The sequence below is a fragment of the Castor canadensis genome, chromosome 9, assembly GCF_047511655.1.
Source record: "Castor canadensis chromosome 9, mCasCan1.hap1v2, whole genome shotgun sequence".
In the NCBI taxonomy this organism is placed as follows: domain Eukaryota; kingdom Metazoa; phylum Chordata; class Mammalia; order Rodentia; family Castoridae; genus Castor; species Castor canadensis.
In genome coordinates this window covers 20065037-20137125 of record NC_133394.1, presented here as the reverse complement: position 1 = coordinate 20137125, position 72089 = coordinate 20065037, and the positions used below count along the sequence as shown (strand labels likewise).

Here is a 72089-nt window from a genome sequence, read left to right as displayed (position 1 = left end):
AGCTAGCACTTTCTGGGAAGGTTTGTTTTATAATAGTGTAAGGGGAACAATGACAGAGGTGACTCCATTTTGGATGAGAAAGGGACTTTAGAAGCAGACATCTAAAAAGCGTGGGAAACAACAGGTTTCTCACAGAAATAATAAGCCTCTAACCAAAATAATAAAAGGCAGCTGCAAAATGTGGACTCTAAGGCCAGGATGAACTGATCAGACCATCTAGAAATGTTCTGTTTGATAAGGAGGGGGACAGACAGGTGGCCAAGTTCAGAGAGAGGCTGACTTGGCACCAATCAATCACAAATATAGTTTCAAGGGAGAATAGTTGGACCTAAGCCAGTTACTGCCCTTATATCATTTTCTAGACTTCAGCTATTGCTTGACTTAGCTCTTTCACTAAGTCCCATCAGTCAGGGTGCTTTGCTATCCTTTCAATAAACCTTGTGCTTGCTTTACTCTTAACTCCTGGTCCAGCATCTTCAACAATCAACTACACTAAGATACCAATTGTTAGGATCAACAATCCAGTATCAACAGGACTCGAGAACATTCTTTTTTCCAGACTCTAACACCATTGTCTTAGGGTCTGACCCTTGGAAGAGGAAGAAGCATCTATAAAGGAAGAAGTCTCAGGACCAAAGTGGAAGATGGCAGAACAGAAAGCTGGAAGGAGCCCACGTCCTCTGGGCCAACAAGCCCTAGAATGGCCTTATCTATGGGCTTGTCATTATGGGAGAGTCTCTGTTGTTTCAGCATTTACAGTTAGCTTTTTGCTACTTGAAGCCAAAAGCATTTGAATGACACTTCTCACTGTAACCTTCTAAAAATATGTTTTTATTCATCTGTAGGTATTTGTGGGTATATCTCATAATAAATTCCATGAGATCAGAAATTATGACATTTAAATGAAGTTTTCCCAAGATCCCAAATAGCAAATCATTTGAAAGAACAAATAAATTATTTTACTTTCACAAACATAAGGATTTGCTTTTTGTCAGGTTTCTGCTAATGACTGGGGACACTAAAATAAAATTGAGCATGTAGGTAGCATTTTTGGATTGTTGAAACAAAACGTGGTGCCTGATCACCTTAAGAGAAAGAGACTTTATTGGAAGGGCTCCTGTGGAGGGACCTTGTCTCCTGCTCATTCTACTCAGGAGTTCTTTCTCATGGACCTCTCCTTCTATCTCCATGCTGGTGAATTCTGTCCTCCTTCCACCACCAGCTGGCCAAAGGACTATGAATCTTTCAGTCTGCATTTCAGATGCCACCTTAGACCATCTTGTTATCACCTGTGTAGGGTTAAAGCCCTTTTGGCCCAACCAATGGCCCCCTGGGGACAATAATGTATCCTGGCCCATCTTCCCTGAAATTACAAGAGAAAGTTGGGACTGAGAGGCACCATGACTAGTCTGTTTGCAAGAGTGATTTAGGAAGTCTTTCTGCAAAAAAAATACATCATGGTGGATAGGGGATGGCCTTTATTTTCTGCCCTCTATCTTTCAAATTTTTTTCTGGGAACATGTAGAAACTGAAAATATTAAAATATGAATTGTGCCAGAGATGTGCCCAAGTGTTAGAGTGTTTGTCTAGTGTGTGACAGGCCAGCATCCCATTCAAAATTACATATACACATATGTATATGAATTTTAGGTAATTAACAGGGAAAGACAGTTATGTATTGGATATAGTACTCAGCATATTACCAGAAATAATGAGATGCTGTCCTGTCTCAGGCCATTTGGGGTGATGATGTCTACTCCCTAGTTGGCTTTGTGCACACACTGTAGGCTATTTTGGTGTATTTGCATGTGGAATTGTAGTAAACCTATTTGAGTTATGTCAGATGACAACTACTCATCTGAGTGTTTGTGCTGTGACTTTACTAAGTATGTACTTAAATAGGCACCCAAAAGGACAGCCTGTGCGAGATGCTATTTTCATCTGTGTCTACTTTCTCAGTAGATTGTGTCATCCAAATTGTAACACAGCTCTCAGTCCTCAATGAAACTCTACCAACATGCACTTAAAAGCAACCCATTTGGAATATGGGCAGGGAGAATAAATGTTACTTAAAAGAGAATGTTCTTCATGGAGTAGGCTTCCTGAAACATTGGTCAAGTTACGTCTGCCCTTGCCAACAGAGTCCTGACCCATTTCTCACTGGGTGTCCAACCCCTCGCCCCCACCCCTTCCTTTTCAATCTTACTGCCCACCATGTCTCTTTCTGCATCCTACACCCCACTTTCTAATCACCTGTCTTTCCCCTGAACAAGCCAAGCACTGTCAGATCTCTGTAAATGAAAAACTCCTCCTGTGGGCATATGTCAAAATGTGAGCAGAGAGAACAGACTGCCTTTTTACTGTCACTTGAATAATTTTCCAGTTTCTTCTGATTACTGTCCCCTGGAACTGTGGCTTTTCTACTTTTGCTTCAGCATAGCTCCATTCTCTGTCACCCTCTGGAGTCTAGCACATATTAGCCCCACCATGGAGTTCAAAAGACTGCAGAGGCTTGTGTGGGGGCCCCACAGGGGAGCCAGCAGAACACGGAGCCAGGGCCACGTGACCGTGATTGTGGGTCAGTCCCTGCACGTCCCCCTCCTGAACTGTCTGAGGTAACCAAGCTGCCTACCCTGCCCACTGCAAGGTTTGTGACAAGGAGCAAATGGGTGTGAAAACGCCTTGTATACTGTGAAGTGCTCACAGCATGAGGTCATCCCCTCAGGACATCATAGCATTCATAGCATAGCACAGGGTTCTCAACCTTGGCACTATAACATTTTGGGCTGGATAATCCTCTGTTATGGGGAGGGGCTGGTCAGGTTTGGCAGAGTGTCTCCCACAAGATGTTGGTAGTACAATCAAGTCTGGCAACCAAAAATGTGTCCATACCTTGCTAAATGTTCCCTTGTGGTAAAGATCCCAGCTGAGAATTGCTGTTTTCCTGTGAGCTTTTAGCAATGTCTTTTGGTCACCCATGTAACTCTTCCCTTTGTCCCAGCCACTGTCTTCCCCGGTGACCAAACAAACAAGGCTTATTTTAATTCCACGCTGTCACGCCTCCCCAACACTCCCGCCAACACCTTATAAAGACGTGTCTGCAATTATCCACATAAGGACTCAGTGGCTTCTTTGGATGCTTTTCACAGAATCTTCTGCAACAAATTCCATTTACCTGACATTGAACTCAAAAACGCTTCCTCTTTCCTAAAGTATCCCTGCCACCTTTGTTTACTTTTGACATACAATTTGTGATTTTGACATAGAATTGTTCTTAAAAATTCAAAGTTTTACACTGAGTTTTTTTCTCCTCTTCCTCACTGGTGCCAACAACCTACCTGCAGGCCTAGAAGCAATTCCATAATTTTAAGCTTACTTTTTCTCCTCACACATCTTATTTGACTTTTAATATTAAGAAAGTAGGGACTGGGCTTGTAGCTCGGTGATATAGCACCTGCCCAACATGCACAAGATCCTGGGTTGGCTCTCGAATACCAAAATAAGGAGGTATTGGTACCATAACTCATGGTATTAATTATTTTTTCAAACAGTACAGAAGTATACTAAGAGCAATGTGTCTCCATTACTTCTCCTCTTCCTCCCACCTGTCCCCTTCCCACCCAACTTTCAATCTTCCTCTCCAGAGAAGCACTCTCTCTTTTTTTTTCAATTGTTCTAAGAATGTCCTTTTTTATTAGCACATAATTATTGTACATGGGGGATACATTGTGACATTTACATATATGCTTACAATATATCTTAATTAGATTCATCCCCTCCATCTTTCTCCCTCATCCCTCTCCCCCACTTCTTAGAAAAATTTAATCAGGTTTCATTGTTCTATTTTCATACACAAATACAAAATACATCCACCATATTCACTCTTTGGCCCTCTCCTTTTGCCCTTCCCTTCTCACTGGTACCCATCCCCAGGACAAGACCTGTTTTACTCTCCTGTTCTTCATATTTTTAAGTGTATATTGATTGTTCAAGGGGTTTTCACCTTGGCATTTCAGATATGTATATATCATACTTTAATCAGATTAACCCATTATTCTTTGTTCAAAGTTACCTACCATTCAAAGTTTACAGTGCATTGTGTTATATTAGCTTTATACCAAATGCAATGTGTTTCAATATTTTTCATTCTTTAATGAAAGAATTCCTTTTAATTCCTGGTGGATCCCACCCTTCCAAGCAAGCACATTTGTTCTCATTGCCTTTTCAGGATGTTAATGTTTGTATGTCAAACAGGCATTTTTCTCTTACTCCATCCCCAACCACAGTAAATCTAGATCCCTAAAGATGGCCATCCCTGCAGGAGCATGGCATATCCTGGAGTGGACAGCCTGTGTGCTCTCCTGCCAGATGTCACCACGAAAACCCTTTCAGCTATTCACATTCAAACCTCCATCTTATTGTGTCTGAATTTTTTTTTTTTTCAAAAAGAGGCAATGTGCTTGGTGAAGAGGAGAGAAGATGGACAGATTTATGGAGTAAAAAGAAACAACTCTCTGCCAGGGAAGGAAAGTGTAGGCAGGGTCTGCACTAGGTTCATTCCAGTGAGCACTCTTCCTTGAGAAGTTTCAGGAGTTAAATCCTTGGCCAAGGAGATCGTGAGAATTATTTTACTTATTTCAGATTCAGTAATTTAAGACCATTTATAAATTTAGGTGGCCAAGCACAAAGAAGAGATTCTTTAAAAATCTCATTTGAATAAAGTCCAATTTTAGCTTTTTGGTTTTTTTCAATGCTGAGGATGGAATTCAGGGCCCTAAGCATGCTAGGTAAGCACTCTACCACTGAACTACACTGCCAGCCTTCTTTAATTAATTCTTTTTGTTCATTCAGCATGCATCAGTTGGCTGCAGGCTTTCCTGTGGGCTTTGAGTAGAAGGAAGTCTTGAGGTTAATCAGACACGAATCTGCTTTCTAAAAGCATACGGTCTACTAGTACAGAAAGACTGTGGTAAGTTACACAATCAGAGTATAATATGATAAAGCCCATGAATACAGCTTACATGGTTCAAGTGCTTCTAACACAGTTTCTGTCTAGTGACCACTTGTGTGAACACAGGTTCTAGCACAGCTGTCCAGGGAGTGAAGAATCCTATACTGCTATGTCTGTTAATACAGCATGACTCAGTTGTATGTAACTGTTGGCTCTGGACTCAATAGGGCTCCTGCAGGAGGAGGGACAGAGGTGACAAGGTTGAATGAAACCTGCCCTTACTGTCTCAGGGCTCCACAGATGACCTGACAGTCATATTTCTCAAAGTTTCACTGCTTATGAAAAACAGTTCTACTTTCCTTCTCTGATTTTCTCTATTAAGATTAGCAACTCTTGGCAGGCACAATGGCTCAAGCCTGTAATCCCAGCTACTCAAGAGGCAAAGATCAGGAGGATCTTGGTTCAAGGCCAGTTTAGACAAAAATTTCACAACACCCCATCTCAGCCAATGGCTGGACATGGTGGTATGCACTTGTCACTCCCAGCTACAAGGGGAAGCACAAGTAGGATTGAGGTCTAGGTCAAACCAGACATAAATTAGACCCTGTCTCAAAAATAACCAGCATTAAAAAGACTGGCTGAGTGGCTCAAATGGTAGCATGCCTGCCTGGCAAGCATGAGGCCTTGAGTTCAACCTCAGCACTACCAAAAGAAAAGATTTACAACTCCCAAATGGAGACTCCTAAGAGACATGTTACCCCCTCTTGCTGCACTGGTGCTGTATAACATATAATCTTTAATGCTTCCATGGTTTATACACTTTTTTGGGGGGTGGGGGCACTGGGGTTTGAACTCAAGGCCTCATGTTTGCTAGGCAGGTGCTCTACCACTTGAGGCACTCCACCAGCCCCCTTTCATCACTTATAATCAGAAGGAACTATCTTCATGCCCATTGGCCTGCAGGTCAGCTGCAGGTCAACTCCAGTGGAAGGAAATAGTCACAAGGGCATGGATGATCGATGTAATTTAGGGAGGGCATAAAGAACTGAGAGTGATGATTCATGTCCTATAGAAATTGCCATTTCTCTCAAACAGAGAACATAAGCAAGGGACCTCCTCCCACGCAAGACAGCTACTGCTGCCCTTTGGGTATTGAGGTATGACTGTTGCCACCAGTACTTGGTGGTGGTTCTGGCTGAAGTTATCACACTTTGGACTTCAGACTTTTGCTCTTGGCTTCAGATAAGCTCTGTACCTGGTACTTCATGGACAGAAAGAGAACCACCTCATCCTTCTTTTTTTGGTGTATCTGCTTATTTGTTTCCTTCTTCCTACCCAATTACACAACTGCCAAGATTCTCTGACCCACCATGTTTATGGTTGTTCCACTTGTTTCTTTTCTTTTTTTGGGTGGTGGTGTGGGGTATGAACCCACGAACCCATACATGCTAAGTCTGCACTCTGCCACAGAGCTATACTGCCAGCCCCTGACTGCTCCAAGTCAACTGAAACCCAGCTGTTTGGCAGTTCTGCAAGTCAATGTCTTCCCTTGTTATCCTCCATGGCTGCTATGCTACCTGACTTCGTTTCTGGGTCTCAGTGATGAGAGAAAGCCTCAAGAACCTGGCTGGGTTGTTTGCAGTAGACCCATGTCCCCAGAAGCTGAAGTGTACCTCTCTCTCTGAGTATCTTTATGTAAGTCTACTCCCCAGGGAATCTGATGGACACCTACTGTCCATCAGACAGTAGGATAGTCAGTCCTACTGTTTATAGACAAGGCAAATGAAGCCAAGAGAATGTAGTTAGTGAAAGAGCTAAGACTGAAGGGACCTGCACTGACTTCTAATTTTCAGTCCAGTAGAGCCACCGTGTGTTATCATGTCCATCCTTCCCTGGCAGGACTCCATCACATTGCTGACTGAAGCCCACACTGCGACTGAGCTTAGGGTCATGATTGACCCTAAGTGGCAGGATAAGAGAAGAAATTCTGTCAATATGATATGTGTTTGGGGCCCTGGACTGTTTACACAGCTACCTAAACCCACTCAAGCTAGTAAGTTAGACCTGGTCTATGAAAAGGAGGCCACAGCTAACATATAAAGATACACAGAAAGAATTTGTTTTAGTGTTTGATCTTCTAAGGGCCTGAGGACAACAGCTGCATGTTAGAGACACCCCTCCCTGGCAATTCTTTGGCATTCCCAAGGCAATCCTAGAGAAAACAGAGGAGGGGAGCCTGTGAGGGGTTCCTGCTATAAGAGAGGCTAATCCTGAGTAGCTGGGAAGTCACTAAACTGATCGTACTTGCCATGGGCTGTATTCGCCTCCCCAGTACAGGAAGCACTGGAATTCAGAATTGAAACGCAAGAGAATACTGGAGCAAGTTACTGTCTCCTATTCCTGAGTCTGTGACCTGTGAAGTTTGAACTTACAGCCCATCAGCAGGACTGAAATACCAACCGCTAGCTAATGTGGATAGGAAAAAGTCTGCGAGGATGAAAAGCACAGTGATTTTTGGCTTGCTTTTTATATGCTTTTGTCTTTCTAGTTGCAAGTGCATCTTGTGTTTGTAATAGGAAAAATGTGTTATTTTCGTTTGTTTTGTGATGCTGGGATGGAACACAGGAGCCTCCAGCATGCTAGAGAAGTACTTTACCACTGACCTACACCCCACCCCTATTTTAATTTAAAAAAATAAAATCACCTTTTACTTTCGCTGCTTGGTCTCCTGACATGGCATTCTCTTAGTTTGGCTTATTTGTGGCACTACCCGTGTATGTGCTCTGGTTCTGGAGTTGTTCCTCCTGACGTTTTTCCTAATTCATTTATAATTTGCATCTCCCCTAATCCTTCGTGCCTTTGTATTTTCTAGCTTCATTGGTGTTGAGGATTTAGTTGGCCAGGACACCCACAGCTGTGAATCAGGAAAGTGTAATTAAACAGAAAAACAGACTGGGCAAAGCACTTGCCTAGCACACACAAGGCCTGGGTTTCATCCCCAGCACCACAAAAGAAAAAGAAAAACAAACTGGCTGGGGCGGGGGAGGTGCGGGGAGAGGGGGGAGGAGGAAGGGGGAAGAAAGAGGGAGGGAAGGGGGAAGAGAGAGACAGAGAAATTATCGGGACCACTAATCTATACTCATTGTTCTAGAGTGGATTTTGGTACAGATACTGTTATATTTTCCTTGCAAAAATATGGTGAAAAATGAAACAGCAATGGAAGCAAGTTTAATTCCTTTTAACAGACGTGGAATGGAGGAGGAGTAGCGCTAGAGACACAGGTGCAGCTGGCTGCAGAGGGGGAGATACTTCTTAGAAGATCTCCTGGGCTAAGTCCTAAAAGGAAGGTTAGTTAGCCCAGGAAAGAAATGTCCCTAGAGGTAAAGAAACCTAGGCAAATGAAAGTCATACGTCAAGCTTTATTTTTAGTTTTAAGCAACCTGGCAATCAAGGCAAAAAAGGGAAAATATGACGTACTATTTCTTATTTTTTTCAAAAAGGGTCATAACTTCCCAGGAGCTAAAAATGAAACTCTAGAAGTTTCTAGACTCTGTTTTCTTGTGTCTAAAAATCCCCTCAAACGTCATAAAAAATGCAGAGTCCTGGACCTCAGCTCCAGCAATTCTAGCTTAGAAATTCCAGGGTAGAGCCCAGGGCTCTGCATTTTAAAAAGCTCCCCCAAAAAACTACTGTAGATGCCCCCATTAAAGCCCACTTTCAATAGTACTGCCATAAAAGGGAATTTAATTCACTTATTTATCTGCCTATTCATTCAAAAACATATTCAGGCCATGCACCAGTGGCTCATGCCTAGTTACTTGGGAGGCTGAAATTGGAGAATCATAGTTTGAGGCCAGCTGAGGCAAATAGTTCCTGATACCCCATCTCCAAAATAACCAGAGCAAATGGGTTGGAGATGTGGCTCAAAGCAGTACTGCTTTGCAAGTACAAACCCCAGTCCTACCAAAAAAACCACAAACAACAAACCATATTCAGCATTGTCCTAATGCCAGATTAAACAGAGAAGCCTACTGACTCTGAGCCAGTCAGCTGATGTTCTGCCCAAATTGTCCTCCAGACCATAGTTCTGCACCCATGCCCACTGCCCCTTAGCCAGTCGTGGGTCTTTTCAGTTTTATTTGGTGGTGGCCAGGTCTTCGACCTTGGCCTTGGAGGACCTATCATGGAGGAAGTGTAGACAAAGCCTGTGTTGGAAGCCCCTAGGATTTTCCAAACCCTGCCTGCAGCTTCTCTGAATGACCAGCTAAGGAGCATGTGACCAGGGCTGATAGCCAGGGTACAAGGCAGAGACCCCAAGGCTGCAAGCCCAGCTGGTCAGGAGGAACCTGGCCCTGTAGGCTCAGTCACCACAGCATCAAAGAAGAGGACTGGCTGGGTCCTCTGCCCTGGCTGCCACTTCCTGCACACTCTGGGGTTTGTTCTCCTTCTGTCCCAGCCCCTTTAGCACCTGGGCCTTACCTTGCTTCCCCCTGTCCTTTCCTCACTGCCTTCAGAGGGATTCTCAGGCCCTACCTGATGTCACTACACCTTTCTAAAGGAGCCATCAGTCCCCAGGAGCTGGTATATAGACAGAAAAGTCAGTGTGGCATGGATTTCTCTTGTGCGACAGAGCATGTGTGTACATTTCATGAGCGTGTTGGGTGTGTGTGGGATTGGGCATTGAAAGACTCCATGTACAAAAGGACAATGACCCAATCATCTGGGAAAACCAGCTTGGACCCACAACCTGCAACAAGCAGCTCAGGAGACCAACCTGGACTGGATCTGCAGTAGCCAGTCTCCCAAGGCAGCCTACTACAATCAAGAGTGGCAGGAAGTCAGGTCACCCTAGACAGCACCTCTCCTTTTCATCCCCACTTCCAATTTCAGGCAAGCCAGATACGGACCACTCCCCAGTCACCAGACCTGACAAACAGAACTTGCTATGGTTCTCTGTGGCCACAGCCTGCCACCCGGGCCTCCCTTTTATCCACCTGGAACCTGGCCCAGCTCCCTGCCTTCCTTCTGATCTCTGCCAAAGAAGTGATGGTAGCCAACTCCTTGTTGGAGTGAGCTCGGAATTTAATAGTCCCTGTGTGTTCTCATTGGCTTGTTCCCATAGCGTACATGAATGTGTGTGTGGAGCGGTTGTGTGTGTATTGTGGCAAGGTCAAGAGCAAGGTTGGGATGGTGGAGAAGGGCACCCACACCACACTATGAAGTCTTAGTTTATTTTGTACACCATTCTATCAGATTTATGATCGCACTGCTCAGAAGCAACACAAAGGGGACTGGCTCCTTGGAGTCCCTCCTATTTTATGGGTCATGGAGGTGGGGGTGGAGAGGGGACAGGAGGCAGAGAGAAGGAATTGGGTGAGGGTCACTTCTGTAATTCAGTGGATTGTAGAAGCTGAGCTCTGAGGTGTAATGTAGTAAGGGTCCCCAGAACCAGCAGCTGGTTCCTCTCCTGTCTCCAGAGCACGGTGACCCATCTCCAGTTTCCTTGTTCCTTTCCAGCTGTGGGAAAGTGCCTACCTCCCCCACCCCCACCAGCCTGTGGGCCTGCCATTCACTCTGTGAGGTGCCTCACAGTGGGGAAATGAGGCCCTGACTTCCTGCCCTGAGGTATCAGGATTTAACCTGAGGCAGAGTAGCCACTTACCAAAATTAATGGCTTGGTGGAATTAGAACAACAGAGGTAAATAGCCTTTCCCTGCCACAAGGTCTCCATGATTTTACCTGCAGACGGGTGTTACTGCTGTCTGATCAATGATGGTAATTTTCCTTCCCTTAAAGTCAGCTTCATCACGCTGAGGGGCTTGGAGAGCACAGAGGTCAAAAGAAAATTACATGCTGTGCAGGCTTTCTCCACACCCTTGGTTTGTTCTGTGCACAATTCTAACAGATTCACAGTCACACTGCTCAGAAGTAACACACAGCCCACTTGTTGAAGCTGTGAGAGGTGTTTGGCCATGCCCCAGGGCTCAGTGGGGGACTGTGCAATAAGACAGCTGTGGTCAGCCCCAGATACCTGACTCTACAAACGCCTCCCCAGCACGCTGGAGTGATAAAATGGAAGAACCCAAGGTTGACAACCTGGCTCTTGTGAATGTCCACCTCGAGCAGGGAAACAGGGTGGAAAGCCCTGGGCCTTTTTCTCCTGCACTTGTGTGTCACAGCTGGAGAAATGCTCACTCCCATAGAAAAAATGGCCACCCAAGCTCAGTGCCCCAGGGTCTTGGAGCCAGTGGCCTATTCGCATGCTCAGCTTCTTTCTCCGTTTCTTTTCTTTTTCAATCATCCAGTTTTGAACACGTCCATTTTCTGCCGTAGTTCTGTATTGTCCTTTAAAGTGCAAAAGACAGTTCATCAAGAGTTGACTGAATTGCCAGTTTAAAATATTGAAACGCATGCTGTAAATCAATGAAGGAAGGATATTACAGACTCACCCACCTGCTTCTTGCAGATGAGAACTGAGATAAACATGACTAAGGATACTGAAAAGCAGAAATGCACCAGGGAAAAAGTTCATGGCTGTGTCTGGGGGGAAGATTCCAGGCATCTTGTGTCTTTACACCTAGCAGGTCCATGAGACAAGGATGAGAACGTGGTGACTCAGGTGGCAATCTGAGGGTCAGGGATAATGTACCTGACACACCTCACCACCGCTCCTCTCCGCCTGTCTGTAGGCATCAGTTAACTCGATTAGAAAACTGCCATCAGCAGTGCTTGAGCCACGGGAAGGGCTTTCACATCGCCCAGGGAACCCCAACACACGTCTCCCCAGTGTGCACACGGCCCTTTCCTGCCTTGTGTCTGTTGGGTAGGATTTCCACGTTCTTTCTAACTCCTTCCAGTCCCACTGTGCTCCTTGCTAACAAACTCAAGAAATGTGTTGTCACCCACCATGGCACAATCCGCTTTGGAAACTGATCCTTTCTCCCCGTGAAGCAGAGTCCCACCTCCAGATATGGGTGTGCCACTGTCCTTTACCTGCAGAGGGATTTTCCGGGAAGGGGCACTGAAGGCCTGGGGGAGGGGAATGGGCCTGTCTGGCTGGAGAACTTGGGTTTCTGTTGGTAAGGGTTTCCTTATTTCCTAGGCCTGCGCTGTCCAACACCGCAGCGCTAACCGCGCACAGCTGTTTGACTAAAATAAAAAAGTCCTTTCGCACTGGGTTCAAGTGAACGGTGGCCAATGTGGCTGGTGGCTACTGCCCTGACCAGCAGTGCTTTCGCACACTTCCATCCGCGCCGAGGTCCCCTGGACAGAGCCGCCCCAGGTCCGGACACTCACCTGGGGGATGCGCAAAATCACAAAGCCAGAACGCACATGGTCCAGGACCCCCGGCCCTATATCTCGAGTGACATCTGAGCCCGGGACCCGATGATCTCCCGACACAAGGGAGGGGAAGGAGAGAGGCAATTTTGGATGACAGAGACTGTGACTCCAAAGGGCTTGGGGAGGCGTGCTAACTGCATCAGTCAGTGCTGGGCGAGCAACTTCTCTGTTGCAATCCTTGCTGGTCGGACAGGCTCCTGCAGAGTTACATCACTTCCTAAAAACCAGGCAAACACCTCTCCTTCAAGTGAGCACCGACCCAAACAAGCAGGAAACAGGAAATGTGCGTGAGAGGGAGGCCGGAGGCAGCGCAGCATCCCGAGCGAGCGCAGAGGTAGCTGGCTGACATGACCGCTCCGCGCGCCGCCCTCCTCTCCGCCCTGGGACCCGCGCTGCTTCTCGCAGGCCAGGGTAAGCGACCTCCAGCTGGGAAGGAAGACCCCAGGCCTCTGCCCCGGCGGGTCACGCCCACAAAGTCTAATCCTTCCTGTGAAAGAAGTGGAGAAAATTAAAAGTGGCTTTTTGGGGGGGAGCTGGGTGGAGGGTGGACTTTGCTCTCGCTCCAGCTGTCGCCCTGCAACCAAACCTCCTGGAATCTTTGCCTTCTAAGATGTGTGGATCCCCTGTAATTTACCAGTTTTAACTGGCATATTAAGAAAGTCATAAACTTTTTTGGCAGTTCATGGAAAAGAACGTTCCCATTGACTGCAACAGAGAAATAATGAATTTGCTTAATAGGGTGGGCTGAGAAGTCTGCTGGTTCCAAAAATTCTTGGAAAAATTGGGGTATGGAAATCCACCGCTGGAAAGCAGACTGAAGAAAAAGGATAAGTCGAAAAAAAAAAATGTAAACAGGAAATTATTGGAGGAGTTACCAGGCATCCACTCTATTAACTCCAGAAAGTTCTTTCATCTGCTTTTCTTTGATCTTGTTACTTTTGAGGATATTTTCCGTGCATCGGTTGTTGCTAGTGAAGGCTTGTTTTTTTGTTTTGTTTTTTTTGAAAAACTAATAGGAGTGTAGCCAATTAAAGGTATTGGAAAAGGCAAAATATTAAATCTCTATTTTAGGCTAAAAGCAGGGAATGACTTATTGTCTTTACAGTTGCTACAACAAGCAGAATTACCCCCAATTGCCTCTTAAGGTTTTGTTAACTTGCCCTTGGTAAATAAACCTGCTGCCCATGGTTTCTGTCAATGGATACTACCTGCTTCCCAGGATAGGGCAGAACTTGAAGCAGAAAGAAAGTTCTCCAGCTACAGTTCCTTAAATAGCACAGGAGACACCAGGCACTGACCACAGACATGGCAACTTCCTGGAGGTTAGCAGTCAGCACTTCACCTGCTGGAGCCCATCAGGGTCTCCCCCTGTGGGGTCCCCATGAGTCTGAGGTGGAAAGCAGAAAGTGAAGGATGACTGGTGGGAACTGAGATTAGTGTTGGAAATGAGTTCGGGGGACAATGTGTTGTTTGTGCATAGTGTTTTGGAGCTGTGAGGTGCAGTGAGCCCTTGCAGGGTACTTCCTGGAGCCCTGTAAGAGCTCTGCATAAATTAGGATCTCAACAATTGCTATCAAATACTAGCATCTTCCTTAGCATGGAGATGAGACTGGTCTTGAGGCTCTCCGAGAAAGGTAGTGGTGGAGCACCAGGAGTATTTCAATGGCAGGCGAGGTTTGTCTGTGCAAGCCACTGCCTTATCTAGCCCTGCCTGGATTCCTAGTGCAGGAAAGATGCAAAAATGCCCACTTGCAAGAAGTTGCTTAATACACGATTATTACTTTGGCATTCATCAAGGGAATGGCTACTCCAAATTAAGGGGTAGTTTTAAAATTAATTAATAATTGAAGTCACACTTTCTGACACCTTATATCTCCTTCCAGTGAATTTGACTTTCACTGGCTACTTCCTGGGACAGTCTCAAGTTCAAGTATTAATAATGAGGATAGCCAACATCTATAGTGCTCATTATATGCCGTGACTGTTCTAAACATTACTTATACTACTCATTGAATTCTCAGAACAACCTTGTAGGTGGATACTAGCTCTGTTTTGCATATGAGAAAAGGGAAGCACTTGGATTTGCCCGAGGTCCCACAGATGAGTAGTGGGTGTGGGTAAGATTTTCCCTCAGGAGTCCATGCTCTGTCCACACACCACACTTAATCTCTTGGGGTTTTAAGGCTCTGCTGGGCTCTGGGTACAGTTTCGGGTTTGGAGAACTGTGGTTGTGGTACCTCCCTTGCTATAGGTGTATCATAATTCTTAGCTGAGCCTTCTGGTCACAGCGTGTTAAACACAGAGCTGCATCTGTTTGCATTGGGCCTAGAGTGGCTGACAGGAAAAGGGAGGGTGACAGTTGGGTTAAGACTCAGCTGCCGTGGGGAAAGGAGGTGCTGAAATAGGTGGAGAGTGAGCAATAGGAGGATCTGGGGATTAGCACAGACAAGACCAGAAGCAGGAAGAGCAGAATGCCCAAGCCACTGGGTGACAGGCTCCTGGGTGTGGGAACCAGGGAGAGGAAGAATGGTTTATGTCAGGCAGAGCCATTGTGGCAGAGCCAATGGCCTCAGCACCCTTAGGGACACATGACACACATGACAAAATAATAATAAAATAAAAGAAACGACAACAAAAAACGCCCCCCAAAACAAGAACAAAACCTCCAAACAGAGATGGGATGAGTTTTAAGGTTCTTCTGTAACTATAATTCTAAATCCCAGGAAACCAGAAGAGGGAAGGTGTTGGCTGGGGTAAGCTCAGTTTTGTGAAAAACACAATGAAGCTGCAATCTGCTGACCTGGGTACAGGCTGCACCACCCTCAGACATTGGCAGACATGTGCAAACACAGGAACTGTGCGGGTTGGTGTAGGGAGGATGAGAGCAATCCTGCCACTGAACCCACCCACTGGCTTTTGATTTAGTCATCAGGGTTTGCATTTCTAGAAAGTCTGTCCTTTCTAATTTCCATAGTGACTTGGGTATTTGTTTTGCAGCTTGGTTATCAAGCCAGTTCTTCTTTTATGTCTACATTAAGCCTAGCATTATTCACTTGATAACTTTCATCTGACGCTTGTGTAGACCTAAGCTTGTGTTTCTTGTATCTGTTGATTCCCATGAGTCCCAAGACTGATGACAGTCTTGTGGAAGTGGCTCACTCTGTTCAGTTTAATCTCAAATACTCCAGCTCTATTGCCAAGTTACTGTAGAGAGCGCCAATCTCCAATACTTTTCTAGTACAACCTCCATCTTGCCACTACAAACTAGGGCTGGGAAGAAGAAGAGACGGGTGTGCTGGGCTTAAAGAGAGCTCATGCTGGGACATCAGACTTAACCCCAACCAAGGGCTCCAAAACCTCAGGAAAGGTACAAGCCAGCAGCCAGCAACAGGAAGGGGCAAAAGGTTTGGACTTAAGTGACTGCCAGTGAGAAAGAAGATGCCAGTAGACCAAGCACTCTCAGAGGAGGGTCCAGGGTCCACAGGTGTAGGGATGACCTCACCTTATTGCTGCATGTTTTGCTTTTTGTTTTGGCTTTAACCTTTGACCCAATGGATGAATAAAAGGGCCCTCTAAAAGTACTCAATAGACTCTTATATCCTTTGCAATTCGGATCTTTGTTTTAGGAAGCACCACCAGCCTATATGACTTTGGATTTTCATCAGTTCCCCTGCAACTTTTTTTTGTTTGTTTGTTTGTACATTTTCTGGTTGCAAAGATTTCCTTTTGTTCTGAGATTTCTGTGTAGATTTAAAAGGTCACTTCTTCTGTTTCATCCAGCATTTCTAAGTGTTGTACATCAGGAGAATTTTCAGGTTCCCAAGTATATCAGGTGACTGGAAAGGGAAGTTTTTCTATACTACCACCATGGAGAGTAAGTTGGAAATGTTTGGTGAGCTGAAAGTGTTCTTACTCTATACTCCTAACAGTTTACTCCTTGTGCACTCACAAATGTGCAGCAGATGGACAGTGCTGAGAATGTCGATGGTAGCATGGTTTGAAAATGAAAAAAAGAGAAAGCAGTCTTAATGCTCATTAACACAAGAAAATCTTTGTGTAGTCATGGAACGAGATAGTGCATTACAGATAAAATTAATAAACTAGAGCCACGAGTATCAAGATGAGTCACTCTTGGGTTGGCAGAATGACTTAACTGGTACAGTGCCTGCCTAGCAAGCATGAGGCCCTGAGTTCAAATCCCAGTATTGCAAAAAAAAGAAAAAGATAAATTTACAAAAAAGCCATTTGAAGATTATTATGCATGAGCTGGAGGCTGAAGCAAGAGGCTCACTTGAGCCCAAGAGTTTGAAACCAGCCTGGGTAACACAGCCAGGCTCTCATCTTAAACCAAAAAAACAAGAACAAAAAATCAAAACAAAACAAAAACTAAAACAATTATCATGCACAGAGTCATTATCTTTATTTAAAGTTTTAAAGACACCCAAAACTATGCTATGTATTGCTCAGGAACGCAGGCATATTGAAAGTGTGGGAATGATACACAATAACTTTAAGACAGTAATTGCCTTTGTGGAGTGAAGGAGAGAAAGATATGATGATCATATATGAAAGATATGATGAGGGCTTCAACTATATCTGCCTTAGCTTTCTGTTTCTGTGACAAAATACCTGAGAAAATCAAGTTGTAAGGAGGAAAGGTTTATTTAGGCAATGTGGTCTCAGAGGTTTTAGTCCAGGTCACTTGACCCAGTTGCCTTTGGGCCTGTGGCAAGGCAGCACACAATGGCGAGGACATGGAGGAAGACACTGTTAACCTCATGGCTTCTGGGAAGCAAAGAGAGGGAGAGAGGGGACCAGGGTCCCAATAGTCCCTTCAAGGGCATACCCTTGAAAGACATTGACCTAACTTCCTTCCCCATATGCTTAAGATTCATTACCTGCTAATAGCACCATAGGATGACAACCAAACCTTCAACATATGGGCCTTGGGGAGGTATGTCAGATCTAAACAACAATGGTGTCTATAATAATTGTTCCTTTCAGAAGAAACCATGGGAGCCAGCGCCTAGCAAACAGACTAAGGGGCCAAACCCAGCCAGCTTCCCCCCCCTCCCCACTTTGGCCCTGGAGCTAGAAATGGTCTTTACATTTGCAAATAGTTAAATTTTAATGGTTATATAAATCTGTACTTTCATAATAACCCATATTTTGCCTCTTGGCCTACAAAGTCTTGCATGTTTACTTTCTGACCCTTTAAGAAAAAGCTTGGCTGGGTGTGGTGTAGCACTTCAGCTACTCAGAAGGCAGAAGTAGGAAGATGTTGGTCTGAGGCAGGCTGGCAAAAAGTGGTAAGACCTTATCTGAAAAATAAAAGCAAAAAGGACTGGGGGTATGGCTCAAGTGGTAGAGTTCTTTCCTAGTAAGCATGGAGCCCTCAGTTCAAATCCTAGTACATCCTAGTACTGCCAAAAAAGAAAAAGTTTGCTAGCTCTCACTCTACCCAATATGCAAAATTTTAAGACACTTAAGTGGTGGGTACCCTGCTATTTGTTAGATTATTCTCTATTCTTATTGGTAGGAATACATTCTTAATGAAAAATAACAATATTCTTTAACAATAGCCTTCTCTTAGCTCTTCTAAGTCCTCTGCAGCGTTTCTTCACATTTCCTTTCTGTGTCTCCCAATCTCTTTGAAAGCAGTCAACACATCCTCATTATCTCCCTTTCCATTTTTCCAACTCACTGCTATTTGGCTCCTGAGCCAGGCTGAGAACTCACAGTGCTCCTTCAGTCATGCATGCTTCTAATGGCCAATCCCAAAGGACCCATTTCTGTCCTTCTTTTACAGTTTTCTCTGTAGTCTTTACCAGAATGAACCAATTATTGAAAGTCTCCCCTTCCTTGGGTCTTAGGAGGTCATTTTCTTCTAGCTCGCCTAATGTGACTCAGATTGCTCCTTCCCAGTTCTGGGTTATGCATCTGCTCATTTCATATCAGTGTTTGTCTTTGCTTTTCTTACTCTGTACACCATTCTTGGGCCATGATACCCATTGTCACAGCCTTCATCCCACTGATTATTCCCAAACAATCACCCCTAGTCACATCTCTCCACCCGGACCTGTATTTTCATCATTGGTTCTCCCTAGATATATTACAGGGACTCTAAGCTCAGCATGCCCAAAATATAGCTCATTCTATCCTTTCTGCTAGTTTGTACCCTCACTAACTCTTACATAAGCTATTCCATCAGCTTCTTCTTGCCTCCAGTCTCACCTCCATCCATGTTCATGCAACCTCCACAGTGATGGTTCTGCAACAAGAACATAATCATTTCCCTCCTGCACTTATCCTGTCATTGGCTTTCCATTTCCTTGGAATGGATTCCAAACCCCTTGGCATCATTACAAAGCCTCTTATAAGCTGGTCCTGAGTTCTTTCTCCCTTAACCCTTGCCACATTCCACCATATGCCCTGTGATGCAATGACTTTGTGGGGTCATGGAGCCTTTCTATATGCTGGGCCATCAACTGCGATGCCTTTGCCTGCCATCTTTGCCTGATGAACTCCTGAGATTCAGTTCAGTGGTCCACTCCTCTGTGAAGGTTTCCTGAATCCCTCAACCCCAGATACAATGGATTCCTTCTTCTCCCAGACCCTCAAGGTGGTCTGTACACATACACATTATGGCTTCTGTTAGTCTGTATTGTAAGTATTGATTTGCATACTATTGTCTGACTTGGTTATTTCCCTGGGAGGAAGCACCTGGCCTGGTTTCATTCACCTTTATAGATCAGGATTTAAAATAGTGCCTGATGCTATTTTAATAGGCACACAAGACAAGTGTGGTGACTGAGTGGCTGAATGAATAACTGACGTGAAATTTATCTTATACTCTAAGATTAACTTATAGTCAAGACAAGATTATAGCAGGGCATGCTGATGCATACCTGTAATGTCAACACTTAGGAGGCTGAGGCAGGAGGATTGTGAGTTTGAGGTCAGCATAAGCTACACAGTGAGACTCTGTCTCAAAAAAAAAGATAATAATGATTTAAATAATGAAATCAAATTATACCTGGATGAATGTGATTTTTATTTTCTTTTCCTTTTTTGCAGTACTGGGGTTTAAATTCAGGGTCTTGAGTTTGCTAGGCAGGCCTCTACCACTTGAACCACACCTCCAGCCCTAAATGTGATTTTTGTTAACCCAGTTTTATAATTTTATTCCAAAATGTTAGCTAGCTATCTTAAGTCTTGTAATGCATGAATTAAAAACAGTTCGCTTCTGTCTGTTCAATACAAACAATTATTTTCCCCTCTACCTTCCCGTGGAAAACACTGTGTAGCTGCAGAGGGAGTGTGCTCTTACACGCCCCCCCCCCCCCATCTCCTCAACATAAGGGTGAAAGTTCAGATGCAGGAAAATATACACTCAACAGCATGGCAGTCTGTAGGAAGGACAGGTAGATAGGAGCACTGTGGGGAGACTTTTGAAAGGAAATATAGTCTTCCTAAATTTCAAGCCAGGAAGAACTGATTTGAAAACCTGAAAAAGAAGTGAACTTTAAATAACATAAAACTAATGGGGAAATTCATGTCAGTTGGTGAGGGTGACACAGAAAATTTCCTGAGGAATTAAAGAAGGTGAATGAAAAAAAGAGCCACCTACTAGGGTACATCCTGGTGCTGTCCTTGTTTTATTTTCCTTTCCTTAAAGTAAAACCAGTTAGTCTAGTATGTTTCTGGAATTGTTCTGTTTGATATGAATTAAAGCCACCTTTCTTGTTTACTGCTTCCCTGTCCCACTGTGATGTTCAGAAACAGGATGGTCCCTGACAGCTCTAAGTTCATTCATTTAAAAATTACTTTATTCTTCTCTAACATTTATGCTTGTTTTTTCTTTTTTACTTATGGTTAAGATTGCCAGATTTTGCAAACAGAAACATAAGACAACCATTAAATGTGCATTTCAGTAAACTATCATTTTTTTAACTAAGTATTTCCCATGCAATTTTATAAATATAGGACACACGAATATCACACGCTAAAAAAAACCTATTTGTTGTTTATCTAATACTAAAATTGAACAGGACGTCTTGTATTTCATATAGTAACTTTATTAGGATTATGATTTTTTTATTCATCAAGCAAAGATCAGCTCTTTACTGGTTCATTAGTAAGATCATAGACATATTGCTTCTGTAGCCAGCTACATGTAAATTGGAATATTTAGACCGATTACCAAATCAACCATTCAAATAGCAAGAAACTATCACTGAAAAAGAAAAAAACCCAAAAGACCCTGATGATTAAGTCCAATAAAACCAGGAACTCAAGAATGGATCAACTTTAAAGAATATATTAATATAGTGAATCGCATGCAAAACTGAATCAGCAAAAGACTTATCTGATTGTGTGTTCATGGATGGGGGTGCAGCCCAAGTAGTAGAATGCTTGCTTAGCAAGTGCAAGGCCCTGAGTTCAGACCTCAATACCACCAATAAATAAATAAATAAATAAGATGGCGTTCATAGTTGCAGGGGAGAGGCTGACAGAGAGAGAGACCAGCACAAGGTCAGTACTTAAGCAGCAATGGTAAACTTCAGTGTTTGAGCCTCTTTGATGGTCCAGGGCCAAAGGGCAGGATTGATTCTCTTTAAAGGTTAAGCAGGATCAGAAGCCAGCTAGCCTAAGGGACCTGAAAGGTCTTTGCTGATCGAAGAAAATCCAGCCCACCACTGTGTTCCCCAATGCACTACCCCAAAGACCTTAGCAACTTGTTTTTGTCTTGAGTCTTTTGTAAGAAAACTTCAAACCATACACAAGCTCATGTCCTTTGTTCTCTCTCACCTAGGCTGGCAAGAGGCACCTTGAGTTACAGGTTTGCAGCATCCTCTCTTGGGGTCATGGTGGGGTGCAGGGCACAGGGATAGTGAGCCTTATTTTTTCCTGCCTCCTGTTCTTTCATTTATCAAAAACACACACCTACCATTTACTTTTTGTTTGTCTCTGTCTTATACATGTTCTTTCTGACAGTGCTGACTTTGGGAGTGTGATGCCAGGATATAGGCCTATGAGCCCCATGGAAGTGTCCCCTTGTTTATAGAATGGGTCAGGCAGTGTCTCCCTCAGAGTGAGGCTGGCAGAGCAAGCCTAGCAGAGGGGAAGTATCTGCAGGAAAGACCGTGGCTAGGAGCCATATTTTCAAGTTACTTTTTCTTTTTTTGGCTATACTGGAGTTTGAACTCAGGGCCTCACACTTGCTAAGCAGGTGCTCTACCACTTGAGCCACTCCACCAGCCCTGTTTTGTGTTGGGTTTTTTCAAGATAGGGTCTTGTAAACTACTTGCCCAGGCTGGCTTTGAACCACGATCCTCCTGATCTCTGCCTTGTCTTGAGTAGCTAGGATTACAGGCGTGAGCCATCAGCACCTGGCTCAAGCTACTCTTTCATATTGCTGTGTTAGTCAGCTCTCCATCATTGGAAAACTATTTGAGATAGTTAGCTTTAAAGAGAAAGGTTTATTTTGGCTCACAGTTTTAGAGGTTTCAGTCATTCCATGGTTGGTTGACTCCAGGCTTGCGGTGGGGCAGAGAAAAGTGCTCATCTCATGGCTTTGAGATGGGAAGAGACCAAGGTTCCACAGTCCCCTTCAAAAGCATGTTCCAAATGACTGGAAGACCTCTCACTAGGACTGCTTCTTAAAGCTCCACCACTTCCAACAGTGCCACAGTCTAGGGACCAAGCCTTTATTTAACACATGGACCTTTGGGGAACATTCCAGATCCAACCTATAGCAATTGTCATTTTGAAATTGACTATTCTAAAGAGTGCTAGAAATATAGAAAGACAGGAAAGTAATCAGTTTAGTAGTGATAACCATCATTTTAACAATCCCTTCCCCCTACACACACATACTTCGAAAAACCGTCAGGTCTTATTATTCCACTGATGGTAGGAAGAATCCTTTTGAGGTTTAAAAAATATATATGTATTTTGTCCCATAAAAATACATTGTTTTTAAGCTTGCCAATACTACAGGGTACAATGTGATTCCTGTGCACAAACAAGGTGGTCAGCTAGCTAAAAATGCAGGTTTCCCCAAGTGAGTAACTTCAAACAAGAGGCAGCCTTAGGATCTGGGAAAATCTGATTAAGTATGAGCCAGCATTCGCAAAAGAAATACACTGCAAAATGTTTTAAAACAAAAAAGCCATCAGAACATTTCGGGTGTCCCTTGTGATAGAACACATTGTAATCTGACAGCAACTTGCTTGTGTACTTCCCAACACAGGGAAGTAAAATATACAACAAAGCGGCAGATTGAATCCCCAGAACCCACTGTTGCACGGTAAGTGCCGTTCCACACAGCCCTCCTCCAAATAGCAAAAAGGAATGCCATTTCCACATAAGCCACTGTCACTTCTAGTTTCTGATGGCTAAAGAGAAAGGCTTCCAAAACACAGGCACTGTTTACTTAAATCACCTCTCCACGCTTGGCCTCTGCCCTTGACCTTCAGTGCTTTCCTCTTACATCTGACCATTTTGTCTTCAAGGACATATGTCAGGACAAACATATGACGTGACCATTTTCACTCAACAAAAATGGTCAAATACATAGACGCACAGAACTTCCAGTGAAAACAGCAATGGCTTTACCTCAGTAGACCAGCTCCCTGGGGGCCCAAGTCACCTGATCTCTAGGTGTGAGCAGGCATGTAAAATGCCACTAAAGAACTCAAAGCATGACTCTTAACTTAGCAGTAAGCAATTCCTCTCATTCTGAAGATCTTGATTGTTTAATTCAGAGAGCCTTTGAGAAAAAAGCTGTGTAGGTCTCTATACTTCTTAATGACTAGGGACACACTGGATGTTTCCTGGAAGGGAGTTGTTAGTGAGGGGGCAGAAATCAGAAAGTAGGTGAGAGGTGTGACTAACTAGCAATGTTACCTGAGACCCACCTGCACCCCTCTTCTTATTTATTTTTTTGTGGTGCTGGGGATGGAACCCAGCATTCGAGGCAAGTGCTCTACCACTGAGCCACAGCCCATCTGGACTATCTGACACTTCCTTCAGTCATTCACTCCATGCAGAGCTGTTTAGTGAAGGGCTACAACATAGGCAGGGCTCCACGTGCTGGGGACCGAGGACAAAACAGCAGAGACAGACGTCATTCCGTAATGTGCTTCAGGTGATGACTTAGAAGGGCACGGTGTTGTTTTGAAACCAAGTGAACTGGAAAAAGGGCAGAGCTCTTCCGGGTGCCACCTGGGATCTGTGAGCAATGGTGTCCCATTGGCGTCATTCTTTTCCTTGGCATTGGCATCTCTATATATTCAAAGCAGCCATCCTTCCACAGAGAGGCTGGTGCCTGGTGAGTCTCCTGAGGCCATTGGCTCCCATTTGTTCCAGTTTTGTCTCTGGCCACGCTACAGTCAGGTTCCAAAATGCTGAACGATTTTCTTTCCCCATTTCCTGGAATCAAAGCCAGGGCCTTGCACATGTGAGGCAAATGCCCTGCCACTGAGCTATATCCTCAATCCAACAATTGATTTTCAAAAATAGATCAGCTGAAGAGATTGACTACTTCATAGTGTATACACCTATTTACTTTGTTCCAGAGGTTTCTTTCTGTTTCCAGAGGTTTTCTAAACACATTTAAAACTAATAAGAGGCCAAGCCTGGTGACTCACACTTGTAATTCCAGCTACTTAGGTGGTAAAGATAGGAGGATGGTCCAAGGCTGGATCAGGCAAAAGTTAGAGATGAGTATCTCAACAAATAAGCTAGGCATGCTGGATTATTTGTGCAATCCAGCTACTCCAGAGGTCTAGGTAGCGGGATCACAATCTGACACCTGCCTGGGAAAAAATGTGAGACTCTGAAAAATTAGGCTATCTGAAAAATGATCTAAAAAAAGCAAAAAGGGGTCAAGGCATGGCTTAAGTAGTAGAGTGATTGCCTAGCAAGCTTAAGGCCCTGAGTTCAAACCCCAGTACAGCCAAAAAACTTAACTAAATGAAAAATTGAACAGTAATAAAAAAAAACTAATGAGGACAGTTATCATGAATAATGACAAACAAAAATAATGTCCACTCAGTTATGATTTCATTCTTGTGAGAAATATGCTCACCTGTCCAAACTCAAAAGAATGGACACGGGGAGCACAGTGGAAGCAAGACTTCAATGGTGATCTTGCAAGATCAGGTGCCTGGCGAGCAGGGACACCAGGGAAGTGATTATAAGGATCATTACACACTCTAGTGTGTAAGTCCCTCCCCCGGCTCCTCATTGGCTGAGTACTACAGGAGGTACCTTCTTCCCTACTCTGCCTACGTGTTTTTTTTTTTTTTTCATTTTTCTTTTATTATTCATATGTGCATACAAGGCTTGGTTCATTTCTCCCCCCTGCCCCCACCCCCTCCTTACCACCCACTCCACCCCCTCCCGCTACCCCCTCAATACCCAGCAGAAACTATTTTGCCCTTATTTCTAATTTTGTTGTAGAGAGAGTATAAGCAATAATAGGAAGGAACAAGGGGTTTTGCTGGTTGAGATAAGGATAGCTATACAGGGCATTGACTCACATTGATTTCCTGTGCGTGGGTGTTACCTTCTAGGTTAATTCTTTTTCATCTAACCTTTTCTCTAGTTCCTGGTCCCCTTTTCCTATTGGCCTCAGTTGCTTTTAAGGTATCTGCTTTAGTTTCTCTGCCTTAAGGACAACAAATGCTATCTAGTTTTTTGGGAGTCTTACCTATCCTCACTCCTCCCTTGTGTGCTCTGGCTTTTATCATGTGCTCAAAGTCCAATCCCCTTGTTGTGTTTGCCCTTGATCTAATGTCCACATATGAGGGAGAACATACGATTTTTGGTCTTTTGAGCCAGGCTAACCTCACTCAGAATGATGTGCTCCAATTCCATCCATTTACCAGCGAATGATAACATTTCATTCTTCTTCATGGCTGCATAAAATTCCATTGTGTATAGATACCACATTTTCTTAATCCATTCATCAGTGCTGGGGCATCTTGGCTGTTTCCATAACTTGGCTATTGTGAATAGTGCCGCAATAAACATGGATGTGCAGGTGCCTCTGGAGTAACAGTCTTTTGGGTATATCCCCAAGAGTGGTATTGCTGGATCAAATGGTAGATCGATGTCCAGCTTTTTAAGTAGCCTCCAAATTTTTTTCCAGAGTGGTTGTACTAGTCTACATTCCCACCAACAGTGTAAGAGGGTTCCTTTTTCCCCGCATCCTCGCCAACACCTGTTGTTGGTGGTGTTGCTGATGATGGCTATTCTAACAGGGGTGAGGTGGAATCTTAGTGTGGTTTTAATTTGCATTTCCTTTATTGCTAGAGATGGTGAGCATTTTTTCATGTGTTTTCTGGCCATTTGAATTTCTTCTTTTGAGAAAGTTCTGTTTAGTTCACCTGCCCATTTCTTTATTGGTTCATTAGTTTTGGGAGAATTTAGTTTTTTAAGTTCCCTGTATATTCTGGTTATCAGTCCCTTGTCTGATGTATAGTTGGCAAATATTTTCTCCCACTCTGTGGGTGTTCTCTTCAGTTTAGAGACCATTTCTTTTGATGAACAGAAGCTTTTTAGTTTTATGAAGTCCCACTTATCTATGCTATCTCTTAGTTGCTGTGCTGCTGGGGTTTCATTGAGAAAGTTCTTACCTATACCTACTAACTCCAGAGTATTTCCTACTCTTTCTTGTATCAACTTAAGAGTTTGGGGTCTGATATTAAGATCCTTGATCCATTTTGAGTTAATCTTGGTATAGGGTGATATACATGGATCTAGTTTCAGTTTTTTGCAGACTGCTAACCAGTTTTCCCAGCAGTTTTTGTTGAAGAGGCTGCTATTTCTCCATCGTATATTTTTAGCTCCTTTGTCAAAGATAAGTTGCTTATAGTTGTGTGGCTTCATATCTGGATCCTCTATTCTGTTCCACTGGTCTTCATGTCTGTTTTTGTGCCAGTACCATGCTGTTTTTATTATTATTGCTTTGTAATATAGTTTGAAGTCAGGTATTGTGATACCTCCTGCATTGTTCTTTTGACTGAGTATTGCTGCCTACATGTTTTATTGGGTTATTTTAAAATCTGTCTCTTTTAGGATTGGCCAAATTCTAGAAGAGGCTTAAAGTGGTATCCACTTTTTTGTGTGTGGCGGGAAGGTCTCCCTGTGATATGTGCTTTCTAGCACGTACAGTTTTTATCCATTTCCTCATTTTATCTTGATGTACTTCTCCCAGTTTAAGTTCCCTTATCAGTTGGCCCTCACCCAACATTGACAAGCTGATACCCAAGCAAGTGGCCAGGGTTAAATGTCTTGCCTTGAAAATGGATCACCACTAACTTTATTTCTAACAGTTCTCCATCAGTATACATATTTACAGAGTTATCCGAGAAGCTCTAAAATGTCCTATTGGGGCTGGGGTGTAGCTCAGCGGTAGAAGGCCTGCATAACATGAGCAAAACCCTGGGTTCCCCCCACCCAGCACCAAAACAACAGTGACAGCAAAATTGTCAACCAGGCCACATCCCCAGATATCCTTAAATAGCTAGTAACGGAAGGATGGTAAATGTCGGAATTTTGAGTACAACAAGAAGTGTGACTGATCTTCCAGCACAACATGAGGTTGTCTGGACAGCTTATCCCAGGATGACCAACCCCCCCAGACCAGTGGTATCGCCACAACCCTGTGACTTGTCAGGAAATGGCATCAGGAACCGGAAGCAGCTCCTGGCCCTCTGTGCTTTAGGAAGGCAATCCCAGGTGGTTTCTGAGGTTTGAGGACCACGGACTTGGTTTATCAGCACGATTTTGGAGATGCAGATTTGAAGCCCTAGTGTGCATCTCTCCAGCACAGACTCACTCACAGAGGTGCGATTGTCACTGTCCTCTCTCAGTACTTCCTGGCCAGAGTCTCCCAGGGGCTCAGGGCTTTGATGATGATTTTAAAGCTATTGTGTTCTGCTGCCAGACTAGCCGTTGGGATCCAGAGCCCTGATCTCTCATTCTTTTCAAGTTCTTCCAGAAGGAGCACAGAGAACAAGAGCAGAGAATGAGTTGGGGTGGCCAAGGCAAGGGCAGAAGTGAGAGGGTCTGGAGTGGAAATCTCAACCTTGGTTGCACCTTAGAGGCACCTGGAGAGCCTGGGTCGCAACCCAGAGAGCAATGTAATTCTCCTGGGATGTGGTAGTATTAAAAAGTGCAGCTGGGGCTCAGAACCACTGGAGGATTCCTTGGTTGCCTTTATCTCCTCCATCAAACACTAGTCAGGCTCTGCTAGGTACAGAGGTGTGGGGAGAATGTACAGGAAGCTTTCTTCTTGGGTTTGGTTTCCTGGGCATCCTGAAATTCACACAAAGTCAGTTGCTCCACAGAGTGGGAGAGAGAACTGCTTATACCCGATGTGTCTTGTTTCATTTCACTATCTGAATTATGAAAGTGTTTAGATAGTTTAGGTGCAAGAGGTTACATCGTTAGTAAATGCAAGAGAGAGACAACTGACCAAGGTCTAACATATGTCATGATATCCTGAGTTTATTAACATTTCATTATCATTATTTTATTTCATATTGTATTAGCCAGTATAAAATACTTTTTCCTCTAATTTTAAAATCTAGAAGGACTAGAGCATATCTCAGTGGTAGATGATGTCTTAGAACATGCATGGGACCCTGGATTCCATCCCTAGTACCATAAAAACATTCCTAGGTCTTAGCACAAAACCAAAACAAACAAAACCCCTAGAGTTTGGTTGCACATTGTTCCTTCCTCCTCTAAAAGAGAGAAGTTAGCGTTTGCTTCACCAAAGCAAAGTTAGCTCCACTTAGTGATGCTGCTCAGAGGCTACCTCAGTTTCTCATTCACTTAGAAGGATTCGCTCTGCCCTCTTCCCATGTCCCCACCAGATGTGTGGACTGTGAGTCCCAGATGTGTTTGCATGAGTACTATCAACAAACATTTGTAAGTGACTCTTTACACCTTGTAGTTTACTATCTTCTGATTTCATTTATTTTTTTCTTTTTAAATTTTAATTCATTTTTAACATGAAAACACAGAAACACATATCCATGTGGTCCAATGAAATGTATATAATGAAATGTATACATGTAAACATTGCATAATGCTTAAGGCTACACGTTCATCTCTTCAAACATTATGGTTCCTTTATAGTGAAAACTTTTGCAGTCCTTTCTGGCTTTTGCTATAAAGTGTACTGTCTTATCTGTAGTCTTCCTAGATCTGCTGATCTCAGGATTAACAGTCAAGTGATGAGTTGTAGCTTAGCCTCATTACCACGTGACCGCTATTGTTACCTCTCAATACTGCTGCATGATCCCAGCAGACAGAAAGAAATGTGAAAGAGAGAATTCTCAGGGGAATTTGTGTTGGGGTCACTTGGGGTAACTATGACCCCTCAAAAGAGCTCCTGCTACACCTGCAGCCTGTGAGACCACCAGCCTCCTGGCCTCATGGCAGGTCAAGGCTGACCTCTGCTCTTCACCACTGGCTTCAGGATTTCCTTGTCTTCCAGCCTGCACTTTTGCAGCTAACATTGCTCCTTTTCTCTCTTTCTTGCAGCTAATATCGCTCCTTTTCTTTCCCACTCTGTTTCTCTTCTTTCAGCAGCTTCATCAGTTTTACCCTGGCCCCACTGCTTATGCCCTGGACGATGTCCAAATTTAGATAAGAAGATAAGCCACAAATGAGGAAGTTGTCCCCTGCAGATAGACCTTCTGGGGGATAGCAGAGAAACAGATAAGTATAGATACAGGAAAGAGAATGAGCAAGAGGCAAACAAAACACCCAATATACCAGCACCTGGCAAGTGCTTTCATACTAATGCTATGGGAAGGCAGATCAGAAGGCCTACTTTGGGGACTTTTAGGAAATGGTAAGTTCTAGAAGGGAAAGGACTCTTCTCAAATCCCACTGCTAGAGAGGGCAGCAGCAGGTCCCAAGTCCAGATTTTTTTTTTTCTTTTCCACCATATCTACCCTCCTACGCTCTTTCCGTATATCCCGCCCCCACACACACTGGTAACAGCCTCCAGACAGGACTTGTTTTACCTCCCTATTCTTCGTTTTTGAAAAAAAGACATTTTTGTTTAAGATAGATATACAGGGAGTTTCATTATGACATTTCCAAGTATATATGTATTATATCCCAAATTGGTTCATCCCCTCCATTTTTCTCCTTTCAACCTTAGTCCCCTTCTTATAGTGATTTCAACAGGTTTAAATATTCTACATTCATTCTTGTATTGAAAATACATCAACCATGTTCACCTTCTTTACCTCCTTTACCCTCCGCCCTCCCCTTAGTATGACCTATTTTTCATTCTATGGGCCTTTGAAAGTGTTTCTTAGAAAAGGCTAGCATCCACAAAAGGTGTGTGAGGGGACTCCGTGTGGATTGTGTTAAAAGTTGCTGTTAGCCCACCAGCCATGGGAAGATTCACTGTAATATTTGGGGAAGAGTCCCCCAAGCCTGCTGTCTGCTCACCCCACCCATTCCTCCTTTTGTGACCTCTGGGTCTTCCTCTGATTTCCACTTTGAGTTTGTCCACTTCTGATTTTCTAATTCCTTGGTGACCCACTCCTGGTGATTGATTGGATTCTACCACCCACCCTGCTTTTCCAACTCTGCTTCTATGACACTTGGCTCCTTCTTTCACGAACTCATGGGATCATCCTCAGTGGGTCCTCCCTTTGACCCCAGACTCTGTGCAAACCCAGTCCCTTCCTGACTCAGTTTCGGCCAGTTCTCATTGTGTGAGGGCTGGAATAGCATTGTCTTGGGGGGGGTTTTGAGTAAGGCCACTAATAGTAGTTTGATTTTGTCCCCCTGTACCCAACACTGTCTGTCCTGTCCTCCCCACTTTTGGTGTACACATGTGCCAACTGAAGGATGAGCAGGGATGTTTATTGCATCGTGGTTAGAATTTCTACCAACCTGAATTTCTATCAACAGGAACAAGTATGATAGATTTCAAATAATGAGGGGGTTGGGGAAGATGGCTTACTCGTGGACTAATCTTTCAGGGGAAATTTAAAGAGGAAAAAGCAAGAGACAGAACAGCTACTGTTTGCATTTAAAAAAAAGAAAACCGGAAATAACACTTGTACTTGTCATGCATAGAAGTTCTCTGGAAGGCAGCAGAAAAAGTGGTTACCTGGGGGAGGGGGAAGGAAATTGAGTAACTGGGGAAAAGGAGGTAGTGAAACTTCCTTCCTGAGCATAGAACCACCTGTATATTATCTGTTCAAAATTTTAAACTAAAAACAAGGTAAATATTTTGGAATCAGCATAAAATTATGGAAATAGATGGGACCTGGGGATCACTTCTAAATTGTATAGCTTAGAGCATGAAGCCATTAAAGGACAAATAATTTTTCCAAATTGTTTACAAATACTAAGTGATAGTGTTATAAACAGAGCCTTTGTCACTTGGCATCAATGCCTGAGAGAATATAGCTTTAAAACCAGTAGAACTTAGCCCAAACAACAAGACTGGACCCCAGGAAAAGGCATTTGACACTCAGTTTCTCATCTATAAAACACAAACAATGAAGTTGTGAAGATCAAATTAACGTACCTGTATCCACGAACCTGTGTCCTAGTCGAGTGTTCAGTCAGTGCTAGTTACTGTCCTTCATTAGGTGAGGCTATCACAGAGCTGGAGTTGGTTGGGACAGTGAGTGCTGTAAGGGAGGTTGTCATACGAGTCTCTGGAGATGGAAGCTTGCAGGGTAAAGAAAAATCAAAGGAGCTGGATGCCAGTGGCTCACTCCTGTAATGCTAGCTACTCAGGAGACAGATACCAGGAAGATTGTGGTTTGAAGCCAGCCACGGACAAATAGTTCTTGAGACTCTATCTCAAAAATACCCATCACAAAAAAGTGCTGGTAGAGTCGCTCAAGTGGTAAGAGTGCCTGCTTAACAAGCATGAGGCCCTGGGTTCAAATCCAGTGCTGCCAAAAAGATAAATAAATAAATAATAAAATAAAAGGAGGAGAGAGACGGTTGAATGAACCTTCAGTTTTCATTTACTTAAGCAGCCCCTAGAGAAATCAGAGAGCAAATGATGCTTCGTATAGAAAATATATTTGAGGGTGTGTGTTGTAGAGAGAACTTTCAGCTCCTTTAACTCCACAATGTCACCCAGGGCCCCTGTGACCTTCATTGTCTCATGCTGCAAATAAACGCACACAGCCAAGGACTGTCAGGAACACTCCTTCCCTTTTTCATTGCTGATTGTTGGAATGACCTCATTATTCTTGCCGGCTTGTTTCCTTCCCTATTTCCTCTTCTCCGAGGGTCATGTGTCAAGTGGAGACTCAGAGCGCTAGGTGCTGTCCTGGGAATTTGGTCTGCCTCCGTTAGAGAGGCGCTGCAAAGACCTGGTCTTTCTGGGCAGCGTGGCTCGCCCTGCCTCTGGGGTGAGGAACCTTAGCAAGAAGTTCCTGGGACCCATTCCTTCACTTGCCCTTGTACCAGAAAGCCAGGTCCTGTACTAGACTGAGGGTTCAAGACCACGAGATCCTCTCTTTTGCTTACCACCTTATGAGCTAGAGTTGTGATCTGCTTGCATTACATTCTTCCCTGATGGGAGGGAAAATAGAAGGTGAGGTTAAAAGCCCTCTATGGTCCACATCTTCACCCGTCCATGTGAGCTCTGTGATCATGGGCAAATTGTGTGACCTAGTTGCCCCGGTGCCTATCTGAAAGCATAGTGGGTACAAAATGAGACAATCCAGGTAAAAGGCAGAGCAGAGAGTGTGGCTCTTAATAAGTTCTCAAGAAATGTCAGCCTCAAATAGTAACAGCACTCACAGCAGCAGCAGAAGTAGGCAAAAGGAAGAACAGTCGGGGCCGGGGTGTATCTGAGAGGTGGAGCTTAGCATGTGGACTCCTGGCTTCAATCCCCAGCACCAAAAGTTTAAAATTAAAAAAGAAACTTGAGGCCAGGTGCAGTGGCTCCTGTCTATACTCCCAGCTACTGGAAAGGTGGAGCTCAGAGGATGTGGTTGATGGGCAGCTTAGGCAAAAATTTAGCAAGAGCCAATCTCAACCAACAAACTGGGCATGTTGGTGGATGCCTGCCTGTGATCGATCCTAGCCAGAATGCCAGCCTACGTAGGAGGATCGTGGTCTGAGAATCTGAAAAATAACTAAAGCAAGAGAGGCTGCGGATATGGCTCTAGCATTAGAGCGCGTGCCTAGGATGCCCTAAGTTCAAACTCCAGTACTGCAAAAAAAAAGTTTTCCAAGTAAAGAAAAGGGGGGATCTGGATATTCAAGGAAGGTTCCTAAGCTCTGACCTCCAGAAACAAAGGTCACCCTCATCAATGAGAATGAGGCTTGATCTGCTCTCAATAATTCTATAATCGATGACTTTAACGAGGAGGTTGTCCTGGTGGGCAAATGCATTTTCCTATCTAGGGTGACATATAATATAGCCAAGGTGACTGCATTATTGACTTACCATTTCAAAGAGTTAGAAACACAGGACAAATTCAGTTAACGCAGATCGGTAAATGGCAGATGTTTTAATCATGCATTCAGCATATGTGCGAGAGGAACACCGGTACGTTGTGCTCTGCACTGCGAAGTTTATTCTGATAGTTTTAGGTGGCATTTACCAAAGTGATTATCAGATGGATTCCCTGGTCCTGCAGGAGACTGACAAGTTCATTTATATAAGTGAAGTAATTAGATTGCAACTGTCTTAGCTCAGCTGCCATAACAAAATACCTCAGGCTGGGCAACTTAAGATACAGGCATTTATTCTTCACAGCTGTGGAAGCTGAGGAGCTAAGAATCAAGGTGTGGCTGATTGGAGTCTGGGCGGGCCTCTTTCTGGCCATCTTCCTGCTGTATCCTCACCCTGGGGAGGATGAGAGGTGTGCTCTGTTTTCTTCCTCTTCTTTGTTTTTTTTTTGGTGAGATTGGAGTTTGAACTCAGGACTTCACACTTGCAAAGCAGGCGCTCTACTACTTGAGCCACACCTCCAGTCCATTTTGCTCTGGTTATTTTGGAGATGGGCTCTCTCTCGAACTCTCTGCCTGGGCTGGCCTCAAGCCGTGATCCTCCTGATCTCAGCCTCCTGAGTAGCGAGGATTTATAGGCATGAACCACCAGCACCCAACTCTCTTCCTCTTCTTATAAGGCAATGACCTCCACCACAGGGGCCACGCCTCCTAATACCCACCCTCGCATTGGAATTGGGGTGGGGGAGGCACAAACATTCCGTCCACAACAGTGATCAAACATTTTTATTGTTTTAACCTGAATCAGGGAATTCATCGTCATGCAATCACAAAGAAAGATAAAATATTGAAGTGACTGCTCCATCCAGTTTGCCCAGTCTACAGAGGCGTGGTCTCCCCAGTACTAATGGAGTGGTTTAAAGCATCCAACTTCTCCATTCACCTTTCGCCTTAGAGAGGACGTCACATGCCCTGTCTCATCTCTTATTTCCTCTGTAGCCTACACACGAAGTGTTTTCCTCAGTGGGACCCGTGTGGATGGGAGACAGCATTGCTCCACGATAGGACAAAGACCCTTAGCCCACATTACTGTAACCACTGCCTAGCCAGGTGACGATAGGTTTTTCCAGTGATCATCCAGCCAGAGGTCTTTTCCCATCCTGTGATTTTGTTGTTGCGGGGGGGGGGGGGGGGTGGGGGGGGTGGCTCTGGCATTTGAACCTAGGCAGGCACTCCACCTCTTGAAGCACACCTCCAGTCCTCTTGCATTGGTTGGTTTTGAGATAGGGTCTCACTTTTTGCCTGAGCGGATCTGGACCACCATCCTCCTATTTGTGCTTCCCATGTAGCTGGGATGACAGGTGCTACCACCATACTCAGCCATTGGTTGAGATGGAGTCCCAAAACCTTTTTGCCCTGAGCTGGTACCAAACCAAAATTCTCCTGATCTCTGCCTCCTATAGCTGGGATTACAGGCATGAGCCACGTGACTGGTCTGTGGTGGGTTTTTATTTACTTATTTCTCTCTCTCTCTCTTTTATTACTGAATATTAATTGTACAAAGGGGTTTCATTATGATAGTTCCATACATGCACATAATGTGCTTTGATCAAATTCACCCCCTCTATTCTGTGCTAGGTTTTTCTTACCATCTGAGGTTCAGACAGAACTTTGAAATCAGGAAAGATTTACAGATGCATCTTATTAAATAACTGTAAATGCTGGCAGAATCCTCCAAGGGAACTTTCCCTTGAGAATTTCACTTGACAAATGAGCTATGCATAGTATTTTTATTTAGCACTCAGAAGGATTTGTCAGACAATCTTAGGGTAGAACAAGTGCCGTGCATAATGTGGAATGTGAGAGAGACTTGACACTGAAACCCAAGTCATCTCTCCCATGCCAGCGAATTCTTTTCCATTGTTAAGAATTGTCTGTTAAAAAATAGGCACAAAACTAGAGAGTGGCTCAAGTGTAGAGTGCATTCCTAGCAAACATGAGCCCTGAATTCAATACCCAGTACCACACATACACACTAAAAAAAAACCAGGACCCAGAGGCTGGTTGCAGTGGCTCATGCCTGTAATCTCAGCCACTCCAGAGGCAGAGATCAGGAAGGTCACAGCCCAGGCCAAAATGCAAGGATCTTGCATTTTGGCTCAAGTAGTAAAATACTGGCCTGGCAAACAAACAAACAAAAAAAATTAGGACACACACAGTGCATCTCTGCACGTCTGTTTTTATTTATTTCTTATTTTGTGGCACTGGGGATTAAACCCAGGCCTTGAGCTTGCTAGGTAAGCGCTTTCCCACTGAGCTGAACCTTCAGGCCCATTGCATTTTGTGTCAATGTGGTATGGCACATGCATTGTGCTTTCAGTAAGTGTAAATTTAAATGTATTCAGAAACCCTATAGGTGATGACCTGGAATATTACACACCATGGCTTGGGAAATCACTCTTGACATAACAAAGGTCCTAACGGCCTTTGCTTAAGCGTGTCCAAAGTGTCTGGTCAAAGCCAAACTGCCTCCATTTTTGGGAGGTTTAGCTCTGGGCTCTGACTCTGTGTATAGTCTCAGCTTGAGCTCCATTTATGTTAAATCAATACGCCGTGTCACACTGAGCTGGAAGGCCAAGTACAGTGGATCAAGTTGCTCACCGATTGCATCTAGGATAAAATGAAAAGTCGTTGAAACTGTAACGCACTAGCTTTGTCTCCATGGCAATCTCAACATCGTGTGTGTTCCCATAGGTAATGGTGAGGATTTAGAGCACTCCGGATTCCAACCCACCGAAGAAGAAGAAGCCACAAGTGAAGAAACCACTTCAAGCATATTTGCTTCGGTGACCACGGAAGCTTTAGCTGCAGACACGAATTCCACGAGCGCTGCCGAGGCTGCAGGCCAGCTAGAGTTTATACTACTGGTGTTGATCCCATTGGCTTTGCTGGTCCTGCTACTTTTATCAGTGGTACTCCTTGCAACATACTTTAAACGAAAGAGAACTAAGCAAGGTAAGTGGTTGGTATGTTCCCATTTTCAGAAAATGGCTTTACACATTTGAATGAACAATCAGAAAAAGGACTTTTTTTCTTTTACTCAGAGCCTTCCAGCCAAGGATCTCAAAGTGCGTTACAGACATGTGAGTATCTTACTGGCCCCTGCTTAGAGTTGGGTTTGAGGCAGAAGGAACTGAGATGCTTTAAAATTAAGCAGGAAGGATTAAATAAATAAAGTAGTAAGAAATGAGTGATGTATTTCAATAACTTTTGAAGAAGTTAATAATGCCATAAGAAAGGAATGTTTTCAGTCTGCATTGAAACTTAGACTGTACTACTGCCATCTTTGTGTCTGAGCCAGTGAAGGTCCTCTATAATCTTGGCCATTAGGCCAGTGTGATGTTTCCCACCTTGGGAGGAAAGTGGCAGGCAGGTGAACCACTGGGCCACGTTACAGTTAGAGAGGGAGGGCTGGAGACTTTGGGGTTCCCACACCCACTTTTCTGTCATGGATATTGTTCTTCTACCCTGCATTCCAACTCGATCTTGAAAAGGACAAGAGAAGTGTCATCCATGTTCCCACTGAGAGTTGACTATGCCAACTTTTGTAAGGAAATTCCCAACTGGCTAAAAATTACTCACATCAATCTGAAACAACATAGAAAATTCCCAAGGGCAGAAACACACTCTGGAAGGATAGCACAGAAGCACTAGATACTGGGTACTTTAGGCTTATGCTGGTAAAAAAGAGAAAAAAAAAGATTTTGAAGTTGAAGCTTTTAAAAGTCATTCTGAAAATTACTCCAGAGACAAAGCTTCTCTAACACAATGTGTATACAAGACTTACTTTGTGTCCCTCATACCTACCTGTAACCTTGAGGCGGCCCTGTGGCCCTTGGCTCACTGTCCCCACATCAGGACAGTCTCTAAGGTCTGGACAGGAGCCACAGGCCCATATGCCTGCACCAGAGGCAAATGTGAGCTGGGGAGGAGCTGGCACAAGAGATACCAAGGAAGCAGGAAATCCACGTCTCCATAGCTCAAAATTTCAGGGTGACCTAGCAATGGTGGTCACATGGGAGCTACTTTGTAAGCCAAAGGTAAAGCAAGAGCCAAGAGGGCTGCTGGATCCCCTCCACACCCATTTCTCCCTTTTGAGGTGGGGTCTCGCCATTTTCCTGCCTCACCCTCTGAAGAGTTGGGATGGCACATGCCCTTTGGCTTTCCTTTCTTCCCCTCTTTTTTCTTTTTTTTAACTTTAGAGAAAGTAAGAATTTCCTGCCCCAAACTGTAGTGCCACAGTTGTCTTACTTGGAGTCAAGAAATGAGACGAAAGGGTGGGTGCCTGGTCACATGGCCTTGCTCTTAGACTTTAAATCCAGAGGTAGATTTAAACTTTATAGTGAAAAGTAAAACCGTTTGACGGCGTGGCTTTGAAGTTGAGAGCAGGGACTCTGAAATCACATTGGTTTGTTGGCTTTTGCACTCCCTAGTTCCGTGATCTCTGCCTCCATTACCTCATCTGTAAAGTGGGCACATTCAGTACCTGCTACATAGAATTGTGAGACTATAAGTGAACTTACATAGCTAGAAAATAACGTATCCAGCATGGTATATGCCTAAATAGGTGTTCATTTATCCCCTGCAGATTGGCACTTTGTTTTCAGTTTAAATATGCCTCACTTTAAGACAACAAGCATAGAAAATTTAGAATTTCAAAACAATGTCGAGACAATTATCAGGTTTTTTTTTAGTTAACAGAGCTTAATTTGATTTTTTTTTGTTTTACTAATCCCATCTTTAATGTATAAGATCCAAATGTCTCTTCTCAAACTAAACGCTGAAAGATTAACAACCACCTTTTACTAAAGCCTACCCACTCATATTTAATGTCCTAAGTCAAAAAAAAGCAGAATCTTTAAATTAACAAAATTTTATTTAAATTTTTTTTTTTTTCAGGAAAACTAAAACTATCATGATTAGGTTAGACAGGCCAGCAGTTTTCTGGAAAGTTCGTAAAGGAGTGCTTCATGGGGGAGTGGATACACAACAGCCCTCAGAAAGCAGGAATAGACATATTAGTTCTTTCCCACACGATAGAGTCTGGGACATTCTTCCAAACCCAAGAAATACGTCTTTAAACTTGAAAGCTGGACAGAACTTGATCTTGACCCACGCTTTTAGAAAGGGTGCCCATTTGATTGGAAATTATTATTATTATTTTTTTATTTCTGGGTATGCAACCCAGGACCTCCATCAGCCATGCAAGTGCACCCCAGTTCCTAATCACCTGTTTTTTTTCCATGTCCAGAAAAAGGGAGACTGTGTAGTAAGAAAAGCGCTCTCCTGTCCTTCTTACTGGACCTGCAGACATTAGATATGTAGTTGGGCTATTTAACGTTTTTTCAGTGTCTTGATGCACTGGGCATCTTTGGAGAACCTGCAGAGAAAGCAGTTGGCAGGAACCGTGGCTGAAACCAGGCGGTGTCTACACTGCGCCTGGCTCTGCTCAGTACATCTTGGGGAAGGAAGATCTTAACACTGTTCAGCATGGAAGGAAGGAAGTCAGAGCCACCTTTCTCCCAGCCCCCAACTCCCAGTCCCACCATCCAGCCCAGAGGAGAGGAGCTGGGAGCCAGTATTGTCAGGTCAAGGTGTAAGGCAGTAACTGAGGGAGGAGGACCGGGGTGGGGTTGGGGGGGGGTGGGAGGCTGTGAAGTGAAAGAATTTTAAGAGGCAAAATGGATCCAAATGGGGAGGGGACCGCATAAGAGTACATTTGCCTCCAGTTGCAAAAAGGGAGTAGGTGGCTATTAATAAAGCCACATCTACCAGGTGGAGTGGAGCAGGCAGGGCCTGATTGCTGAGGACAAGAAATTGGTCTCCCTCCTGGTTTAATGGTCTGCTGTATGCGCTCTCCCAGATGTTTTCCTGTTGCCATGGCGGCTGGGCCAGGGGTAATGGCCTTGCACAGGGAAGATGAGGCCACAGAAGGCTTTTTGCTCTCCTTTAATACTGATTACAGGAGCTCGCATTTGGTCCATCTAGAGCACTTTTAAACTTTTCCATCATCTGCATGCAGAGGAGCTCTCATCCACCTTCCAGCCTGCGGGGAACCCAGATTACAGAGAGAAATTCATGCCCGCCAGAGGGGGGCTGTGGAGTCACTGCTCTCAGAAGCTGGGGGTTGGGTGGGAGTCACTAACAGAGAAAAGGAGAGGAGAGGAAGAGGGAGTGACAAAACGGGAGTCTTTATGGGTCCCCTATAGGGAGATTACAATAATAGGGACTTTATTTATGGTAAAATCCTTTAAGGAAATAGCTTGTAAATTTTAGATTAAAACTATATGTATAAGAATATATAAGACGAAGACACCCTCTTTCCCCAGTCTAAGTTTTGAGAAGCTAGCAGAGAACACAACCTCCAGCCCTTCCAAGCCAAGCAGCAAGGGTGTGAAACTTGCCTCTGATCAAACCCTCCTGGATTAGCTGTGCCACGGTGCCATTCAAGCTTGCCAACCAGAAGGAGGAAGGCCACTTCAACAGCTCACTGTGACAGGTGCTCAGTTCCAGGGGCCTTCTGGTTATGTTTCCTCACTGGGGACCTGTGTTTCTGCAAACCAGACAAAAAGAGGCCTGTGATTGCTAGGGCCAGGAGCGCCCAATTATCTGTTGGGTCTCTTACGGGTGGTTTGCTTTTCAAAAATGTTCATGTCATAAAAGATACAGTGGGCCCATGGCGTCCACTCACTTGACATCATGGTGTCGTGTCCCTGGGTATGTTGGTGCTCCTGACAAACAAAGCAGAGCGTGGGTCAGTGGGGGAAATGAAATTCTGCATGTTCTTCTGGAGTCTGTCTTTAGTGGAGCCATTCTGTAAACTATTACATGACTCTCAGTCCAAATGGCAGCAACCCAAAGCAGACTTCTTGGAGGTTTCACTATTATGATAATACTAAGACCAAACGATTGACCATGAACCTAACCCCAGTGCTGGACAGTCGAGATTAAGACCCATTCATTTATCCAATAAGTATATATGGGCATTTGCCAGGTTTTGTGCTAGCAGGATGGGACTGGGGCCCGGCACAGCAAGCCACACAGACATGACCCCTGTCCTTTGAGAACTGTGGTCTACTGGAAACACAGATGAATAGAATCAAACAGATGGGGTAAGCTGGGCGCTGGTGGCTCACACCTGTAATCCTTGCTACTCAGGAGGCAGAGATCAGGAGGATCAGGGTTCAAAGCCAGTTCAGGCAAATAGTTTGTGAGACCCTATCTCTAAGAAACCCATCACAAAAAAAAAAAAAAAAAAAAAAAAAAGGTTGGTGGAGTGATGCAAGGTATAGGCCCTGAGTTCAAATTCTAATATCAAAAAAAAAGAAAAAAAGGAACCAATATTCTGAAGGAATCAAACAAGGTGCCAAGCTGGGGGACAATAAAAATGACAGCTTCCCTTAAATCGAGGAGGAAGGCCCCCTTGAGAACAGGATATTGAGGTTGAGACTGTCACTCAAAGAGTGGGAGTAAATGGGTACTTCCAAGGGGGGATCTTGATGGAGTGACCCATATCCTGCTCCAGGACAAGGGGACCGTGGCCAATGCTCAGCATTGTGTGTCATAAGGAGAAGAAGCAGGGACATTCTGAGCTAGGGCAATTTGTTGAAAGGGCCAAAGAACAAGTCTTATTTAACCCTTCCTTTTTTCCCTTATCAGTCTTTCCTCTTCGTGCAAAGACAAAAATAGAGCATGTGAACATCTGATAGGACATGACCGCAATCAGAACCCTTGTATCTAAGAGAAACGGATGTCACAGGGACTAGGGCCTCATGTCAATGTAGTGGTCTGCACTCAACTGGGAGGCTAATTATTGTTCCTCTGAAAATGTCACCCACTTACAGTTATTTTGCTCTCTTTGAACAGATTTCAGGCTAATGTTATTGAAATAACAAGTTGCAGATGAACAAAGCTAACATGACCTTTCCATTTATTTCCTTTTAGATGAACTGGGAAGTGAAAACCTGAAAGTGTGAGTCCTCCCCACCACCTCCAATCCAGCCCCCTCACTCGGGTGTGGACAAGCATAGTTAGGGAAAGGGGAAAGACAACCATGGCTGGGTTCCCCTGCTCAGAAAACCCTTTTTCTGACTATTACCAATGCCCAGTGCAAGTAGTTAAATATTGTGACCCAGGATGCACATGTAGGACGTTGGTGTTCTGTTCTGATTAAAACTTTGATCATCAGGGAAGATACTTGAGCTGTTGCAGAAAGTTCTCACTGTGGAAACCAGGGAGAGGGGAGGGAAAGAGGAGGGGAAAATGAGAGAGGAGGGAGGGAGAGAAGGAGGGAGATGGGGACAGAGAGACAGAGACAGAGATAGAAGAGTCCACCCAGAGCTGTTCTGGGGTGCACCTCCACCCCTCCCAGCAGACTCTGAGGTTTAGGAACTGCCCGCTTCCTCTTCCCAGTGCACCTCCCAATGCCGCCTGCGTTTAGAGCTGGTGGTCCTTCCTCTTCAACTCCATCTAAACTAGCCAGGGACTTCTGTCCCCTAACTGGGTGCCCTGAGCTTTGGGAGCGGAGGGGCTTGAGGGCAGGGGATTTCAGAAAGCAACACCCATTCCTTCTAGTTAGAAAAGCTCAGGAATGGAAGGGAGATGTGATAAAGGTAACCTGTTGACAGTGGCCTTTTGATCTGGTTCACTCATCAAAAACCCCAAGGAAAGAGAAGTGCAATGAAGCAAGGCTGAAATGCTAAATGTGGCAACTGCCCCGAGCAGCCATGCAGACTTGACTTCGCACCCCCAGGGGCCAGTCTGGGTTCCCTCTTCACCCACTCCACCATCCTCTGGGCCTTCCAGTTTGAATTAGCGACAGGTGTGGGTGTGTGGCAGTGTTCACCTTCCTTCCCATTACAGACTGATGTTCTTTTGAGTAAGGCAAACCCCCAGGCTTGCCTGGAGTGTCAGACACTGAATCAAGTTCAATTTCCTCTGAGTCTACATTCTACACTCTCCTCAAATGAAATTCCACATATTGCACATTTTTTTTAAAACGAGCCTTTTGCTGTCTTTGACCAGCCCTATTTTTGAAGAGGACACACCCTCTGTTATGGAGATAGAGATGGAAGAGCTGGATAAATGGATGAGCAGTATGAACAGAAATGGTGTGTGCTAACCTAAAGGGTCTTGGTGTGGTGGCTGGGGTTTTCATTTGTTTGTTTCTGTTTTGGGTTTTGCTTTCCTGTCTATTAATAGAAGGCTGCAACAACTTTAGAAGTAAATACCTTAATAAATTCTGGAGTGGGCAGACCCCAATCTCCCATTCTAGCTAAAATATGCAGATAATAAACTTAGGCTTCACCAGTCCTTAAGTATCCACTGTAATTATTTATTACCTCAATTGTTACCACTTGTTTTTGTCTACAAGTTATTGAAATGATCTTTTTTACAGAAAATGGTCTCTCTTCCTCCCTCCCTCCCTCCCTTCTTCCTTCCTTCTTTTTTTCCTTCCCTCCTTCCTTCCATCAAACTCAGTGCCTCTCACATGCTTGGCAAGCACTCTAGCACTGAGCTGTATCTCCAGCCTTGATGTTTTATTTCAAGCAAGGAAATCTGAGACTAAATTTCTGGAAAACGCATCTAGCATTACCAGATATATTATAGAATTTAAAGATATATTTTTGCAATCCATTTGTGACTCTATGACTTTATCAAATGTAGTTTACATAGATTTATACTACCCAATACAGTAGATCTAGCCATGTGTGGCTATTTAAATTAATTAAACAAAAATAAAATTTAGTTTGAGTAACCACATTTTGAGTGCTCATAGCCAATGGCTACTGTACTAGACAGTAGCTAATGAAGATGGTAATGTAAGTGTTTTCATATACCAATTTCCAATCGGTTCTACATGTTTCCCTACTTCCCATTAAATCAATAATTGGTCTTTAGAATGATGACAGCTGTATTTTACTTAAAAATTGATAAATTATTTTAATGCTCAGATCAAATTGATAAAACCCACTATTTCTATGATATTTTGAACATTTTTCTTAAATACCCTGGGGTCTTTCAGACTCAACACTCTGCAATGAAGTTTTCTCAAATCCAATTTGTTACTAGAATTATTGCACTGGAAGCTTATCAAAATCAGCTTTACAAAAGATTAGAACCACTCAGCCAACTTGTTCCATCCCCAACAGTGTTTCAGTGAGCGAAAATGTGCTCAGTAAAGCATTTAAGGACCAGGCAGGCCACTGACTCATCCTTCAAGTGGCTGCATTGCTTTGTTTCTAGTTGTATGCAGACACAGAATTTAGGAACATGCAAAAAAAGAAGTAGAAAGAAGAAAATATTCCACTCCCCCAAAACAATCTCTCTCGATATTTGAGATTTGGTGTAATACAAAATCATGATCCTCTCACACTCCCTCAAACCAGAAAAATGGCCAAAGATATTTCTATTTGAAAACCAAGCAGACAGCTATTCTGACAGTTAAGGGTTCGAGTCAGTGGAATTGGTTTTTCCTTCACAATAACGATGTTGCAACAGCAGAGGACTCAGCCTCCAGGAAGCAAGCTGATCCCCACCTTCCTGCTTCGTCTCAATCTGTGGTCTGACCTAAACCATTCTGCAGGCGCCTCAGGACCTCAGGCACAGCCATTTTATCCCAGTGTCTGGCCTGAGAGGCAGATTCTGTCTGTTACAGCAACTCTGGGCTTCCCCAGGGACTGAATAACCAAGCAGTGATGAATAGCGCCCTTTCCAACAGAGGCAGAGGCAGGCTGAAATCTTGTATCTGAGTTGTTAGTTCTTTTTCCAATTCTTTTAACCTCTACAATTCCCCTTTGGGGTCATTTCTGCACAGGTAACCACAGGGAACACAGAAACGTGACACTTGGCTGTGGACAGAAAACAGAATTTCAGTCACTAACAATGAGTTTGTTTTTATTCTGTCCTAGCGGACTACGAATGTTTACCTACTTTGAAGGAAGAAAAGGAGTCAAACCACAACCCAAGGTACTTCTGGTTTGTGTGTGGATCGTGGGAGGGGCCAGGAAACCACAGCTGAGTGCTTTGTGCAAGCTTCCTCTGCACCTGTCAAGTTTATATGGTCATTTATTTGGAGGCATATGTGTGTAGTGTGGAGAAAAAGAAAAATACAAAATAAATATCCCATGACTCTTTATCCTCAGAAATAAATTAGTATTGACATTTCCTTGCCCTTCCTAAGAGACACTGTTGAGCTGGCTTCTGTCTTGGTCATAAAACTTTCCAATTATAGCAATCTGTGGGTTGGTTTATATTGGATAGATATATGTCTGGTAAGGAAAACAGATGCAGGTGACACTCTCACAGGGGGTAATTTAAATAAGTATGAGTAAATGGAACATTAAAAAAAATTAAAAAAAAAAAAAACTAAATTAAATTAACTCACCTAGACTGGACTACAGGAAAGAAAAATTATAAGCACATAGTTCATTCTACCACTAGGTGGCTCTGCTTGATAGAAAATTCTCCTGCACTGGGGCTCTAGTGTAATTTATCAGCACACCACAATCTTGTTTAAATTTTATACCTTTTGTGAGGATAGAAATGACAGTGTTTTTGATTCGAGAATTGTTTAGTTAAGGGCTCAAAAGAAATAGGATTAATGATTCAGCAAGTTGGGAACCCACTCTGCAGTGATCTTGGGGCCATGAGTCACGGATGACCAGAAAGCAGAGAACTTGAGCCCGCGATGGAAATAGCACACTTTTGTTGGAACAAATAGAACAAAGTTTTAGAGCAAGATAAACATCACCCGCCACCTCTTCCTCTATGATAAAAAACAGTTCTTGTACCAGTCATGTTAAATGCTCCTGGAATGCAGTCACATGTCATTGAGAAGCCCCTGAGGCCCACTCACTGCTAGTAAAGACTGATTATTTGACAGTCTAAAGGTGCAGTCAGATGTTTGTCCTCTGCACCCTTTGCTGTGTCTGCCATCCCACACCTCTGTCAGTATCACGCCTTCACGCTTACCCAGGCAAGCCTCAGCTCTGATACGGAGGTCTATGCCTCGGTGGAGATTTACATCAATATTACCTTTCTGAGTGTTTATATGTGAAGATTCATTGCTGCCTTAGAAGAGAATCTAGTCCATTTAAATGAGATTCCAAATACTAGCAAACAGGCAAAAAAAAAAGAGTATAACCTTACAAAACTGTATGGTGGTGAAATCTTACTAAAAATTAGATTTTTGGAGGACCAAGTATGGTGGCCACACCTGTAACCCATCTACAAAGGAGGCATGGATCGAAGAATACTGTCCAAGGTGGTCTGGGCAAAAAGCAAGAGACCCTATTGGAAAAATAACTAAAGCAAAAAGGACTAGGAGCTCAAGTGGTAGAGTGCCTGCCTCACAGGTACAAGGTTCTGCATTTAAACCCCAGCACCACCAAAAAAAAATTCAGATTTTTGGAATATTGAGAAGTGTTGCTCATTTCTGTCTTAACCTGTCTGGAGAGCTGCTTTATGTGAACTTATCATTTTTCAGGGACATATCCAGATTTCTCTATGGACCTAGCTTCATCTCATTCCCTTTCTGTGAAGTCAGCACTGGAATTCTAGAACCAACACTAACAAGTCTTAGGCCTTTGGGCCACGGTCATTTTCTGATTAGTTCAAAATAATATCATATAATCAATTACACGATATTACAAAGCAAAGTTAGTTTTTATTCACTAAAAATGAGATGAATTTAAAAAAAACATAAAGCAGTTAGAACAAACCATTGCTTATAGTAAGCTCACAGAACTCACAGAACTGTACAGAAACTCACAGGCTTTTATGCTTATATAACTGTGTCCTACGGCCCAGATATGCTGGTATTGATAGATGAGTATTCTTTTCTCTGAGACTTTCTCTTTGGATCTACCGGTCCTGAGAATCAGGAATTTGTTGGATCTCCATTGAGACTTTCAGCTCTCCTCCATCACCAGCAGGGTCCATCAATGCTGGTGACATTGGAACAGTTCTCCCACCAGCCTGGAGCTCTGGGTGGAGTGTTTGCACCTAATAGTTTCGATAATCTTTCTTTTCTGCCATACTTTCATTTATATTTTTTTCCTCCTAATTTCTTGCTTACAGTGACAACCAGTAAAATGTTTACCTTGAATAATCCAGGGCAGAAATAAGATTTGGTTCTTTCTAGAATAGTTTGTGAATCATGGAGATCCAGGTGGAAAGCACATTTGTCATTGGTCATCCAGAGGACTGGTTTAAAGAACTGACTTGGGCACTCATTTGTTCTCGTTCCATTTCTTCATCTTGAAAATCGAAAATCAGAACCCTTGTCCTTCCAGTTTCATAGGCTCACATGAAACTCTAAAACCACCGCGTAGATTTTAGAGAACCATGCAAATGAAATGAATTCTTTTTATGCCACAACAAAAGTTCTCTCTCCTCTTCCATTGACTTGACTTTAATAGTATTTCTTAGAACAGTTTTAGGTTCATGGCAAAACTGGGCAGAAAGTAGAAATAATTCCATATATCCTTTGCTTCCACACATGCACAGTCCCTCGTCTTATCAGTGCCCTCCACCAGAGTGGCATGCTTGTTGCAATCAGTAAACCTGCACAGACATGTCTTTATGTCCCAGGATCCCCCAGTGGCAGTTACCACTGTGCCTCATTCTTCCTCTAGCACTGAAGCAGTGCACAGGCGATTTTAATGCTTCAGAATATAGGCAATGGTCCCTGGTGATTGAATTTAGAGGACATCACACTTAACCACCCTCTGATGAAGACTGCTGGGATCCATTTTCTGGGCTTAGCCCTCCTTGACACTTGAGAGATGGACACAGAACCTCTGTCTTATACTAAGTCCACCCTGCTTCTGGGAAAAGGAGTGTTGTGATGATCACCCTACACCTAAAATGCTGCACTATGTTCACAGACTTCTCTTTTCACTCTTCTCTTTTAGGGCCATAATCTCCAGCCTTTCACATCCTTTTCCATGTATGTCATTGGCTAACTCTTGTTCATTTCTTCCCCTGTCCTCACTGAATGGAACTTTTGTTCATTTGTTTGTTTGAGTCAGGATCTTACTGTGTAGTCTAGGCTAGCCTTAAACTCTTGATCCTCTTGCCTCAGATTCCCAAATATTAGGATTACAGGCGTGTGCCACTGTGCCCAGCATTTGAAAATATTTATTGATATTTTTAGCATATGTTAATGGTACAAAATAATAGATTTCATTGTGACATTTTCATACATTCCTGTAAATAATATACTTTTTGATTGTATTCACTCCCCATTACTCTCTCTTATCTCCTCTACCCCTGAACAGACATTTTCGTTGAGCTGTAGCATCTGAAATTTAGCACAGGATTTCTTTTTCAGTGGTAGGGCTAGAACTCAGGGTCCACACCCAGCCCTAGCACAGGATTTTTAAAAGGATCAGATGTGCACATAATACTAAGGGAAATTTACACTAAGGCTTTCATGCTTAAAAAAAAAATAGAGAAAGACATCAAAAGAATAGTGGGGGAGGGGAGAGCGCTCTATTCTTTTTTGCTACCTTAGGATTTTTTTCCCCCTATAATTTCCTGTTAGGCAGCTTGCATTGACAAAGGACGAGTGTCAGTGGCGTTCAGATAGGTGGGAGGAGGACAGTGGGAGAGTGCTGTCCTAGAGTTAAAGACAATCTTCTCACTGACATTGCCAGGCATTGACAGCTCCTGATGATACCAAAGACCAGTTCCATTTGCAGGTTTCATGATTGATTAAGTTCTCTGTGGAAAACACACTCCCTTATTGTCTAACCCCACCCGCACAACACCCTCCCAAATTCCACTAGATAGTGGTACAAACAAGAAAGAGTCCTTTTATCTTGGTCCTCGCAGGCTAGCCAGCCTCTTCCTTTTTCTTGAGGCACTTGTAGCTAGATGGTTCCTGAACACATAGTGTTTCCATTAGCCAAGGCCCAGCTCCCTCCCTTTCTGTCTCTTGACCGAACTGATGGTTTTATCTTGAGCAAAAAAGCTGGGAAAGATTAGAGGCTTGTAATTTTGAAAGCATAGTAATAACAACAATAATGAGACATTTGCATAACATTTTTTCTATATCTTAGATGCCTAGCTACTATTACTTCAGAAATTGACTAAATCAGAGAAGGTTTGTAGTGATACACTTGTTCTTAAATGATAATAATTCTATTTATTCTATTATTCATATTTCTGAGTTTGTTAGTTTAATAGAGAATTTTGTGGATTTCTTCCCTCTCCCTCCTGCTTTGTCTTTTTGTGGAACAGTAAAATGTTACGGTTTTTCAAAAGCTATTTATTGAGCATCTAATAGGCTCCTGATAGATAGATAGATAGACAGATAGATAATCCATCTGGCCAAACCTAAAACTCAAAGGCATTAAGTGACTTGTTCAAGTTCACATGGCAGATTTGTGATAAGATACCATCTAAGAAAGAGTATCTCTTAAAATTTCACTTCATTTTATTTTTGCAGTACTAGGACTTGAACTCAGGGCCTTCATCTTGAGCCACTCTCCCTGCCCTTTTTGTGAAGGGTTTTTTGAGATAGGGTCTCATGAACTATTTGCCTGGGCTGGTTTTGAACCACAATCCTCCTGATCTCTGCCTCCTGAGTAGCTAGGATTACAGGCGTGAGCCACTGGCGCCCAGCCTCATTTTACTTTCTTATTTAGTTAAAATAAAAGAGACATTACACACATTCAAGGAAAATTCTAATTAAAAAAAAAAAATAGAATGCCTAGCAGCAAGGAAGCCAGCCACCAGGAGGCCAATATTTGATAGTGTTTGGTGATTTGCATGTCTCCCATCCAGGGGGACAAGACTTAACCATTAATTGAAAGAAAAAAAGTTTTTCTCCTCTCAGTTCTGGTAAAATCTCTGTGGCAACTCCTGTTTTTTCTTTGTTTATGAATTTCTTTCTCCTTAGTCCCTCAAAAGTCATTTAAAAGTACTTCAGATCAACAAATATTAAGTGCCAACCAGTTTCCCTCATATCTGGGCTTGGGTTTGGAGGAATACAAAGTAACATTTCATGCTGGGGGTGTGGCTCAAGTGGCAGAGCCTTGCCTTAGGAACACAAAGCCCTGAGCTCAAAACCCAATACTGCCAGGCAGGCACCCATGGCTCACACCTGTAATCCTAGCTACTTGGGAGGCTGAGATTAGGAGGATCATGATTTGAGACCAGCCCAGGCAAGGAGTTTACAAGACTCCCATCTCCAAAATAACCAGAACAAAATGGACTGGAGGTGTGGTTCAAAGCAGTAGCATGCCTGCTTTGCAAGTGTGAAGCCCTGAGTTCAAACCTCAATCCCACAAAACAAAAAAAAAAAAAAAAAAAAAAACCCAACTACACTAAAGAAAGTAACACTTTATAATCCTACAGGACAATAACCTCAGATTGCATTGTTTCATGCAGGTGTGTGTGCAGGCATTCCGTGGGTGAGCGAAGGGGTAATGAACTTTAAAAACACCACATTGCTTGAACAGTGGCCCAGATTATGTCTGCACTGTAGACATGATCTGTGTGCCTTGACTAATTCTAAGCCAGGGCCTGGTGTTAGGCCAGATGAGTGATCCAAGCCAGGCCTCTGGTGGGAAGGCAAAGGCACATTATATTAATGATAAGAAACGACTGTCATCTAATGGTTACGTGACTTCCTGCCAAACTGAACTCTGTCCTTCCCCAAAACTGCCTTCGAGAACCTCTCAACCCAAGAAAAGGGTTCGGGCAGGCTTATTGCTGTCTTCAGAGATAGGCTGCGTTAACTGTGATCAGAAGGAGCGATTGTCCCAAGATAGGGTGGGCAGGAGGAGAGGACTTATCTGATCCCGCAAATGATGCAGTCAGGAAACAAGGCATTCGAGTTGAATCTGTCCTCATTGAGCTACTAGCGTGCCAAGTCAGTGTCTCCTTGAAACTAATAATCAGTGGTGCTTTTTAATCAATGCAACTTATTCCACAGTTCGTGAGCCTATTGCATGTTACTGGCTTCTGGGAAAGGATTTCCATGTTCTTAAAGTGTCTATGAAACACTCCTAGACAAATTAATGTCACTGTCACAGATAAGTTGCTAAAACTGCATACCTTCACATTAAGGCAAGCCCTGGAGGTTGGAAGTGGGCTTCCTTGTTTTGTTTTTTGCAACTCTGGGGCAGTTTGCCAAGATATTTTTAACAGGGAACTCTAGGATTTGCTAGCATTAAAAACGTCTGGGTTTATTTGATCATTTCCCAGAGATACACATAACCACAAAGACAGCAGGGAGCATGTCAAGATAGATGAAGTTATGGGCATGTGTGAGAGAGTGCCTGCAGGCCCAGGCTGCTGACTCACCTGGTGGCCATCACACCAAAGGGAGACCTGCTACACTCCATAGTGACCTGCTGTCCCAATGAGGCTGAAGCAAACTTATACCCACATAGGGCCGGGTCCTCACGTTGACAACGGTCCACAGAGCTGTACGTATGGGCAGTGAACTGTGAACTGCTTTTGTTCTTTGAGGCTTTAGGTGACAGTGGCACACAAAATGCTTCTCCTTAGAAATGCAAAGTATCTTTTGGAAGATGGTCTATTTATTTATATATCTGTACAGTGTTGGGAATTGAACTCAGGGCCTCCTGTATGCTTGGCAAGCTCTCTACCACTATACTACACCTCTAGCCATCAGTGACAGTTTTTTAAAGCCTAGGGTTTTACCTGCTTGTGTGCAGTGTTGGGGTGGAAGCCAGGGCCTCGTTCATTGCTAGGCAAGGGCCTCCCCACTAAGCTACAACCCACCCATCATTTATTCTGTGCAACTCTGTAAGGTACATGCTACTGTTACGTATGTTTTGTACATGAGGTAAAATGAGAAAACCAAGCCTAAGAAAGGTTAACTTGCCCACAGTCACATGGCAAGAAAGTGAGTGAGCCCAGATTCAAACTCTAGCCCTGTGTCTTATTTACTATGCTAAAAGAGTCACTCAGTAAGATATTCCAATATTAGGCTGGGCACTGGTGGCTCACACCTGTAATCCTAGCTACTCAGAAGACAGAGATCAGGAGGATCATGGTTCCAAGTCAGCCCTGGCTGACTCAAAACCCAATTTCAGAAAACCAATCACAAAAAAGGGCTGATGGAGTATGGGTGTAAGCCTGAGATCAAACTCCAGTACTGCAAAAAACAAAACAAAAAAACAACCACCTATCCCAATATTATACTATCACAACCATCACATAAAATTTGAACTATCCAGAAATAACAGCAACAAAAAATGCATGGGATAGTATTTTAAGCATTCAAATTTTTATTTATTTATTTGATAAGAGGGATTGAGCCCAGTGCCTCTCTAAGCACACATTCTGTACTGAGCTGCGTCCTCAGCCCTCACGTCTTTTATTGAGGGACATAAAAGGTTTGAACCCATGGAGAGACATACTGTGTTCCTGAATGAAAAACAACAGTATGCAAATTATCATTTTGAATTGAACCCAACTCTTAAAAATCCCATTGCACATTTCATTTGGAAGAGTAACCGTGCAGATAGCCAGGACAACTCTAACAGAAGGAAAAAGAGCAAGTGCAAGATGGATGGTAGTGTTAGAAGGTTCACGCTGTTGACAGTTAAAAAAGTGTACATCTGGAACCAAGTAAGAATTGTTAATGGAACAGAATAGAACATTCAGAAACAGCCCACAAGTATGTAAACATTTCATATATCATAACAGTTGAGTTTCATAGCGAATGGATTATTCAGTAAATAATCTTGAGACAGCTAACGCATGGGGGACTCTATCTCACATTTTATGCTGAAATTTCAGGTAAGTTTAAATGTTAAGGGAAAAATGCAGAGAAGGTATAGGTTGATATTCTATAACTTTAAGGAGGGGATAAGTTTAAAAGCATGACAAGCTGAAATCATTAGAAAAGGATAGGCTTTTGTTTTGGGTTTTTTTGGGGGAAGTGGATAGATTGGTAGTACTGAGATTTGAACTCAGGGCCTCATACTTGCTAAGCAGCCATTCCACCATTTGAGCCAGCCACCAGCCTATTTTGCTTTGGGTGTTTTTCAAATAGAGTCTTACATTTTTGCCTAAGTCAGCCTGGACTCCTATACTATTTACAATTCCTGCATAGCAGGGATGAGAGACTCGGGTGACCATGCCCAGCTATTGGTTCAGATGGGGTCTCACTAACTTTTTATCTGGTCTCAAACTTTGATCCTCTTGCTCTCCACCTCCAAGTGACTGGGATTACAGGTTTGAACCACTGTGCCTGGCCCAGAAAAGCACAGATTTATCTACACTAAAAACACAAAATTTCTGCTGACCATGGTGACTCATGTCCACAATCCCAGTTATTCATAGGCAGTGGAGATGGGAGACTTGTGGTCTGAGGCCAGCCAGAGCAAAAGCTCGAAACCCTATCTGAGAAATAAAATGCAAAAGCAGAAGGACTGGACACATGGTTCAAGTGGTAGAGCACTTGCCTAACAAGCGAAAGGCCCTCAGTTCAATCCCCAGTCCCACCCCCAAAAAACCCACAATGAGTAAAAGTAGAACAAAAATGTCAAACGGAAAGAATGTTTTGCATTAAGTATGATGTACAATAAATTATTATTATTAATACCAAGCCAGTAAAAAAGATAACTGTCTCATTTTAAATTTGAACAAAGATTATCAATAAGTGACTCAGCAAAGGAAGAAATTACCAATTAACATTTGAAAAAATGTCAATATAATACCATTTCACATATTAGACTTACAAAAAATGAAAATGATAATATCCAGTGTTGGAGAAGATGCAGGCACAAGGATATTTCTGTAAAGAGAAATGTAGGGAGAATGTAAATTGGACAAAACTTCTAGGGAGGAGGAATAATTTGACAAGAGACTGTTAAAGCTTTAAAACTGCATTCACCTTGACCTTGTGATTTATGCAACAGTAATGATTGAAAGTACTTATGAAAAATTGGAAGTAGTGTAATTGATTAATAATAAAGGATTGGCTAAAAGCATTTGGGGAATCTGTTGAGATCATGGAATGCTCTGTAGCCACTAAGAAGGCATTGTGTGCTGTATCTATTCTTTGTGGTGCTGGGGTTGTGCCTTGCACAAACTAGGCAAGTGCTCTCCTGCTAAGCCACACCCCCACCACAAGTACTGTGTATGTATTAGCAATCAAAGATGTTTATATCTGAATGAGAGTGCAGAAAAGTAGGTTACAGAACAATATGCATAATATGATCCTGTTTTTGTCCAAAAAATCCCTATCACAGAAACAAGTTTGGGACAGTAAGTACCAAAGTATTGGCTCCAGTGACATTACTGGTGTTTTGTCTTGGTTATTTGCATTTTCTATTTTTTACAATGAATATGGACTGGTTTTATAACAACTGGAATTTTGCCTATTGCTCTCCAGTTTTGTCTTCTACTCTACTTAGAGTGACTGAAATGTCAAGATAAGGCCACAAAAGAAAGCTGTAATTGGAGTACCTCTACTCTGTACAGATGGGCTTCTGGATCTTAGAATCACTATCTCACTACCACCCACTTTCCAAGAAGCAAAACCTTGCCCAGGTTAAGACTTGTGGAGTAGGGAAAGGGTTTGTAAGTGTCTACTTGTCAGATAAAATGGTTCTTTCCTGGTGGCAGCGGAAGATGTTGGGTAGCAAACTCAGGACCACTCAAGAGCACATGGTAGGTAAGCAGTCTATCCCTGAGACACACCTCCAGTCCCCCAAACCTCTTAATTTAGCTCCAGGATTCCATGTTAAATAAGGTTTGCCATACAGGTTTTTTCCTTCACTTTCCTGCCTCAGAAAAAAAATCTTGCCTTCTTCCCCCTCTCTTGGCTGGTTATCACAGCTTCATCCCCATCTTACCAGCTGACACTGGCACCACACACAGACACACACCCAACATGTCCCTGCCCTACATGGTCAGATCTATCTATTGGCCATCAATAGTTTTTTTGAAACACATGGAGCTTTGTTTTGTTTTTGAGACATGGTCTTCCAATGTTGCCCAGGCTGGCCTCCAACTCATGGGCTCAAGTGATCTCTCTGCCTCAGCCTCCAGTGTGTAGGGGACTACAGACACAGGCCCCCACCCCTGGCTGACACATGGTGCTTTACCAAATGGAACACTGATGGCGGAGGCAGAAGAGTATGGATTACCGGAGACCATGCACACTGTGAGCTAACAAGATACAGGATCTGTTGACTATTACCATTCGAGCACTTCCTTAGAGACAGAATCCACTGAAAATAGACATGTGCTAGAATTTGAGTGAGGGGGCACAAGACTAAAATGAACAGAAGGAAAGTCCTGCAGCCTGCCTTCCAGGAGACGGGGCCAGGGGAGCACCATCCCACTGGGGAAAAGCCGAGCAGTCAGATAGTTGGCAAAAAGAGCTGAGCTTGAGACAAAAGCACAAATTAGCCAACAGCATGGTCATGTTCAAATATTAGGTCTATAATTTATGTCTGATCACACCCCACCATGCCTGATGATTGAATTCTAAATAACACTGGGGAGGCACCTTCAGATCCTCTGTGGGTAGGAAAAACATGGTATGCTGAAAATATACCAGGATCACAAACTCTTGAGGGTAAACAACACATGGAATTAAAAAGAAAAGACAGTTTGGCATCTATTCATAGAGATTGGGATTAAATTTAATTAAAGGAGGGAACCCCCGACTCCATCTGGTTCTCCGGGGAAAGATATTAACAAGAGCTGGGGATTATTTCTTGGCATCCATGAATTTTCTCTTTAGGGACTGAATATGAAATTCAACCTGACCTTTGTTTTGGAAGTTGTGATTTGGACAATGATGGCTTTCTGACCCTTTAGGGTCTCTTGAGTCACCTCTACATGCCGAGACCACCTCTCCTTTGCACCTTGGAAATACACTATTGTTTTTTGTTTTTTTTTTTTACAGTGACAATGAATCCTAAAACTGTGTGGTGCTGATGTTTTCCAAGAGAAGTGGTCCCTGAGGGAGATGCTGGGCCTGCCAACAGAGGACCAAGAGGATATAATTTTAATTAATTGCAAATCAACAGAGACACAAGAACCTTTTGCTGCTTCCTCCAACACCCACGCTTGCACCGATGGTATCACCAGCAGGTGGAAGAACGAGGGATTGAGAAGTGCTGGGAAAAGCCTGGCTGCCAGCCAGCTGCTCTGAGGGTGGAGGAGGAGTCCTGTGAGGCTCTGGCTTCCGATCAGTGGGTGTCCCCTCCTAAAAAGCAAAGTCCAGCTGACCTCCCTCACTCTGACCACCGAAGCCCTCGTTACCTTTCTACTTCTTTCCTCAGGGTTCATGTCAGGAAATTGTTTTATCTGTGGTCTCCTGGGCCGCCTTGTTACCTACCCCTCTTTGGATAATTTCCTCCCATTATTCAAGTCTTCTGACAGGTCAATTCTATTCAGCAAGAACATTCCAGAAGGAAACAACACCAAGCAAAGCAAATGTTTCAATGCCTGTACCAACCTGGGGATGGGAAAACTCACTCCCACCTGCCAAGAAGTTGCAGTGAGAGTCCACAGTCTTGAGAAGGTGTCATTGGGAAATACCCAGCACCCTTGGGAGCTTCTGGGAAGAACAAGGAACCTCTAAAGAAAGTTAAAGTCAACTCTGTCACATTTTCCTGAGGCGCAGTCTTGTTTCCTATACCTCCCTGGCCTCTGAGACATGGACAGGGAGTGTATGCAGGCAGGGGTCATCTGTCCCCCTGCTGTGTCTCTGAGAGCTTTAAGGTCATTTGAAACAAACAGAACTGGAACAGGAAATAACTGTACCCATGGCAGGGATCACTCATTGCGCTCTGCGTTCTTTCCTGCCAAGCTGAGACAAGCCTCCTGTCCCCAGCACTGCATTCCAGGTCACTCAGTCCATCACAGACGACATTCTCTGTGATATTTGTTGACATCCTGTGCTAAAAGCAATGACGCAAAATGCAGAAGGATGCATTGACCGTGTCCCCTCACATAAAATCAGTCTCCATTTAATCCTTACTTTTTAAAATTCTGACTTTAAAAAAGCAATCTGGAAAATTGAGAGTCCTTAGCTCCCTAGGATGCTTGATATTTTGTTCCAGGAAAGAAACAAAGAATGAAACTTTATTTATTTTGCAAACCACATATGAACTGAGGGGGAGATGAGGTTAACCACGCTTTTGCTGCTGAATCTTGGAACTGTGTTTGAAGGGCTGCCTTAATGCATCACAGAAACCCTTTCTCCTGCCCTCTTGGGCTCTTTTAAGAAGTCCTTGCCTTCTGAATTATGCAGATAATTTTAAATGCAGAGTTCCAGGCCAGGGAGGTCTCACCACACAACAAAAGATCAACTCTGTCATGTCAACCACTGCTATCCTGGGACTGCCTGGAGCTCTGACCACATAGTCTTCCTGGTATACAACTTCCCCAGAGTCGTCAGCCCTTGCAGCACCCCTAACACGGCTTTTTGTTTTCACTGATATTTTGCATACTCATAGCCAACTTACGGTTTGCACTGATTCTCAGATATTTATGCCAAAATTGCTGTTTTCTGAATCATAACCATAACTTGCCTATTCTTCTGGCCACGTTTGTTGCTTTTAAGATCGTTTCTCCTTCTCAGAAGAGTCTCAATTTGCTTCTTTCTCTTTCTGTGTATCTAAGATCCTTTCTGAACAGAGGCCTTTAACCTTGATCCAAGCCTATCAAATGATGAACTAGAGATATTCTCAGAAGTAGAAGCGTTCTGGAATCTCACTTTGATAAAGCAATATTTTATGTTATGATAAAACAGTATGTTAGATAACTTCAGATTCCTGAAGAAACAAATTTGTCATTATGCCATTGAGTTTATATCTGAGAAATGCCCTAACCTGTACAATTGCACGGTGCACAAGGCACTTTTTAAAAAGACAGTTTCTTCTGACAAGGGACATGAAGTAATCACACTGATAAAGTGTTAATCCAAACACCTGGAACATTTTATTCCTACTCAATGTGTACCACCAATGTCTGGCAATTCCAAGAATTACTCTTAAACCCAAACTTAATTTTATGTTTCAGGTTATTGTTCGTTAGGAAAAAAAAACCCTCATTAATTTGTCCTAATTGAACAGCAAATTAGAGTATAATCTAACTTGGAAATTTTGTGAGTACCTGTAAGGTTTATTTCATTTTTGTCATTTTAAGCAAACTAGGTTAACAGTATTGCCTAGTGGAACTCCTAAGGAAACTTGTTTTAATAAATGTGCAAATACACCCATCAGTGGACGACTTTTTAGCCAGTGCTGTTATCCTCTCTCTGAGAATGGTGTTGATGTCTAGTCTGGACCAACCTCCGTACCCACAGATGGCAAAGTCCCCTCTGACTTCCATAGTTCTGGCAATGGAAATAATAGCCGTGTAAGTGATGCTTTAGAAAAATCCTTCTGTCTTCTTTATGTGGGTCATATAAACGTCACTTTACATCATCTCTGGACAAAGGCCTTATATTGAGTAAACATAAAATGTAGCCATCAGTCTCCTCTTCTTGCCAGACTTCGTGCCAATTCTGAACCTTATGGAGTGATAAAACTCGGTTTCCCACTGGGAAGACAGTGCTGAAATTCTCATAGTGGGGGAAATGTTGAAATCTTATACTGAATTCAATTAACACATGTGAGTTTTTCCACATTCGAAAATACACAGGATGGATTCTGGGGTTTTCTTTTCACAGCTACAACAAGCAGTCCAGAGCATTGGCTTCACTTAGAAACACATTTTTGCCATGTGACAATAGGCAGCAGAGTTGTTGGCTGTCGATAAAGACTTCAGTCGGTCTAATTGGTTATTAATAATTGCATAGTGCAATCAATCAATTGCCAAGATCATTTATTTTTCAAGCTGCTCTTTGGTGTTGCCTTGATACTGTCTTGTCTGGTATCAAAATTTAACATTCCTCTTAGTCCTCTTCGGGTATTTTATTTTGCTTTTTGCCCTCTTTCCTTTTCTAAATAACATGTCATGTTCATGACAGAATAATGATGTAAAATAGAAATTTTAGCAAACTCTGTGCATGCTCTAAGCTCTTTTTTGAGATGCTATTTTAAGAAATTAACTCTTAAACTAAGGGCTTACTATGACACGAAGACTTTCGTGTCAGCCTGTGCAAGATCAGGACAATATGGAGCTGGTGAAGGCCCTTAGGGCCAGGTGGTCTTGTTTACAGTTGGGCTTCAGTTGGTGCAGAGGGCTCAGGTCACCACATTTCTCAGTCTACACCCTATCACCCTCGCTGGCCTTTGGTATTTTGTCCATAAGGAATAGGGTTCTTGCAAAAAAAAAAAAAAAAAAAGCATAATTCTCAGGTTCCATTTCTTGGGTCTTCATGTAAAGAATCAGGTGAATGAAATGTAGCTACCAAGTGCACAGCATTTTTTCCAGGGTAAAAATCAGTTTGAGAATAGCAATTGTATTACTCTGACTTAGATGAAACCCCTGAAATTATAAATATTATCTGAAAACTCTGCACATTAATAAATGCCAATTTTCAGAAAGAACAGGGATGAACTACAGATATTCAACATGCTAAAAGATAATTGGGTAGCTGGGTGCTGGTGGCTCATGCCTGAAATCCTACCTACTCAGGAGACAGAAATCAGGAGGATCAAGGTTCAAAGCTAGCCTGGGGAAATAGCTTGTGAAACCCTATCTTGAAAATACCAACATTAAAAAAGGGCTGGCAGAGTAGCACAAGTGGTAGAGCTCCTGCCTAGCAAGTGTGAGGCCCTGAACTCAAACCCCAGTGCTGCCAAAATAAATAAATGAATAAATAAAAATAATTGGGTAGTTTAATAATTTAATACATGTGTATTTCATATTTAAAGTTAACTGAGCTGGGCATGGTGGTGCATGCCTGTAATCCTAATGCTGGGATCAAGCCTGGGGAAGTGTAGGTAGGAGGGTCACAGTTGAAGACTGGCCCAAGTAAAAAGCCACAACACCCTATCTGAAAAATAACTAAAACACAAAAGGGCTCGGGGTGTGGCTCAAGTGGCAGAGAAAACATGAGGCAATGAGTTCAAACGCCAGTATGGCTGAAAAAGAAGTTAGTGTAAAAAAGAATGTAAAAACAATACTGTGTTCAGCTTTTTCTTCTTCCTTCCTTCTCCTCCCCTTCCTTCCCTCTCTCCCTCCCTCCCTCCATTCTTTCCTTCCTTTTTCTCTTTGAGACAGAACCTTACTATATAGCCCAGACTGCTCTTGAACTCTCTGGGTAGTTCATATTGGTCTTGAACTCGTGAGCCTTCTGCCCCAGCCTCCTGAATGCTGGGATTCCAGGTTCTTTCATTTTGTAAGCAGTGTAAAGCATTTGCTTAGAAGGTCAGTTAGGTCATCATATGCCATATTTAACACCTACTTTTTGTTCTAGTAAAATACCAAATCTAGCTTGTAGCCCTCATATAAGAATTGTTCCATTGCAGTCTGAGGATACAGTCAGAGCACTTGCCTAGTGCGTGAAAGACCCCAGGTTTGATCCCAGCACTGAGAAAAAAGAACTGGCCCATTGCTATTATTATAATTGATTTGTGAAATATTAAAATCTTAACACTGATTGGAAGGTTTTAGATTTTTTTCTCCTATCTTACATGCTGAGAATAACATACATATATAATATTTTTATGATTTGAAGTTTTATTATTGTCATATAATATATGTATATGTACAAATTATTCTAGTCTCAGCTATGTAGCTTTCTAATAAAAATAGGCATATGCATGTTTGTATGCTAAATTGCTCACTCAGCAATGCTAAATTGAAAAGCATTTCTAGCCAAGCACCAGTTGCTCATGCCTATAATCCTAGCTACTCAGGAGGCAGAAATCAGGAGGATCAAAGTTCGAGGCCAGCCTAGGCAAACAGTTCTCGAGACCCTATCTTGAAAGTACCAATCACACACACACAAAAGGGGGCTAGTGGAGTGGCTCAAGTGGTAGAGCACATGCCTAAGCAAGCATGAAGCCTTGAGTTCAAACATCAGTACAGCCAAAAGAAAAAGAAGAAAAGCATTTCTAAATTTAATTGACAAAGCACTATAAGAAAAGGACACCTCCCATGTTAATTTCTATATAATTGATGAATATTAATATTTAGAATAAAGTTTATTTGAAGGTAAGATATTTGTTTGCAAAAAAAATTTTTTTACTAAGAGTAAAGGGATGGATTACGCACTTTTCCAAAGGAAAATCTTTTTAATCTCTGTGACTACAAAAAAGAACTGTTACCTTCATACTTGCACTGTTTTGATCCATATACCTGTTTAAATAATGAAACAATTCAAAAAATTCTTTTTTTTTTCATTTTTCTTTTATTATTCATATGAGCATACAAGGCTTGGTTCATTTCTCCCCCCTGCCCCCACCCCCTCCCTTACCACCCACTCCGCCCCCTCCCTCTCCCCCCCCCAATACCCAGCAGAAACTATTTTGCCCTTATTTCTAATTTTGTTGTAGAGAGAGTATAAGCAATAATAGGAAGGAACAAGGGTTTTTGCTGGTTGAGATAAGGATGGCTATACAGGGCATTGACTCACATTGATTTCCTGTGCGTGGGTGTCAAAAAATTCTTACAGAATTGAACTTGCTTTATCTAAAATTGTGTAGCCTAAAATTTAAGTGGGCTTTCTGCATGCCTATCATATGATTTTTGTCTTAATTCTTCCTTACAAAACATTTTTAAATGAAGGAATGAAATTTTAGTTGTTTATGGGAATATAGTTAAAAAAAAAAACACTTTTAGTAAGAAACCAAAAAAAATTTAGAGATGAAACTTCTTTTTCCTAATTACCAACTTTTCTTCATGGCTTTCATTCTAACCTCATCTTCCACACCTTGACACTATAACAGAGCCAGGCTAAATGACAAGGTCATAACATGTAAAGAACATAAAGAATCCATTCTAGAATAAGGTGCATTCTTTGAGGTCAAAGACCTGTTGATACATTGGCAAACAAGGAGCAAGAAGATTCCTCCCCAAGTCCCAACTAAAGTGCAGCAAGATCCAGTGTGGCATTTCTTTCCCATTTCAACCAAAACTTAGTGGTAGAACAGATCAGACTGGAAATGGCTGGATCCAAACATCAGACAGTCTCATGGAGAAAATGACCAAGAGATAATAATAATCTTGATAGGTCAGTTAGGAATTAAGTTCAGCTTCTAATACCAGAGATACAAAATAAAGTTTTTTCAAAGGTAGTGTATTTCTCACCCACACAAGAGTGCAGAGGTGAGTGGGTAGGTAAACTCCATAGTCATCAAGGACCTGGCTCCTAACCACCTGTACCTTCACTGGTGTAAGGCTTCTATCTGCAGGGTTGTCACATGGCCTGAAATGGTGGCCTGAAATGAATATTCAGAGTGATATTCACAAAAAGAAGGAGGTAGAGGGAACTGGCCCAAGAGTGAGCCTCCCAACCAGGTCAGCTGCTGTTGGAAAGCCTTGCTTCCAACCTGGTGAAGCAACTCTGCCCACAGCCCATTGACCAACCTATCTTCAAGGTGGCTGGGAACAGAGGTCTCTGTGTTGGTGCATTATTGTATCCAACAATACTGTGTTCTGTTTCACAAAGCAGGTGTCTGGTGATAGCAATCCTAGCCATGAGTGCTGAGCACTCAACATCTATCATCTCATTTTAATCCTAATAATGTATTTATTAAGTAGTTTAGAGAACTTATAAACTTGTCCCACACTTCCCCAACTTGGAAGCACATGCATTTATCCACTGTGTTGCACGCATCCCCAACAGCTGGCAATAGGAGCATTTTTCAGTAAGGTGTCAGTCTAGTCAAGGAGGCCTGGAAGTGTGCTCAGCCTGAAATAAGAAGCAATAGAGGCTGCAGGATGACAGTGAAGGCAGGACTCCCAAATCCAGAAGAAATGATAGCTCCCATGCTGGGGAAAGAGCAGGGCTTGACACAACAGAGATAAGGGAAGAAAAAAACAAAAACCCTCTACTTCCTGCTGATAGTGGTGCAGGGATTGAGTGGAAAAAATAAAACCCTCTCTTCCCAGGGCAGAAGTAAAGAGGAACTGAGTTGTCCTCATTAAGGATGCAATGGAGAGACATGCCAAGATACCCTCAGGAACAGGTGTTCGTTCAGTGGTAGAATTTGCAAGAATTTAGAGTAGCCTGAAATATCACCTCTTTCACAGCCACAGTCATTTTGGCTATCAGAACCCCCAAGCCTGGCATGTACACAGGACTTATGGAGGCCAGGAAGAGTTTGGAATTCAGCCTGAGCTCAGGGGGACCTCCTCAGAGAAAATCTGATTGTATTGGTGTTTCAGCCATCTGTTGCTACCTCCCTCAACAAAGCACCTCAAAACTTAGTTTAACACAACAGAGCCCTTTGTTTTGTTTTGTTTTGTTCATGGCGGGGTTCGGTAGGAATGGCTCATTTTCTTCCACAAGGTATTCAGCTGGGCAGCTCAACTGGGGCCAGGGGTTGTACTATCAGATGGTTCACACGCAAGGCTGGCAAGTTCAGCTGTCTGATAGGAGCCCAGATAGGTTTCTGGGCCAGGGAACCTTCGTTTCCACCATGAAGGTTTCTCCATGAACTTTTAGTCTTCTTCAGGGTATAGTTGCTGGATTCTAAGAAGAGAAGAGAAGGTGGGAAAAGAGGTTGTTGCAAGCTAATTGGACAATATGATCTGCCAAAGTTGGTGTGTCTCCAACAATATGAAAGAAACATCTTAGGTAATTCATGTCAAGTAACCTCAAGGATATTTGACCTCCCCTGAGTACAGTGCCTATGTAGCTGTCTTGGCTTGGACTCAGGTCTCTGGTCCAATAATCCATGGTGAGTGGTTGAACAAGTTTTTCCAACTGCATAAGGCATGCACCAAGCACAGAGTGAGTGGTAGGTAGACTAGACACATTCATGGCTACTTAGATATAACATGGAAATGGGAGCAGATTAGATTGTAAGTGTCTTGAGGACAGGGATCATGTCTCAACCTCTACATCTTGAGAAGTGATGCTCAATAACCATGGAAAAACCAATCACTTACTGAGCTCAGAGTCACTGTTACTTAAGCACCTAACTAGTGTTTGCCACCAGTGTTTGTAGCTCCCAAATGTGATAGCATTTATTTTCCATCACCATTTTCTCACAAGTTTCCTGGTTAAATTGCATTTTCTTCATCTTCCATCTAATGGACCCTGATATTGTTACCTTTATTTTAAACTGTCCTTTTGTATGTGTGTTTTATTTTTAGCTACTTCAACTACAGTATGGAAGGAAATAGAGAACAATTAACAACCAAGAGGAAGCAGAAATAAAGTACCCCAAATTTAGGAGGTAAAGGAATGTCAGGGGAAGAGCCCAGTAGATCTTTAAAACTCCTTAAAATCAGTTCTGGACTTACTTGCCTTCTGAGTGGTCCACAGAGAACAGAATGAGAGTTTATTAAGAAAAAGAAGAAATGATCCACTTAGGTGATGATACAAGCACAAGATAAAGATGAAGAGAGAGTAACAAGATAAGCGGTACTGTTAATCCTTTTTGAGAGTTCTCCAGCCATCACTGAATGTAGATGAAACCAACCAAGCCAGCTAATAGAGTGAATAGTAAGCTGTAAGACCCACTTATTTTCTACCTCCATGGAATCTATACATAAATACCTCCAGTTTGTTACAAGTAGCAACTGATTTTTTTTTTTTACCTTTTTGTTCAAAACTGCTGTGGTTCACATTTTGAATGTCCCCCTAAAGCCCATGTGTGGAAGACTTGGTCCCAGGGTGGCTCTATTGAGAGGTGATGATATCTTTAACAGACAAGTCCTAGGGGGAGGTCTTTAGGTTATTGCAGGCATGTCCTCAAAGGGGATTGTGGATCCCTGTCCCCCTTATCACTCTCTTTTGCTTCCTGGCTATAAGGTGAGCAGATTGCTCTACCACATGCTTCCTGGGGTATAGCCTCACCCCAGGCCCAAAGGAATGGGGCTAATGGATCATGGACTGGAGTCTCCAAAACTATGAGCCAAAATGTCTCTTTTCTTTTTATAAGTTGATTATCTCAGGTGTTTTGTTATAGTGATGAGAAGCTGATTAACAGACACCTACCATTCCATTCCAAATAGACCTCCATCTTTCCTCTTTGCTCATACTGTGTAATCCTCTGTCTTCAGGCAGCTGGGATGGATATATCTGGGGAAGCAGCCAAATAAATTAATACAAAGATTGTGTTCTAAGTGTAGCTGGAGCATGATCAAGGAGAATCAGAGTGGAAGAATGAGAGAAAAAGTTCTTAGAGAGTTCTCTGACTAAACAGGAAATTTAAAGCTAGTTGTTCAACCAAAGGGGTAGAAGAAGGCCAAAATCTGGGACAGAAATTACAGCAAGACATAGACAGAGGAAGACTGGAAAGGGTCAAGTGTGAGGTAAGGAGGGGGCTTTCCATATGGAGCCATGCCATCAGAGTCTGCTGCACTGGCCACTATATGAACAGTGAGTCATCCTGGCCTGAGTGGAAAGGTGGAAGAGACACTAGAAAACCAATTCTTTCTCTTTGTCAGAATTGTCCATCCTTGTTGAGTTTGGAGACCCAGATCCAGAGGGATAGTGTGAATAACAAACCCACAGCATCTGGGCATCTATTCTGACCCTTCCAGAACTGTGTAAAGGGTAGGAGCTAACCTTCCCCAACCAAGGGAAGAAGAAGTGCTACCTACACCCTTGGCCATATCCAGAGCGGGGACATGAGTCCCAACACTTCCCTTCTAATGAAAAAAAATATACTAAAGATACACTTCTCTTCTTAAATGTAATGTTGGTGTGTTTGTTTAAGACTCCTATTTCCAGTGAGAAAATGCCCAGCTTAACCTAGTACAGAGCAAAAGGAAACTTATTATCTCATATAATCAAATTGGGGAAGAGAAGGAAGTTGCTGATTCCAGGGAGAGCCAGAAGTAGGTACAACTAGAGCAAGTAACCACCAGACCAGAGACTCAAACACAACAAGGCTTCTCCAGTTTTTCCTTCATTCTCTGAGACAAAATTTCTCCTAAGGGATGTAACCATTGCAGAACCATGGCCCTTTCTTACTCTTTTGCTCCTGGCTATGAGGTGAGCAGTCTTGCTCTGCCATATACTTCTGCCATCTTCTTTACCACAAGAATATAAGGGAATTATTTCCCTGGATCAAATGAACAAAATCCCCCAGGAGGAATCTGGTTATACTATCTGGATTTTATACCTACTATGGTTTGTCCCCATCACAACTCATGTTGAGGCTTACTTCCTCAATGATCAGTACTAGAAGCTGGAACCTAGTGGGTGGGAAGTGTTTGGGTAACTGGGCTGCAGCCCCCCCAAGAATGAATCAATGCATTTCTCTTATGAGTTGAGTTCTTGCTCTCCCAGGGCTGGATTAGTTGAGAGTAGGTTGTCTTTTTACACATACTCATCTGTCCTTCCCCTTTTCCACCATGCTGGGAACAGCAGCATGAGGCCATTACCAGAAACCAAGTAGATGCTGGCACCGTACTTTTGGACTTCTCAGCCTCAGGACCATAAGCCAAAATACACCTTTGCTTATAAACTCCCAAATCTCAGGTATCCTGTTTCAGCAACATAAAATGAGGTAAGACATTGCCTAACCTTATGAAAATGAGTGTTGGATTGACCAGAACTGATATTTCCGTCTATACCATGGGTGGCTGGCTGGCTGGGGTGGGAGGGCAGCTGATTGTTTGGGTAAGTGATTGGTTGAGTGGTTGGTTGGATGAGTAGGTGGGTGGTTGGGCTGCTGGGTAGTTGGTTGTGAGAAACTATGTTTAAAAGGAATCAGAGTGCTATGACCAGATGTCTGGCATCCAGGACCAGCCAAGCACCAAGGAATCCTCACAACATATGTTTCTCCTTCTCTTTCCACTTACTTACCCACACCCAGAGAGCCAGAATTTGAGAATGGGCCAGGTATGCTGGATGGTGGATTTTCTGATGCTTTTCATTTCCTTCTTTGTGCATTTTTAATATTTTCCAAATGTTCCACAGTAAATACATCTTACTTCTGTAATATAAGTTCTTTTTTAGAAAAAAAGAAAGAAAAGGTAGATAAGTTTTCGTTAACTAAGCTGAAATATTAAGAGCCAAAACAGAAAAATCCTAATTTTCGATCCTACGCTCTTATAGCATAAGTATGTTCTGAAATCTATTTGCAAAGCTGAATGAATGTAGTTAGATGTGTGACCAGGGCATTTGTTGTAGGAAAGAGAAAAGATTCTGAGGGGGGAGGTAGGGAACCCTCAAAGTTTGCTCCATAGTTTGGGCTGTATAGGTCTTTTATAGGCATTCCTATAAACCAGGCTATACTTTGATACACTTTGCCCATTTCGTCTTGGGACTCAAGAAAATCTCTGGGCCTCCATATTTGCTTATAGCTCACTTCAACATTTAGGTCAGGAAGGAAGAATACAAGACAGCTGTCAAGACCTTGAGAAACAGCCAGGCGCCAGTGGCTCACACCTGTAATCCTAGCTACTCAGGAGGCAGAGATCAGGAGGATCACATGTTGGAAGCAAACCTGGGCAAATAGTTTGTGAGAACCTATCTTGAAAAAACCCTTCACAAAAAAAGGGCTGGTGGGAGTGGCTTAAGGTCCTGAGTTCAAACCCAATACTGAAAAGAAAAAAAAAAAAAAAGACCCTGAGAAACTAAATGGAAACAAAGCAGAAATGGAAAGATTTTTCTCTCCCTAAACACATAATGTCTAGTCACTTGAGTTCCTTTCTTTCTTTCTTTCTTTTTTTTTTACTGTAAGAATCATTTAACAAGAAGGATATTTTGAATAGAGATCAAAAATAGCCTTCATTTTAAAATCTCTTCCTTCTGCATTTCTGTAGTTACTAAAATTTCTAAACGAATAGACACCTAACCAATGAAGGACAAGAATGAATAAAACAATAAAACAACCCCAAATTTCTACAATTTACATGTCCATCTTTCATAGAGTAAAATAAAATTAGGCACTGTAAAGTCCAGTTAAAACTTTAAAAAATCAGGGTGGAAAGGAGCTAAACTGGCAGATTAGAAGGAATTGAGCATCTGTTTCTAGTTTCTCAGTGGCTCAGAATCAAAACAGCCAGAAAACAGCTTCCAAGTATGGGCATGAACTTTAGGTTTAAGTGGAGGAAGAATTGGGGTAGAGGTGAAAGGAATGTCACAAAGTGTGGCCAGAGGTGTGGTTCAGTTGCTCATTATCACAGGATTGGTCAGGTGGGGCCTTGTGTGATAAGAAAGTCATTGTTGCCTAGGGGTAGCTTCTCTCCTGTCACAAGGTGTTTATCCATCAGTCCTGTCCTTGAAATCCAAAGTGGCTGCAAGAGAGAATGGCTCAAAGCAAAGACAGATGTAAAATTGAGGTAGGAATTCCAAGATTTTATCCTGCTTTCAGCTAACATGTGGGTCCAAGTCAGGAGTCAGTGCCTTTAGCAAAAGCAGTTTCTAAGTACCTGTTAGAATTCCCCCCTCTTGTGTGGGTGTTGGCAAATCTAGCTTTACAGGTTTTTGTAGGTACACAAAAAGGAGACAAATTGTAATGACTGAAGTATATAAGTCAAAATAACCTGTTGTTCAAGCCTAAAGGTAGAAACACCATCATAAAGCAGAATACAAGAGGAAGTAAGTCAGAAGACATCCAATTAAATAATTTGTCTAGGGAATTCTTTTTTCTTTTAAATAACTCCATGAGTGTAACTACTGAAAATGTGCTTAGAGTCATAGAAATAATCACTTTCTTGTCTCTACTTAAATAGAAGGCCTTTGACAACGATATGCATTCACCTTCTGTCAGAGGTGCCTGTCAGATAACCACGCATAAGAACCTTTTCTCCATTACCTTTCAACTTTAATTACTTTTGGAATGTCTGGCACAAGTGACTCCATTTTTGCTATTGATTTTTTGTGGCCGTTCTCTTTATGTGGCCCAGGCTAGCCTCAAGCTCACCCTCCTCCTGCTTCACTCTCAAGTGCTGGTATTACAGGTATGCACCATTAAGCCCAGCACGACTCCATTTTGATTCTGACAACTTCCCCTCCTGCCTCTGAACAATTCTCTCTGAAGATATCGATGGTTAACCATCTTGAGGTTTGGCTTTCATTGTCCCTTGTGGCCAGGATAAGATCTATCCTGGTTGTTCTGATCTGATCCCATGTTCAGAGAGGAAGTGACAGACAGTGAAGAGTCAGTGCCAATAAGACCCTTTTGGCAAAATTCGAGCAACTAAGAGGTTTAGAAGGAGTGGCTCTTCAGCTGAGCTTACCAAGAATCCATTCTTAAATTTAATTTTCCCTGTCCTGTAGGTGATTCTTAGCATCTTAAAATACTCCTCAGGCTGTTTTGTTAGAAGTTACACTTCTGTAGAATGTCAAATTGCAACATAATAGTTGGCAATTTTTACAAGAAAATAGCAAAACAAAACCAACAAGGGCAAATATTTAAAGAAAAACTAATTCACTTAACAAACAAGTACTGATTAGAGTCATTTCCCATAAGTTTAACTATAAATGCTTTAGAGAAAAATCAAAACTGTGGATCATAAAAGACAGGACAGCCATGGTTAAAATTTTGAAGAAAGTTTAGCAACTGGCAAAACAGTCTAGTTGTTTCTATTGTATACTGCATTCTAGTACAATAATTAGGATCGACAGTGTATCTTAGGACCATCAAACTCTCCTTATCTTCTCAACAATACATTTAAATTTTCAGTGTAAAGGATGACATAATATAAATATAAATGAATATATATATGTATATATATCTTGACAATGATAAGTTACTTTTATATATAAATATACATTTAATCTTAAGAATAAATGAATTTAAAAAAATAAGGTACAATGTACTTTTTTTGGGTGGTACTGGGGTTTGACCTCAGGGCTTCACACTTGCTAGACAGGCACTCTAACTGCTTGAGCAAGCCCTTTTTTGTAATGGTCTTTTTTTCCAGTTAGGGTCTCATGAACTGTTTGCCTGAGGCTGGCTTTGAACCTCCTAATCTCTGCCTCCTGAGTAGGTAGGATTACAGATGCCCAGCTACAATATACTGATTTGCAGACATATTCTCTAGGTGACCAGTGCCCAATCCTCTTAATGATCAGAGTGGCACTGCTTGGAGTACTGTCTGGGCATGTCTAATTATCTTTGCTTAAAGATGACAGTTATGCAAAAAGCTAGCACCACTAATCATTTTAGCTTGGAGGATACCCTCTTGGTAAATTGTTCTCCTAAGCTTAGCATTTTAGAAATTTGTATACTTAGAAAACATACAAAGAAGCAGGCAACAATTAGCATCACAGCTACACAGAAGTTTTCTTTCTTTTTTTTTTTTTTTGGTTGTACTGAGTTTGGGTCAGGGCCTTAACACTTATAAGGCAGGTAATCTACCACCTGAGCCAGGCCTCTTTTGCATTAGTTATTTTCCAGGTAGGGTCTCATGCTTTTGCTTGTGCTGGCCTCAACTTTGATCCTCCTCCCTAAGGCCTCCAGGCATATGCTACCATGCCTGGATTATCAATTCATATGGGAGGGGGTCTTACTAACTTTTTGCTCAGACTATTCTTGAACTGCAATTCTCCAAATAGCTACCCCCTGAATAGATGGAATTACAGGTGTCATCTACTATACCTAGCCCCAGAAGTTCTTTATATATTATTTTAGCTTCAAATTTTGAAACAAAATTTATAATCTTCAACTTGGTAGGATAATAGATGTCAGTGCAGCACTGACAAAAATCAAAGCTTTAGATCTCCTACAAGTTTGGGTAATGGTATTAGTGACCACAATCAGATTATTCCTGATGTACAAGGGCATCTCATATGCAATAATGCTCACTTCATCAAGACAAGTAGATGTAGTCCAGAATTTAAATAGCAGAGCTGCCCAAAGGATAGTTTCCCCCCCATTAGAATGGTACTAGTTGCAAACAGAAGAAATACCAAGGTTTCATTGACCATTTTATGTTGAGGGTCCACACGCAATTCATATTGTATTAAAGAGAGCACTTGTTGGTCACTCTCTTGTATTCAACTTACATCATTTAACTCTGCAAATGTTTGCATAACATTTACTAAGCTTCAGATACACCCAGCTCTACACATTTCTAGTCACAGACATATAGGGTGTCAAATGTACTACCTAAAATATTGATTGTTTATTCACATTTATAAAGACTTTGACAAAAACAAGTATTTAAATGAACTTGACTAGTTAAGACTCAATTTCCTAAGTAGTCAAAAGCCTGACAAAATTAGCAGAAAACATAAGGAATTGTCTCAATAAAACACAAAATCTTTGTCCTTTAAGCCAGTTTTATGAACTGTATGAACTGTTACTGAGAAATAAGGAAAACATTATTTTTAAGACACTGTTAGTGCTTTAGACATAGAGAATTAGGTTCAAGTTTTACATCAGTACATTAAAATTTGACCTCAGAAGTTCCTTCAGATAACTTTTTAATTATAGCCAACTTAATCACACACACACACAAACATATATATATACTGGGGTTTGGACTCAGGGCCTACACCTTGAACCACTTTACCAGCCCTTTTTTGTGATGGGTGTTTTGAGACACAATCCTGCGAATTATTTGCCACAGTGGCTTTGAACTGTGATCCTCCTGAAGTCTGCCTCCTGAGTAACTAGGATTACAGATGTGAGCCACCTGTGCTAGATGACACACAGAAACTTTTCAAAAACTCCATCTTTTATGTAATTCTTAAGATGTATTCAGACACTGCAACGTTTTTGAACCCTGGTTTTTGTCCAGTTCTTCTTTTTCCATTTTGGAGCAATCCTTTAGGACAAACCTTTCTTTATAAAAACCATTCCTCATTTAGAAGTATTTTATTTTCTCTTTAACTCCCAGAATACATCTCATACCTTCTTATATCTTTCTCCTACTTACTGGTTCTTTTTTGTCTCTTGTTTCTTCTAATTTTCATTTTGAAACACTTTTATAAACTGAATTTAGAAAAAATTATTTATTTTCCCAATAACATAATTCTTAGTAGTCTTATATTTCAATGAAGACCCAGAAAGAAATCTTAATCTATTTTCCTATACAATAACAATTTATGAAAAACACAGTTGTTAACAGACCCAAATATATTGCAAAAGAAAGTTGAATCTAAATTATATTTATGACAGAATGAAACAGAGTAAGATCACCTGTCCACATCAAATCAGGCAGTTTTATCAACAGGCATTAGCTTTGTATGAAAAGTCATTTTGTTTTTCTACAGTCCTGAGTTTGAGGGTTAACTCTTAATACCTGCATTTTAGTTAGATCTGGCTGAAATAAGGTCTTTTGAATTAACTTTTTTAGAACAGGCAGCAGAAGAGAGGAGAAATAAACACAAAATAGTTAAAGGAACAGTCCTCTACATTAACTCTATAATTGCAGCTCAAGATCACCCTAAAGATGCTTACACACAAATACATACAACACACATGCACACATGCAAGAAATGTTAAATTAGGCATGCCAAGAATGTCAACTTAAGCATGCTTAAGATGATATAAAAATTCAACATAAAGTGGCTGCTGGTAGGCCAGTTACTTATTTCTAGGAATTCTAGGGGTAGATTATGTTATGCCCAATAATGTTTTAGAACTCATTTTGCTACAGGGCTATCTTGGTAGCTGAACCAAGAGTCAATGCTAGGGAAGTGTTTTGACTCAATCTTCAATAGGACTCTTGCCATAGCCATCAGACTTTTTAGTCTCTAGTAAGTCAATCATCATAGACACAGACAAATTACTAATATACAAAATGACCATAAAAATAATTACATTAATTCAGAGAGCACTCCTAGATAAGTCATAGGCTTATAATTATAAATAGACTGGTCAGCTTGGAGTTTTCCAAAGGGTCCCACAAAAAAAAAAAAAAAGTCAGTGCTTTTCATTCTTATACAGACAGTGATCTCAAACACAAACACCACGGTTTCTCTGCACATCTTATGTCTCTCCCCTGCTTGTTACCAAAACAAAGTTATAGAATCTAAATGTCCCTATAACAGCAGAAGCTTAAATTATTCAAATGAACCCTAACTGGCTCAAAAAAGCCTCCAAACCACAAGGAATCCAAATTTCCCTGTCAGACAAATAGTGAAAGCTCAGATTAGTTCAGATGAATCCAGAGGTGCTCAAAGGAGCCTCCAGAGAACAAGGGAAAGGAAGAGGAAGGCCTGAGGTGTACTGATCAGGAGGAAGTCACCAAGGGTCAGACTTCAGGGCCCATAGAT

General features: G+C 42.5%; 1 protein-coding gene across 2 annotated transcripts; it reads left to right on the top strand.

Annotated features, from left to right (window-relative positions):
* Window positions 1-12477: 12477 nt before the first annotated feature.
* Tmem154 (transmembrane protein 154) lies at window positions 12478-57308 on the top strand. Of its 2 annotated transcripts, XM_020185824.2 has the most exons (7): window positions 12492-12703; window positions 35525-35785; window positions 35875-35913; window positions 40775-40802; window positions 41855-41940; window positions 43741-43798; window positions 54738-57308. In XM_020185824.2, exons 1-7 carry the CDS (start codon window positions 12640-12642, stop codon window positions 54751-54753), a joined length of 552 nt encoding a protein of 183 aa, XP_020041413.1. In that variant the 5' UTR covers window positions 12492-12639; the 3' UTR covers window positions 54754-57308. The 2 variants fall into 2 exon arrangements, with proteins under 2 accessions (XP_073897392.1, XP_020041413.1); XM_074041291.1 differs by lacking the exon at window positions 41855-41940 and having other exon boundaries at window positions 12478-12703.
* The last annotated feature ends 14781 nt before the right edge of the window (window positions 57309-72089 follow it).

Excerpts from the sequence above, each read along its gene's own strand:
- Tmem154 (XM_020185824.2), top strand. The coding sequence starts at position 12,640 with ATGACCGCTCCGCGCGCCGCCCTCCTCTCCGCCCTGGGACCCGCGCTG. Across the intron at positions 35,786-35,874 it reads ACGAAAGAGAACTAAGCAAG|AGCCTTCCAGCCAAGGATCT; the intron begins GTAAGTGGTTGG and ends TCTTTTACTCAG. Across the intron at positions 40,803-41,854 it reads GGAAGTGAAAACCTGAAAGT|CCCTATTTTTGAAGAGGACA; the intron begins GTGAGTCCTCCC and ends GTCTTTGACCAG.